Raw genomic sequence first — 70,555 nt, 5'->3', positions numbered from 1 at the left:
GTAAGCGGCATCCCTTCCTCTCCAGGCAACAGAGGTGAGCTCTTAGTGATGTCATGTCCATTGCTCTCCACTTTCCCTGTGGAGGTTGGACCACTGTCTGACTTATAATGTTTTTAGAGATCCCCCCCCCCATAATAAGGCCTGTAAGCGGCATCCCTTCCTCTCCAGGCAACAGAGGTGAGCTCTTTGTGATGTCATGTCCGTTGCCCTCCACTTTCTCTGTGGAGGTAAGCCCACTGTCTGCCTTATAATGTCTTTAGAGTCCCCCCCCCCCTAAACAAGGCCTGTAAGCGGCATCCCTTCCTCTCCAGGCAACAGAGGTGAGTTCTTTGTGATGTCATGTCCGTTGCTCTCCACTTTCTCTGTGGAGGTAGGCCCACTGTCTGACTTATAATGTTTTTAGAGATCCCCCCCCCCATAACAAGGCCTGTAAGCGGCATACCTTCCTCTCCAGGCAACAGAGGTGAGCTCTTTGTGATGTCATGTCCGTTGCTCTCCACTTTCTCTGTGGAGGTAGGCCCACTGTCTGACTCATAATGTTTTTAGAGATTGCCGCCCCCCCCCCCTTAACAAGGCCTGTAAGCGGCATCCCTTCCTCTCCAGGCAACAGAGGTGAGCTCTTAGTGATGTCATGTCCGTTGCTCTCCACTTTCTCTGTGGAGGTAGGCCCACTGTCTGACTCATAATGTTTTTAAAGATTCCCGACCACCCCCCCATACCAAGGCCAGTAAGCGGCATCCCTTCCTTTCCAGGCAACAGAGGTGAGCTCTTAGTGATGTCATGTCCGTTGCTCTCCACTTTCTCTGTGGAGGTTGGACCACTGTCTGACTTATAATGTTTTTAGAGATCCCCCCCCCCATAACAAGGCCTGTAAGCGGCATCCCTTCCTCTCCAGGCAACAGAGGTGAGCTGTTTGTGATGTCATGTCCGTTGCTCTCCACTTTCTCTGTGGAGGTAGGCCCACTGTCTGACTTATAATGTTTTGAGAGATTCCCGCCCCCCCCCCCCCATACCAAGGCCAGTAAGCGGCATCCCTTCCTCTCCAGGCAACAGAGGTGAGCTGTTTGTGATATCATGTCCGTTGCTCTACACTTTCTCTGTGGAGGTTGGACCACTGTCTGACTTATAATGTTTTTAGAGTCCCCCCCCCTCCTTAACAAGGCCTGTAAGCGGCATCCCTTCCTCTCCAGGCAACAGAGGTGAGCTGTTTGTGATGTCATGTCCGTTGCTCTCCACTTCCTCTGTGAAGGTAGGCCCACTGTCTGAATTATAATGTTTTTAGAGATCCCCCCCCCCATAACAAGGCCTGTAAGAGGCATCCCTTCCTCTCCAGGCAACAGAGGTGAGCTCTTTGTGATGTCATGTCCGTAGCTCTCCACTTTCTCTGTGGAGGTAGGCCCACTCTCTGACTTATAATGTTTTTAGAGATTCCCCCCCCCCATACCAAGGCCAGTAAGCGGCATCCCTTCCTCTCCAGGCAACAGAGGTGAGCTGTTTGTGATGTCATGTCCGTTGCTCTCCACTTTCTCTGTGGAGGTAGGCCCACTGTCTGACTTGTAATGTTTTTAGAGATTCCCGCCCCCCCCCCCATACCAAGGCCTGTAAGCGGCATCCCTTCCTCTCCAGGCAACAGAGGTGAGCTCTTTGTGATGTCATATCCGTTGCTCTCCACATTCTCTATGGAGGTAGGCCCACTGTCTGACTTATAATGTTTTTAGAGTTCCCGCCCCCCATAACAAGGCCTGTAAGCGGCATCCCTTCCTCTCCAGGCAACAGAGGTGAGCTGTTTGTGATGTCATGTCCGTTGCTCTCCACTTTCTCTGGGGAGGTTGGACCACTGTCTGACTTATAATGTTTTTAGAGATCCCCCCCCCCCATACCAAGGCCAGTAAGCGGCATCCCTTCCTCTCCAGGCAACAGAGGTGAGCTCTTTGTGATGTCATGTCCGTTGCTCTACACTTTCTCTGTGGAGGTTGGACCACTGTCTGACTTATCATGTTTTTAGAGATCCCCCCCCCCCATAACAAGGCCTGTAAGCGGCATCCCTTCCTCTCCGGGGAACAGAGGTGAGCTCTTAGTGATGTCATGTCCGTTGCTCTCCACTTTCTCTGTGGAGGTTGGACCACTGTCTGACGTAAAATGTTTTTAGAGTCCCCCCCCCATAACAAGGCCAGTAAGCGGCATCCCTTCCTCCCCAGGCAACAGAGGTGAGCTGTTTGTGATGTCATGTCCGTTGCTCTCCACTTTCTCTGTGGAGGTAGGCCCACTGTCTGACTTATAATGTTTTTAGAGAGATCCGCCCCCCCCATAACAAGGCCTGTAAGAGGCATCCCTTCCTCTCCAGGCAACAGAGGTGAGCTCTTTGTGATGTCATGTCCGTTGCTCTCCACTTTCTCTGTGGAGGTTGGACCACTGTCTGACGTAAAATGTTTTTAGAGATCCCCCCCCCCATAACAAGGCCTGTAAGCGGCATCCCTTCCTCTCCAGGCAACAGAGGTGAGCTCTTTGTGATGTCATGTCCGTTGCTCTCCACTTTCTCTGTGGAGGTAGGCCCACTGTCTGACTTATAATGTTTTGAGAGATTCCCGCCCCCCCCATACCAAGGCCAGTAAGCGGCATCCCTTCCTCTCCAGGCAACAGAGGTGAGCTGTTTGTGATATCATGTCCGTTGCTCTACACTTTCTCTGTGGAGGTTGGACCACTGTCTGACTTATAATGTTTTTAGTGTCCCCCCCCTCCTTAACAAGGCCTGTAAGCGGCATCCCTTCCTCTCCAGGCAACAGAGGTGAGCTCTTTGTGATGTCATGTCCGTTGCTCTCCACTTCCTCTGTGAAGGTAGGCCCACTGTCTGAATTATAATGTTTTTAGAGATCCCCCCCCCCTATAACAAGGCCTGTAAGAGGCATCCCTTCCTCTCCAGGCAACAGAGGTGAGCTCTTTGTGATGTCATGTCCGTTGCTCTCCACTTTCTCTGTGGAGGTAGGCCCACTCTCTGACTTATAATGTTTTTAGAGTTCCCGCCCCCCATAACAAGGCCTGTAAGCGGCATCCCTTCCTCTCCAGGCAACAGAGGTGAGCTGTTTGTGATGTCATGTCCATTGCTCTCCACTTTCTCTGGGGAGGTTGGACCACTGTCTGACTTATAATGTTTTTAGAGATCCCCCTCCCATACCAAGGCCAGTAAGCGGCATCCCTTCCTTTCCAGGCAACAGAGGTGAGCTCTTTGTGATGTCATGTCCGTTGCTCTCTACTTTCTCTGTGGAGGTTGGACCACTGTCTGACTTATATTGTTTTTAGAGATCCCCCCCCCATAACAAGGCCTGTAAGCGGCATCACTTCCTCTCCAGGCAACAGAGGTGAGCTCTTTGTGATGTCATGTCCGTTGCTCTCCACTTTCTCTGTGGAGGTAGGCCCACTGTCTGAATTATATTGTTTTTAGAGATCCCCCCCCATTACAAGGCCTGTAAGCGGCATCCCATCCTCTCCAGGCAACAGAGGTGAGCTCTTAGTGATGTCATGTCCGTTGCTCTCCACTTTCCCTGTGGAGGTTGGACCACTGTCTGACTTATAATGTTTTTAGAGATCCCCCCTACCATAATAAGGCCTGTAAGCGGCATCCCTTCCTCTCCAGGCAACAGAGGTGAGCTCTTTGTGATGTCATGTCCGTTGCCCTCCACTTTCTCTGTGGAGGTAAGCCCACAGTCTGCCTTATAATGTCTTTAGAGTCCCCCCCCCCTAAACAAGGCCTGTAAGCGGCATCCCTTCCTCTCCAGGCAACAGAGGTGAGCTCTTAGTGATGTCATGTCCGTTGCTCTCCACTTTCTCTGTGGAGGTAGGCCCACTGTCTGACTTATAATGTTTTTAGAGATCCCCCCCCCATAACAAGGCCTGTAAGTGGCATACCTTCCTCTCCAGGCAACAGAGGTGAGCTCTTTGTGATGTCATGTCCGTTGCTCTCCACTTTCTCTGTGGAGGTAGGCCCACTGTCTGACTCATAATGTTTTTAGAGATTCCCGCCCCCCCCCCCCCCTTAACAAGGCCTGTAAGCGGCATCCCTTCCTCTCCAGGCAACAGAGGTGAGCTCTTAGTGATGTCATGTCCGTTGCTCTCCACTTTCTCTGTGGAGGTAGGCCCACTGTCTGACTCATAATGTTTTTAAAGATTCCCGACCACCCCCCCATACCAAGGCCAGTAAGCGGCATCCCTTCCTTTCCAGGCAACAGAGGTGAGCTCTTAGTGATGTCATGTCCGTTGCTCTCCACTTTCTCTGTGGAGGTTGGACCACTGTCTGACTTATAATGTTTTTAGAGATCCCCCCCCCCATAACAAGGCCTGTAAGCGGCATCCCTTCCTCTCCAGGCAACAGAGGGGAGCTCTTTGTGATGTCATGTCCGTTGCTCTCCACATTCTCTATGGAGGTAGGCCCACTGTCTGACTTATAATGTTTTTAGAGTTCCCGCCCCCCATAACAAGGCCTGTAAGCGGCATCCCTTCCTCTCCAGGCAACAGAGGTGAGCTGTTTGTGATGTCATGTCCGTTGCTCTCTACTTTCTCTGGGGAGGTTGGACCACTGTCTGACTTATAATGTTTTTAGAGATCCCCCCCCCATAACAAGGCCTGTAAGCGGCATCCCTTCCTCTCCGGAGAACAGAGGTGAGCTCTTAGTGATGTCATGTCCGTTGCTCTCCACTTTCTCTGTGGAGGTTGGACCACTGTCTGACTTATAATGTTTTTAGAGTCCCCCCCCCATAACAAGGCCAGTAAGCGGCTTCCCTTCCTCTCCAGGCCACAGAGGTGAGCACTTTGTGATATCATGTCCGTTGCTCTACACTTTCTCTGTGGAGTTTGGACCACTGTCTGACTTATAATGTTTTTAGAGATCCCCCCCCCCATAACAAGGCCTGTAAGCGGCATCCCTTCCTCTCCAGGGAACAGAGGTGAGCTCTTTGTGATGTCATGTCCGTGGCTCTCCACTGTCTCTGTGGAGGTTGGACCACTGTCTGACTTATATTGTTTTTAGAGATCCCCCCCCCATAACAAGGCCTGTAAGCGGCATCACTTCCTCTGCAGGCAACAGAGGTGAGCTCTTTGTGATGTCATGTCCATTGCTCTCCACTTTCTCTGTGGAGGTAGGCCCACTGTCTGAATTATATTGTTTTTAGAGATCCCCCCCCCATAACAAGGCCTGTAAGCGGCATCCCTTCCTCTCCAGGCAACAGAGGTGAGCTCTTAGTGATGTCATGACCGTTGCTCTCCACTTTCTCTGGGGAGGTTGGACCACTGTCTGACTTATAATGTTTTTAGAGATCCCCCCCCCATACCAAGGCCAGTAAGCGGCATCCCTTCCTCTCCAGGCAACAGAGGTGAGCTCTTTGTGATGTCATGTCCGTTGCTCTATACTTTCTCTGTGGAGGTTGGACCACTGTCTGACTTATATTGTTTTTAGAGATCCCCCCCCCATAACAAGGCCTGTAAGCGGCATCACTTCCTCTCCAGGCAACAGAGGTGAGCTCTTTGTGATGTCATGTCCGTTGCTCTCCACTTTCTCTGTGGAGGTAGGCCCACTGTCTGAATTATATTGTTTTTAGAGATCCCCCCCCATAACAAGGCCTGTAAGCGGCATCCCTTCCTCTCCAGGCAACAGAGGTGAGCTCTTAGTGATGTCATGTCCGTTGCTCTCCACTTTCTCTGTGGAGGTTGGACCACTGTCTGACATAATGTTTTTAGAGATCCCCCACCCCCATAACAAGGCCTGTAAGCGGCATCCCTTCCTCTCCAGGCAACAGAGGTGAGCTCTTAGTGATGTCATGTCCATTGCTCTCCACTTTCTCTGTGGAGGTTGGACCACTGTCTGACTTACAATGTTTTTAGAGATCCCCCCCCCCCATAACAAGGCCTGTAAGCGGCATCCCTTCCTCTCCAGGCAACAGAGGTGAGCTCTTTGTGATGTCATGTCCGTTACTCTCCAGTTTCTCTGTGGAGGTAAGCCCACTGTCTGCCTTATAATGTCTTTAGAGTCCCCCCCCCTTAACAAGGCCTGTAAGCGGCATCCCTTCCTCTCCAGGCAACAGAGGTGAGCTCTTAGTGATGTCATGTCCGTTGCTCTCCACTTTCTCTGTGGAGGTAGGCCCACTGTCTGACTTCTAATGTTTTGAGAGATTCCCGCCCCCCCCATACCAAGGCCTGTAAGCGGCATCCCTTCCTCTCCAGGGAACAGAGGTGAGCTCTTTGTGATGTCATGTCCGTTGCTCTCCACTTTCTCTGTGGAGGTTGGACCACTGTCTGACTTATATTGTTTTTAGAGATCCCCCCCCCATAACAAGGCCTGTAAGCGGCATCACTTCCTCTCCAGGCAACAGAGGTGAGCTCTTTGTGATGTCATGTCCATTGCTCTCCACTTTCTCTGTGGAGGTAGGCCCACTGTCTGAATTATATTGTTTTTAGAGATCCCCCCCCCATAACAAGGCCTGTAAGCGGCATCCCTTCCTCTCCAGGCAACAGAGGTGAGCTCTTAGTGATGTCATGACCGTTGCTCTCCACTTTCTCTGGGGAGGTTGGACCACTGTCTGACTTATAATGTTTTTAGAGATCCCCCCCCCATACCAAGGCCAGTAAGCGGCATCCCTTCCTCTCCAGGCAACAGAGGTGAGCTCTTTGTGATGTCATGTCCGTTGCTCTATACTTTCTCTGTGGAGGTTGGACCACTGTCTGACTTATATTGTTTTTAGAGATCCCCCCCCCATAACAAGGCCTGTAAGCGGCATCACTTCCTCTCCAGGCAACAGAGGTGAGCTCTTTGTGATGTCATGTCCGTTGCTCTCCACTTTCTCTGTGGAGGTAGGCCCACTGTCTCAATTATATTGTTTTTAGAGATCCCCCCCCATAACAAGGCCTGTAAGCGGCATCCCTTCCTCTCCAGGCAACAGAGGTGAGCTCTTAGTGATGTCATGTCCGTTGCTCTCCACTTTCTCTGTGGAGGTTGGACCACTGTCTGACATAATGTTTTTAGAGATCCCCCACCCCCATAACAAGGCCTGTAAGCGGCATCCCTTCCTCTCCAGGCAACAGAGGTGAGCTCTTAGTGATGTCATGTCCATTGCTCTCCACTTTCTCTGTGGAGGTTGGACCACTGTCTGACTTACAATGTTTTTAGAGATCCCCCCCCCCATAACAAGGCCTGTAAGCGGCATCCCTTCCTCTCCAGGCAACAGAGGTGAGCTCTTTGTGATGTCATGTCCGTTGCTCTCCACTTTCTCTGTGGAGGTAAGCCCACTGTCTGCCTTATAATGTCTTTAGAGTCCCCCCCCCCTTAACAAGGCCTGTAAGCGGCATCCCTTCCTCTCCAGGCAACAGAGGTGAGCTCTTAGTGATGTCATGTCCGTTGCTCTCCACTTTCTCTGTGGAGGTAGGCCCACTGTCTGACTTCTAATGTTTTTAGAGATCCCCCCCCCCCCATAACAAGGCCTGTATGCGGCATCCCTTCCTCTCCAGGCAACAGAGGTGAGCTCTTTGTGATGACATGTCCGTTGCTCTCCACTTTCTCTGTGGAGGTAGGCCCACTGTCTGACTCATAATGTTTTTAGAGATTCCCGCCCCCCCCCCATACCAAGTCCAGTTAGCGGCATCCCTTCCTTTCCAGGCAACAGAGGTGAGATCTTGGTGATGTCATGTCCGTTGCTCTCCACTTTCTCTGTGGAGGTTGGACCACTGTCTGACTTATAATGTTTTTAGAGATCCCCCCCCCCATAACAAGGCCAGTAAACGGCTTCCCTTCCCCTCCAGGCCACAGAGGTGAGCTCTTTGTGATGTCATTTCCGTTGCACTCCACTTTCTCTGTGGAAGTAGGCCCACTGTCTGAATTATAATGTTTTTAGAGACCCCCCCCCCATAACAAGGCCTGTAAGCGGCATCCCTTCCTCTCCAGGCAACAGAGGTGAGCTCTTAGTGATGTCATGTCCGTTGCTCTCCACTTTCTCTGTGGAGGTTGGACCACTGTCTGACTTATAATGTTTTTAGAGATTCCCCCCCCGCATAACAAGGCCTGTAAGCGGCATCCCTTCCTCTCCAGGCAACAGAGGTGAGCTCTTTGTGATGTCATGTCCGTTGCTCTCCAATTTCTCTGTGGAGGTAAGCCCACTGTCTGCCTTATAATGTCTTTAGAGTCCCCCCCCTCCTTAACAAGGCCTGTAAGCGGCATCCCTTCCTCTCCAGGCAACAGAGGTGAGCTCTTAGTGATGTCATGTCCGTTGCTCTCCACTTTCTCTGTGGAGGTTGGACCACTGTCTGAATTATAATGTTTTTAGAGATCCCCCCCCCATAACAAGGCCAGTAAGTGGCATCTTTTCCTCTCCAGGCAACAGAGGTGAGCTGTTAGTGATGTCATCTCCGTTGCTCTCCACTTTCTCTGTGGAGGTAGGCCCACTTTCTGAATTATAATGGTTTTAGAGATCCCCCCCCCATAACAAGGCCTGTAAGCGGCATCCCTTCCTCTCCAGGCAACAGAGGTGAGCTCTTAGTGATGTCATCTCCGTTGCTCTCCACTTTCTCTGTGGAGGTAGGCCCACTGTCTGAATTATAATGTTTTTAGAGATCCCCCCCCCCCATAACAAGGCTTGTAAGCGGCATCCCTTCTTCTCCAGGCAACAGAGGTGAGCTCTTAGTGATGTCATGTCCGTTGCTCTCCACTTTCTCTGTGGAGGTAAGCCCACTGTCTGACTTATAATGTTTTTAGAGATCCCCCCCCATAACAAGGCCACTAAGCGGCATCCCTTCTTCTACAGGCAACAGAGGTGAGCTCTTAGTGATGTCATCTCCGTTGCTCTCCACTTTCTCTGTGGAGGTAAGCCCACTGTCTTACTTATAATGTTTTTAGAGATCCTCCCGCCCATACCTAGGCCTGTTGGAGGCATCCCTTCCACTCCAGGCAACAGAGGTGAGCTCTTTGTGATGTCATGTCCGTTGCTCTCCACTTTTTCTGTGGAGATAGGCCCAGTGTCTTACTTATAATGTTTTTAGAGATCCTCCCGCCCATGCCTAGGCCTGTTGGAGGCATCCCTTCCTCTCCAGGAAACAGAGGTGAGCTCTTTGTGATGTCATGTCCGTTGCTCTCCACTTTCTCTGTGGAGGTTGGACCACTGTCTGACTTATAATGTTTTTAGAGTCCCCCCCCCCCCCATAACAAGGCCTGTAAGCGGCATCCCTTCCTCTCCAGGCAACAGAGGTGAGCTCTTTGTGATGTCGTGTCCGTTGCTCTCCACTTTCTCTGTGGAGGTAGGCCCACTGTCTGACTTATAATGTTTTTAGAGTCCCCCCCCCCCATAACAAGGCCTGTAAGCGGCATCCCTTCCTATCCAGGCAACAGAGGTGAGCTCTTAGTGATGTCATCTCCGTTGCTCTCCACTTTCTCTGTGGAGGTAAGCCCACTGTCTTACTTATAATGTTTTTAGAGATCCTCCCGCCCATACCTAGGCCTGTTGGAGGCATCCCTTCCACTCCAGGCAACAGAGGTGAGCTCTTTGTGATGTCATGTCCGTTGCTCTCCACTTTTTCTGTGGAGATAGGCCCAGTGTCTTACTTATAATGTTTTTAGAGATCCTCCCGCCCATGCCTAGGCCTGTTGGAGGCATCCCTTCCTCTCCAGGAAACAGAGGTGAGCTCTTTGTGATGTCATGTCCGTTGCTCTCCACTTTCTCTGTGGAGGTGGGACCACTGTCTGACTTATAATGTTTTTAGAGTCCCCCCCCCCCATAACAAGGCCTGTAAGCGGCATCCCTTCCTCTCCAGGCAACAGAGGTGAGCTCTTTGTGATGTCATGTCCGTTGCTCTCCACTTTCTGTGTGGAGGTAGGCCCACTGTCTGAATTATAATGTTTTTAGAGATCCCCCCCCCCCCATAACAAGCCCTGTAAGCGGCATCCCTTCGTCTCCAGGCAACAGAGGTGAGCTCTTTGTGATATCATGTCCGTTGCTCTCCACTTTCTCTGTGGAGGTAGGCCCACTGTCTTTCTTATAATGTTTTTAGAGATTCCCCCCCCCCCTCATAACAAGGCCTGTAAGCGGCATCCCTTCCTCTCCAGGCAACAGAGGTGAGCTCTTTGTGATGTCATGTCCGTTGCTCTAAATTTCTCTATAGAGGTAGGTCCACTGTCTGACTTATAATATTTTTAGAGATTCCCCCCCCCCTCATAACAAGGCCTGTAAGCGTCATCCCTTCCTCTCCAGGCAACAGAGGTGAGCTCTTTGTGATGTCATGTCCGTTGCTCTCCACTTTCTGTGTGGAGGTAGGCCCACTATCTGAATTATAATGTTTTTAGAGATCCCCACCCCATAACAAGCCATGTAAGCGGCATCCCTTCGTCTCCAGGCAACAGAGGTAGGCTCTTTGTGATGTCATGTCCGTTGCTCTCCACTTTCTCTGTGGAGGTTGGACCACTCTCTGACTTATAATGTTTTTAGAGATCCCCCCCCCCCATAACAAGGCCTGTAAGCGGCATCCCTTCCTCTCCAGGCAACAGAGGTGAGCTCTTTGTGATGTCATGTCCGTTGCTCTCCACTTTCTGTGTGGAGGTAGGCCCACTGTCTGAATTATAATGTTTTTAGAGATCCCCCCCCCATAACAAGCCCTGTAAGCGGCATCCCTTCGTCTCCAGGCAACAGAGGTGAGCTCTTTGTGATATCATGTCCGTTGCTCTCCACTTTCTCTGTGGAGGTAGGCCCACTGTCTTTCTTATAATGTTTTAAGAGATTCCCCCCCCCTCATAACAAGGCCTGTAAGCGGCATCCCTTCCTCTCCAGGCAACAGAGGTGAGCTCTTTGTGATGTCATGTCCGTTGCTCTCCACTTTCTGTGTGGAGGTAGGCCCACTATCTGAATTATAATGTTTTTAGAGATCCCCCCCCCATAACAAGCCATGTAAGCGGCATCCCTTCGTCTCCAGGCAACAGAGGTAGGCTCTTTGTGATGTCATGTCCGTTGCTCTCCACTTTCTCTGTGGAGGTTGGACCACTCTCTGACTTATAATGTTTTTAGAGATCCCCCCCCCCATAACAAGGCCTGTAAGCGGCATCCCTTCCTCTCCAGGCAACAGAGGTGAGCTCTTTGTGATGTCATGTCCGTTGCTCTCCACTTTCTGTGTGGAAATAGGCCCACTGTCTGAATTATAATGTTTTTAGAGATCCCCCCCCCCATAACAAGCCCTGTAAGCGGCATCCCTTCGTCTCCAGGCAACAGAGGTGAGCTCTTTGTGATATCATGTCCGTTGCTCTCCACTTTCTCTGTGGAGGTAGGCCCACTGTCTTTCTTATAATATTTTTAGAGATTCCCCCCCCCCTGATAACAAGGCCTGTAAGCGTCATCCCTTCCTCTCCAGGCAACAGAGGTGAGCTCTTTGTGATGTCATGTCCGTTGCTCTCCACTTTCTGTGTGGAGGTAGGCCCACTATCTGAATTATAATGTTTTTAGAGATCCCCCCCCCATAACAAGCCATGTAAGCGGCATCCCTTCGTCTCCAGGCAACAGAGGTAGGCTCTTTGTGATGTCATGTCCGTTGCTCTCCACTTTCTCTGTGGAGGTTGGACCACTCTCTGACTTATAATGTTTTTAGAGATCCCCCCCCCCATAACAAGGCCTGTAAGCGGCATCCCTTCCTCTCCAGGCAACAGAGGTGAGCTCTTTGTGATGTCATGTCCGTTGCTCTCCACTTTCTGTGTGGAGGTAGGCCCACTGTCTGAATTATAATGTTTTTAGAGATCCCCCCCCCATAACAAGCCCTGTAAGCGGCATCCCTTCGTCTCCAGGCAACAGAGGTGAGCTCTTTGTGATATCATGTCCGTTGCTCTCCACTTTCTCTGTGGAGGTAAGCCCACTGTCTGCCTTATAATGTCTTTAGAGTCCCCCCCCCCTTAACAAGGCCTGTAAGCGGCATCCCTTCCTCTCCAGGCAACAGAAGTGAGCTCTTAGTGATGTCATGTCCGTTGCTCTCCACTTTCTCTGTGGAGGTAGGCCCACTGTCTGACTTCTAATGTTTTTAGAGATCCCCCCCCCCCCATAACAAGGCCTGTAAGCGGCATCCCTTCCTCTCCAGGCAACAGAGGTGAGCTCTTTGTGATGACATGTCCGTTGCTCTCCACTTTCTCTGTGGAGGTAGGCCCACTGTCTGACTCATAATGTTTTTAGAGATTCCCGCCCCCCCCCCCCCATACCAAGTCCAGTTAGCGGCATCCCTTCCTTTCCAGGCAACAGAGGTGAGATCTTGGTGATGTCATGTCCGTTGCTCTCCACTTTCTCTGTGGAGGTTGGACCACTGTCTGACTTATAATGTCTTTAGAGTCCCCCCCCCTTAACAAGGCCTGTAAGCGGCATCCCTTCCTCTCCAGGCAACAGAGGTGAGCTCTTAGTGATGTCATGTCCGTTGCTCTCCACTTTCTCTGTGGAGGTAGGCCCACTGTCTGACTCATAATGTTTTTAGAGATTCCCGACCCCCCCCCCCATACCAAGGCCAGTAAGCGGCATCCCTTCCTTTCCAGGCAACAGAGGTGAGCTCTTAGTGATGTCATGTCCATTGCTCTCCACTTTCTCTGTGGAGGTTGGACCACTGTCTGACTTATAATGTTTTTAGAGATCCCCCCCCCATAACAAGGCCTGTAAGCGGCATCCCTTCCTCTCCAGGCAACAGAGGGGATCTCTTTGTGATGTCATGTCCGTTGCTCTCCACTTTCTCTGTGGAGGTAGGCCCACTGTCTGACTCATAATGTTTTTAGAGATTCCCGCCCCCCCCCCCCCCATACCAAGGCCAGTAAGCGGCATCCCTTCCTTTCCAGGCAACAGAGGTGAGCTCTTAGTGATGTCATGTCCGTTGCTCTCCATTTTCTCTGTGGAGGTTGGACCACTGTCTGACTTATAATGTTTTTAGAGATCCCCCCCCCATAACAAGGCCAGTAAACGGCTTCCCTTCCCCTCCAGGCCACAGAGGTGAGCTCTTTGTGATGTCATTTCCGTTGCACTCCACTTTCTCTGTGGAAGTAGGCCCACTGTCTGAATTATAATGTTTTTAGAGACCCCCCCCCCCATAACAAGGCCTGTAAGCGGCATCCCTTCCTCTCCAGGCAACAGAGGTGAGCTCTTAGTGATGTCATGTCCGTTGCTCTCCACTTTCTCTGTGGAGGTTGGACCACTGTCTGACTTATAATGTTTTTAGAGATTCCCCCCCCCCCCGCATAACAAGGCCTGTAAGCGGCATCCCTTCCTCTCCAGGCAACAGAGGTGAGCTCTTTGTGATGTCATGTCCGTTGCTCTCCAATTTCTCTGTGGAGGTAAGCCCACTGTCTGCCTTATAATGTCTTTAGAGTCCCCCCCCTCCTTAACAAGGCCTGTAAGCGGCATCCCTTCCTCTCCAGGCAACAGAGGTGAGCTCTTAGTGATGTCATGTCCGTTGCTCTCCACTTTCTCTGTGGAGGATGGACCACTGTCTGAATTATAATGTTTTTAGAGATCCCCCCCCCATAACAAGGCCAGTAAGTGGCATCTTTTCCTCTCCAGGCAACAGAGGTGAGCTCTTAGTGATGTCATCTCCGTTGCTCTCCACTTTCTCTGTGGAGGTAGGCCCACTTTCTGAATTATAATGGTTTTAGAGATCCCCCCCCCATAACAAGGCCTGTAAGCGGCATCCCTTCCTCTCCAGGCAACAGAGGTGAGCTCTTAGTGATGTCATCTCCGTTGCTCTCCACTTTCTCTGTGGAGGTAGGCCCACTGTCTGAATTATAATGTTTTTAGAGATCCCCCCCCCCCATAACAAGGCCTGTAAGCGGCATCCCTTCTTCTCCAGGCAACAGAGGTGAGCTCTTAGTGATGTCATGTCCGTTGCTCTCCACTTTCTCTGTGGAGGTAAGCCCACTGTCTGACTTATAATGTTTTTAGAGATCCCCCCCCATAACAAGGCCACTAAGCGGCATCCCTTCTTCTACAGGCAACAGAGGTTAGCTCTTAGTGATGTCATCTCCGTTGCTCTCCACTTTCACTGTGGAGGTAAGCCCACTGTCTTACTTATAATGTTTTTAGAGATCCTCCCGCCCATACCTAGGCCTGTTGGAGGCATCCCTTCCACTCCAGGCAACAGAGGTGAGCTCTTTGTGATGTCATGTCCGTTGCTCTCCACTTTTTCTGTGGAGATAGGCCCAGTGTCTTACTTATAATGTTTTTAGAGATCCTCCCGCCCATGCCTAGGCCTGTTGGAGGCATCCCTTCCTCTCCAGGAAACAGAGGTGAGCTCTTTGTGATGTCATGTCCGTTGCTCTCCACTTTCTCTGTGGAGGTTGGACCACTGTCTGACTTATAATGTTTTTAGAGTCCCGTCCCCCCCATAACAAGGCCTGTAAGCGGCATCCCTTCCTCTCCAGGCAACAGAGGTGAGCTCTTTGTGATGTCGTGTCCGTTGCTCTCCACTTTCTCTGTGGAGGTAGGCCCACTGTCTGACTTATAATGTTTTTAGAGTCCCCCCCCCCATAACAAGGCCTGTAAGCGGCATCCCTTCCTCTCCAGGCAACAGAGGTGAGCTCTTAGTGATGTCATCTCCGTTGCTCTCCACTTTCTCTGTGGAGGTAAGCCCACTGTCTTACTTATAATGTTTTAAGAGATCCTCCCGCCCATACCTAGGCCTGTTGGAGGCATCCCTTCCACTCCAGGCAACAGAGGTGAGCTCTTTGTGATGTCATGTCCGTTGCTCTCCACTTTTTCTGTGGAGATAGGCCCAGTGTCTTACTTATAATGTTTTTAGAGATACTCCCGCCCATGCCTAGGCCTGTTGGAGGCATCCCTTCCTCTCCAGGAAACAGAGGTGAGCTCTTTGTGATGTCATGTCCGTTGCTCTCCACTTTCTCTGTGGAGGTGGGACCACTGTCTGACTTATAATGTTTTTAGAGTCCCCCCCCCCATAACAAGGCCTGTAAGCGGCATCCCTTCCTCTCCAGGCAACAGAGGTGAGCTCTTTGTGATGTCGTGTCCGTTGCTCTCCACTTTCTCTGTGGAGGTAGGCCCACTGTCTGACTTATAATGTTTTTAGAGTCCCCCCCCCCATAACAAGGCCTGTAAGCGGCATCCCTTCCTCTCCAGGCAACAGAGGTGAGCTCTTTGTGATGTCATGTCCGTTGCTCTCCACTTTATCTGTGGAGGTAGACCCACTGTCTGATTTCTAATGTTTTTAGAGTCCCCCCCCCCATAACAAGGCCTGTAAGCGGCATCCCTTCCTCTCCAGGCAACAGAGGTGAGCTCTTTGTGATGTCATGTACGTTGCTCTCCACTTTCTCTATGGAGGTAGGTCCACTGTCTGACTTATAATGTTTTTAGAGTCCCCCCCCCCATAACAAGGCCTGTTAGCGGCATCCCTTCCTCTCCAGGCAACAGAGGTGAGCTCTTTGTGATGTCATGTACGTTGCTCTCCACTTTCTCTATGGAGGTAGGTCCACTGTCTGACTTATAATGTTTTTAGAGTCCCCCCCCCCCATCACAAGGCCAGTAAGCGGCATCCCTTCCTCTCCAGGCAACAGAGGTGAGCTCTTAGTGATGTCATGTCCGTTGCTCTCCACTTTCTCTGTGGAGGTAGACCACTGTCTGAATTATAATGTTTTTAGAGATCCCCCCCCCCATAACAAGGCCTGTAAGCGGCATCCCTTCCTCTCCAGGCAACAGAGGTGAGCTCTTTGTGATGTCATGTCTGTTGCTCTCCACTTTCTCTGTGGAGGTAGGCCCACTGTCTGACTTATAATGTTTTTAGAGTCCCCCCCCTCCTTAACAAGGCCTGTAAGCGGCATCCCTTCCTCTCCAGGCAACAGAGGTGAGCTCTTAGTGATGTCATGTCCGTTGCTCTCCACTTTCTCTGTGGAGGATGGACCACTGTCTGAATTATAATGTTTTTAGAGATCCCCCCCCCATAACAAGGCCAGTAAGTGGCATCTTTTCCTCTCCAGGCAACAGAGGTGAGCTCTTAGTGATGTCATCTCCGTTGCTCTCCACTTTCTCTGTGGAGGTAGGCCCACTTTCTGAATTATAATGGTTTTAGAGATCCCCCCCCCATAACAAGGCCTGTAAGCGGCATCCCTTCCTCTCCAGGCAACAGAGGTGAGCTCTTAGTGATGTCATCTCCGTTGCTCTCCACTTTCTCTGTGGAGGTAGGCCCACTGTCTGAATTATAATGTTTTTAGAGATCCCCCCCCCCCATAACAAGGCCTGTAAGCGGCATCCCTTCTTCTCCAGGCAACAGAGGTGAGCTCTTAGTGATGTCATGTCCGTTGCTCTCCACTTTCTCTGTGGAGGTAAGCCCACTGTCTGACTTATAATGTTTTTAGAGATCCCCCCCCATAACAAGGCCACTAAGCGGCATCCCTTCTTCTACAGGCAACAGAGGTTAGCTCTTAGTGATGTCATCTCCGTTGCTCTCCACTTTCTCTGTGGAGGTAAGCCCACTGTCTTACTTATAATGTTTTTAGAGATCCTCCCGCCCATACCTAGGCCTGTTGGAGGCATCCCTTCCACTCCAGGCAACAGAGGTGAGCTCTTTGTGATGTCATGTCCGTTGCTCTCCACTTTTTCTGTGGAGATAGGCCCAGTGTCTTACTTATAATGTTTTTAGAGATCCTCCCGCCCATGCCTAGGCCTGTTGGAGGCATCCCTTCCTCTCCAGGAAACAGAGGTGAGCTCTTTGTGATGTCATGTCCGTTGCTCTCCACTTTCTCTGTGGAGGTTGGACCACTGTCTGACTTATAATGTTTTTAGAGTCCCGTCCCCCCCATAACAAGGCCTGTAAGCGGCATCCCTTCCTCTCCAGGCAACAGAGGTGAGCTCTTTGTGATGTCGTGTCCGTTGCTCTCCACTTTCTCTGTGGAGGTAGGCCCACTGTCTGACTTATAATGTTTTTAGAGTCCCCCCCCCCATAACAAGGCCTGTAAGCGGCATCCCTTCCTCTCCAGGCAACAGAGGTGAGCTCTTAGTGATGTCATCTCCGTTGCTCTCCACTTTCTCTGTGGAGGTAAGCCCACTGTCTTACTTATAATGTTTTAAGAGATCCTCCCGCCCATACCTAGGCCTGTTGGAGGCATCCCTTCCACTCCAGGCAACAGAGGTGAGCTCTTTGTGATGTCATGTCCGTTGCTCTCCACTTTTTCTGTGGAGATAGGCCCAGTGTCTTACTTATAATGTTTTTAGAGATCCTCCTGCCCATGCCTAGGCCTGTTGGAGGCATCCCTTCCTCTCCAGGAAACAGAGGTGAGCTCTTTGTGATGTCATGTCCGTTGCTCTCCACTTTCTCTGTGGAGGTGGGACCACTGTCTGACTTATAATGTTTTTAGAGTCCCCCCCCCCATAACAAGGCCTGTAAGCGGCATCCCTTCCTCTCCAGGCAACAGAGGTGAGCTCTTTGTGATGTCGTGTCCGTTGCTCTCCACTTTCTCTGTGGAGGTAGGCCCACTGTCTGACTTATAATGTTTTTAGAGTCCCCCCCCCCATAACAAGGCCTGTAAGCGGCATCCCTTCCTCTCCAGGCAACAGAGGTGAGCTCTTTGTGATGTCATGTCCGTTGCTCTCCACTTTATCTGTGGAGGTAGACCCACTGTCTGATTTCTAATGTTTTTAGAGTCCCCCCCCCCATAACAAGGCCTGTAAGCGGCATCCCTTCCTCTCCAGGCAACAGAGGTGAGCTCTTTGTGATGTCATGTACGTTGCTCTCCACTTTCTCTATGGAGGTAGGTCCACTGTCTGACTTATAATGTTTTTAGAGTCCCCCCCCCCCATAACAAGGCCTGTTAGCGGCATCCCTTCCTCTCCAGGCAACAGAGGTGAGCTCTTTGTGATGTCATGTACGTTGCTCTCCACTTTCTCTATGGAGGTAGGTCCACTGTCTGACTTATAATGTTTTTAGAGTCCCCCCCCCCCATCACAAGGCCAGTAAGCGGCATCCCTTCCTCTCCAGGCAACAGAGGTGAGCTCTTAGTGATGTCATGTCCGTTGCTCTCCACTTTCTCTGTGGAGGTAGACCACTGTCTGAATTATAATGTTTTTAGAGATCCCCCCCCCCATAACAAGGCCTGTAAGCGGCATCCCTTCCTCTCCAGGCAACAGAGGTGAGCTCTTTGTGATGTCATGTCTGTTGCTCTCCACTTTCTCTGTGGAGGTAGGCCCACTGTCTGACTTATAATGTTTTTAGAGTCCCCCCTCATAACAAGGCCTGTAAGCGGCATCCCTTCCTCTCCAGGCAACAGAGGTGAGCTCTTAGTGATGTCATGTCCGTTGCTCTCCACTTTCAATGTGGAGGTAGGCCCACTGTCTGACTTATAATGTTTTTAGAGATCCCCCCCCCATAACAAGGCCTGTAAGCGGCATCCCTTCCTCTCCAGGCAACAGAGGTGAGCTCTTTGTGATGACATGTCCGTTGCTCTCCACTTTCTCTGTGGAGGTAGGCCCACTGTCTGACTCATAATGTTTTTAGAGATTCCCGCCCCCCCCCCCCATACCAAGTCCAGTAAGTGGCATCCCTTCCTTTCCAGGCAACAGAGGTGAGATCTTGGTGATGTCATGTCCGTTGCTCTCCACTTTCTCTGTGGAGGTTGGACCACTGTCTGACTCATAATGTTTTTAGAGATTCCCGACCCCCCCCCCCATACCAAGGCCAGTAAGCGGCATCCCTTCCTTTCCAGGCAACAGAGGTGAGCTCTTAGTGATGTCATGTCCATTGCTCTCCACTTTCTCTGTGGAGGTTGGACCACTGTCTGACTTATAATGTTTTTAGAGATCCCCCCCCCATAACAAGGCCTGTAAGCGGCATCCCTTCCTCTCCAGGCAACAGAGGGGAGCTCTTTGTGATGTCATGTCCGTTGCTCTCCACTTTCTCTGTGGAGGTAGGCCCACTGTCTGACTCATAATGTTTTTAGAGATTCCCGCCCCCCCCCCCATACCAAGGCCAGTAAGCGGCATCCCTTCCTTTCCAGGCAACAGAGGTGAGCTCTTAGTGATGTCATGTCCGTTGCTCTCCACTTTCTCTGTGGAGGTAGGTCCACTGTCTGACTTATAATGTTTTTAGAGTCCCCCCCCCCCATAACAAGGCCTGTTAGCGGCATCCCTTCCTCTCCAGGCAACAGAGGTGAGCTCTTTGTGATGTCATGTACGTTGCTCTCCACTTTCTCTATGGAGGTAGGTCCACTGTCTGACTTATAATGTTTTTAGAGTCCCCCCCCCCCCATCACAAGGCCAGTAAGCGGCATCCCTTCCTCTCCAGGCAACAGAGGTGAGCTCTTAGTGATGTCATGTCCGTTGCTCTCCACTTTCTCTGTGGAGGTAGACCACTGTCTGAATTATAATGTTTTTAGAGATCCCCCCCCCATAACAAGGCCTGTAAGCGGCATCCCTTCCTCTCCAGGCAACAGAGGTGAGCTCTTTGTGATGTCATGTCTGTTGCTCTCCACTTTCTCTGTGGAGGTAGGCCCACTGTCTGACTTATAATGTTTTTAGAGTCCCCCCTCATAACAAGGCCTGTAAGCGGCATCCCTTCCTCTCCAGGCAACAGAGGTGAGCTCTTAGTGATGTCATGTCCGTTGCTCTCCACTTTCAATGTGGAGGTAGGCCCACTGTCTGACTTATAATGTTTTTAGAGATCCCCCCCCCATAACAAGGCCTGTAAGCGGCATCCCTTCCTCTCCAGGCAACAGAGGTGAGCTCTTTGTGATGACATGTCCGTTGCTCTCCACTTTCTCTGTGGAGGTAGGCCCACTGTCTGACTCATAATGTTTTTAGAGATTCCCGCCCCCCCCCCCCCATACCAAGTCCAGTAAGTGGCATCCCTTCCTTTCCAGGCAACAGAGGTGAGATCTTGGTGATGTCATGTCCGTTGCTCTCCACTTTCTCTGTGGAGGTTGGACCACTGTCTGACTCATAATGTTTTTAGAGATTCCCGACCCCCCCCCCCATACCAAGGCCAGTAAGCGGCATCCCTTCCTCTCCAGGCAACAGAGGTGAGCTCTTAGTGATGTCATGTCCATTGCTCTCCACTTTCTCTGTGGAGGTTGGACCACTGTCTGACTTATAATGTTTTTAGAGATCCCCCCCCCCATAACAAGGCCTGTAAGCGGCATCCCTTCTTCTCCAGGCAACAGAGGTGAGCTCTTAGTGATGTCATGTCCGTTGCTCTCCACTTTCTCTGTGGAGGTAAGCCCACTGTCTGACTTATAATGTTTTTAGAGATCCCCCCCCATAACAAGGCCACTAAGCGGCATCCCTTCTTCTACAGGCAACAGAGGTTAGCTCTTAGTGATGTCATCTCCGTTGCTCTCCACTTTCACTGTGGAGGTAAGCCCACTGTCTTACTTATAATGTTTTTAGAGATCCTCCCGCCCATACCTAGGCCTGTTGGAGGCATCCCTTCCACTCCAGGCAACAGAGGTGAGCTCTTTGTGATGTCATGTCCGTTGCTCTCCACTTTTTCTGTGGAGATAGGCCCAGTGTCTTACTTATAATGTTTTTAGAGATCCTCCCGCCCATGCCTAGGCCTGTTGGAGGCATCCCTTCCTCTCCAGGAAACAGAGGTGAGCTCTTTGTGATGTCATGTCCGTTGCTCTCCACTTTCTCTGTGGAGGTTGGACCACTGTCTGACTTATAATGTTTTTAGAGTCCCGTCCCCCCCATAACAAGGCCTGTAAGCGGCATCCCTTCCTCTCCAGGCAACAGAGGTGAGCTCTTTGTGATGTCGTGTCCGTTGCTCTCCACTTTCTCTGTGGAGGTAGGCCCACTGTCTGACTTATAATGTTTTTAGAGTCCCCCCCCCCATAACAAGGCCTGTAAGCGGCATCCCTTCCTCTCCAGGCAACAGAGGTGAGCTCTTAGTGATGTCATCTCCGTTGCTCTCCACTTTCTCTGTGGAGGTAAGCCCACTGTCTTACTTATAATGTTTTAAGAGATCCTCCCGCCCATACCTAGGCCTGTTGGAGGCATCCCTTCCACTCCAGGCAACAGAGGTGAGCTCTTTGTGATGTCATGTCCGTTGCTCTCCACTTTTTCTGTGGAGATAGGCCCAGTGTCTTACTTATAATGTTTTTAGAGATACTCCCGCCCATGCCTAGGCCTGTTGGAGGCATCCCTTCCTCTCCAGGAAACAGAGGTGAGCTCTTTGTGATGTCATGTCCGTTGCTCTCCACTTTCTCTGTGGAGGTGGGACCACTGTCTGACTTATAATGTTTTTAGAGTCCCCCCCCCCATAACAAGGCCTGTAAGCGGCATCCCTTCCTCTCCAGGCAACAGAGGTGAGCTCTTTGTGATGTCGTGTCCGTTGCTCTCCACTTTCTCTGTGGAGGTAGGCCCACTGTCTGACTTATAATGTTTTTAGAGTCCCCCCCCCCATAACAAGGCCTGTAAGCGGCATCCCTTCCTCTCCAGGCAACAGAGGTGAGCTCTTTGTGATGTCATGTCCGTTGCTCTCCACTTTATCTGTGGAGGTAGACCCACTGTCTGATTTCTAATGTTTTTAGAGTCCCCCCCCCCATAACAAGGCCTGTAAGCGGCATCCCTTCCTCTCCAGGCAACAGAGGTGAGCTCTTTGTGATGTCATGTACGTTGCTCTCCACTTTCTCTATGGAGGTAGGTCCACTGTCTGACTTATAATGTTTTTAGAGTCCCCCCCCCCATAACAAGGCCTGTTAGCGGCATCCCTTCCTCTCCAGGCAACAGAGGTGAGCTCTTTGTGATGTCATGTACGTTGCTCTCCACTTTCTCTATGGAGGTAGGTCCACTGTCTGACTTATAATGTTTTTAGAGTCCCCCCCCCCCATCACAAGGCCAGTAAGCGGCATCCCTTCCTCTCCAGGCAACAGAGGTGAGCTCTTAGTGATGTCATGTCCGTTGCTCTCCACTTTCTCTGTGGAGGTAGACCACTGTCTGAATTATAATGTTTTTAGAGATCCCCCCCCCCATAACAAGGCCTGTAAGCGGCATCCCTTCCTCTCCAGGCAACAGAGGTGAGCTCTTTGTGATGTCATGTCTGTTGCTCTCCACTTTCTCTGTGGAGGTAGGCCCACTGTCTGACTTATAATGTTTTTAGAGTCCCCCCCCTCCTTAACAAGGCCTGTAAGCGGCATCCCTTCCTCTCCAGGCAACAGAGGTGAGCTCTTAGTGATGTCATGTCCGTTGCTCTCCACTTTCTCTGTGGAGGATGGACCACTGTCTGAATTATAATGTTTTTAGAGATCCCCCCCCATAACAAGGCCAGTAAGTGGCATCTTTTCCTCTCCAGGCAACAGAGGTGAGCTCTTAGTGATGTCATCTCCGTTGCTCTCCACTTTCTCTGTGGAGGTAGGCCCACTTTCTGAATTATAATGGTTTTAGAGATCCCCCCCCCATAACAAGGCCTGTAAGCGGCATCCCTTCCTCTCCAGGCAACAGAGGTGAGCTCTTAGTGATGTCATCTCCGTTGCTCTCCACTTTCTCTGTGGAGGTAGGCCCACTGTCTGAATTATAATGTTTTTAGAGTCCCCCCCCCCCCATCACAAGGCCAGTAAGCGGCATCCCTTCCTCTCCAGGCAACAGAGGTGAGCTCTTAGTGATGTCATGTCCGTTGCTCTCCACTTTCTCTGTGGAGGTAGACCACTGTCTGAATTATAATGTTTTTAGAGATCCCCCCCCCCATAACAAGGCCTGTAAGCGGCATCCCTTCCTCTCCAGGCAACAGAGGTGAGCTCTTTGTGATGTCATGTCTGTTGCTCTCCACTTTCTCTGTGGAGGTAGGCCCACTGTCTGACTTATAATGTTTTTAGAGTCCCCCCTCATAACAAGGCCTGTAAGCGGCATCCCTTCCTCTCCAGGCAACAGAGGTGAGCTCTTAGTGATGTCATGTCCGTTGCTCTCCACTTTCAATGTGGAGGTAGGCCCACTGTCTGACTTATAATGTTTTTAGAGATCCCCCCCCCATAACAAGGCCTGTAAGCGGCATCCCTTCCTCTCCAGGCAACAGAGGTGAGCTCTTTGTGATGACATGTCCGTTGCTCTCCACTTTCTCTGTGGAGGTAGGCCCACTGTCTGACTCATAATGTTTTTAGAGATTCCCGCCCCCCCCCCCCCCATACCAAGTCCAGTAAGTGGCATCCCTTCCTTTCCAGGCAACAGAGGTGAGATCTTGGTGATGTCATGTCCGTTGCTCTCCACTTTCTCTGTGGAGGTTGGACCACTGTCTGACTCATAATGTTTTTAGAGATTCCCGACCCCCCCCCCCATACCAAGGCCAGTAAGCGGCATCCCTTCCTCTCCAGGCAACAGAGGTGAGCTCTTAGTGATGTCATGTCCATTGCTCTCCACTTTCTCTGTGGAGGTTGGACCACTGTCTGACTTATAATGTTTTTAGAGATCCCCCCCCCCCATAACAAGGCCTGTAAGCGGCATCCCTTCTTCTCCAGGCAACAGAGGTGAGCTCTTAGTGATGTCATGTCCGTTGCTCTCCACTTTCTCTGTGGAGGTAAGCCCACTGTCTGACTTATAATGTTTTTAGAGATCCCCCCCCATAACAAGGCCACTAAGCGGCATCCCTTCTTCTACAGGCAACAGAGGTTAGCTCTTAGTGATGTCATCTCCGTTGCTCTCCACTTTCACTGTGGAGGTAAGCCCACTGTCTTACTTATAATGTTTTTAGAGATCCTCCCGCCCATACCTAGGCCTGTTGGAGGCATCCCTTCCACTCCAGGCAACAGAGGTGAGCTCTTTGTGATGTCATGTCCGTTGCTCTCCACTTTTTCTGTGGAGATAGGCCCAGTGTCTTACTTATAATGTTTTTAGAGATCCTCCCGCCCATGCCTAGGCCTGTTGGAGGCATCCCTTCCTCTCCAGGAAACAGAGGTGAGCTCTTTGTGATGTCATGTCCGTTGCTCTCCACTTTCTCTGTGGAGGTTGGACCACTGTCTGACTTATAATGTTTTTAGAGTCCCGTCCCCCCCATAACAAGGCCTGTAAGCGGCATCCCTTCCTCTCCAGGCAACAGAGGTGAGCTCTTTGTGATGTCGTGTCCGTTGCTCTCCACTTTCTCTGTGGAGGTAGGCCCACTGTCTGACTTATAATGTTTTTAGAGTCCCCCCCCCCATAACAAGGCCTGTAAGCGGCATCCCTTCCTCTCCAGGCAACAGAGGTGAGCTCTTAGTGATGTCATCTCCGTTGCTCTCCACTTTCTCTGTGGAGGTAAGCCCACTGTCTTACTTATAATGTTTTAAGAGATCCTCCCGCCCATACCTAGGCCTGTTGGAGGCATCCCTTCCACTCCAGGCAACAGAGGTGAGCTCTTTGTGATGTCATGTCCGTTGCTCTCCACTTTTTCTGTGGAGATAGGCCCAGTGTCTTACTTATAATGTTTTTAGAGATACTCCCGCCCATGCCTAGGCCTGTTGGAGGCATCCCTTCCTCTCCAGGAAACAGAGGTGAGCTCTTTGTGATGTCATGTCCGTTGCTCTCCACTTTCTCTGTGGAGGTGGGACCACTGTCTGACTTATAATGTTTTTAGAGTCCCCCCCCCCATAACAAGGCCTGTAAGCGGCATCCCTTCCTCTCCAGGCAACAGAGGTGAGCTCTTTGTGATGTCGTGTCCGTTGCTCTCCACTTTCTCTGTGGAGGTAGGCCCACTGTCTGACTTATAATGTTTTTAGAGTCCCCCCCCCCATAACAAGGCCTGTAAGCGGCATCCCTTCCTCTCCAGGCAACAGAGGTGAGCTCTTTGTGATGTCATGTCCGTTGCTCTCCACTTTATCTGTGGAGGTAGACCCACTGTCTGATTTCTAATGTTTTTAGAGTCCCCCCCCCCATAACAAGGCCTGTAAGCGGCATCCCTTCCTCTCCAGGCAACAGAGGTGAGCTCTTTGTGATGTCATGTACGTTGCTCTCCACTTTCTCTATGGAGGTAGGTCCACTGTCTGACTTATAATGTTTTTAGAGTCCCCCCCCCCATAACAAGGCCTGTTAGCGGCATCCCTTCCTCTCCAGGCAACAGAGGTGAGCTCTTTGTGATGTCATGTACGTTGCTCTCCACTTTCTCTATGGAGGTAGGTCCACTGTCTGACTTATAATGTTTTTAGAGTCCCCCCCCCCCATCACAAGGCCAGTAAGCGGCATCCCTTCCTCTCCAGGCAACAGAGGTGAGCTCTTAGTGATGTCATGTCCGTTGCTCTCCACTTTCTCTGTGGAGGTAGACCACTGTCTGAATTATAATGTTTTTAGAGATCCCCCCCCCCATAACAAGGCCTGTAAGCGGCATCCCTTCCTCTCCAGGCAACAGAGGTGAGCTCTTTGTGATGTCATGTCTGTTGCTCTCCACTTTCTCTGTGGAGGTAGGCCCACTGTCTGACTTATAATGTTTTTAGAGTCCCCCCCCTCCTTAACAAGGCCTGTAAGCGGCATCCCTTCCTCTCCAGGCAACAGAGGTGAGCTCTTAGTGATGTCATGTCCGTTGCTCTCCACTTTCTCTGTGGAGGATGGACCACTGTCTGAATTATAATGTTTTTAGAGATCCCCCCCCCATAACAAGGCCAGTAAGTGGCATCTTTTCCTCTCCAGGCAACAGAGGTGAGCTCTTAGTGATGTCATCTCCGTTGCTCTCCACTTTCTCTGTGGAGGTAGGCCCACTTTCTGAATTATAATGGTTTTAGAGATCCCCCCCCCATAACAAGGCCTGTAAGCGGCATCCCTTCCTCTCCAGGCAACAGAGGTGAGCTCTTAGTGATGTCATCTCCGTTGCTCTCCACTTTCTCTGTGGAGGTAGGCCCACTGTCTGAATTATAATGTTTTTAGAGATCCCCCCCCCCCATAACAAGGCCTGTAAGCGGCATCCCTTCTTCTCCAGGCAACAGAGGTGAGCTCTTAGTGATGTCATGTCCGTTGCTCTCCACTTTCTCTGTGGAGGTAAGCCCACTGTCTGACTTATAATGTTTTTAGAGATCCCCCCCCATAACAAGGCCACTAAGCGGCATCCCTTCTTCTACAGGCAACAGAGGTTAGCTCTTAGTGATGTCATCTCCGTTGCTCTCCACTTTCTCTGTGGAGGTAAGCCCACTGTCTTACTTATAATGTTTTTAGAGATCCTCCCGCCCATACCTAGGCCTGTTGGAGGCATCCCTTCCACTCCAGGCAACAGAGGTGAGCTCTTTGTGATGTCATGTCCGTTGCTCTCCACTTTTTCTGTGGAGATAGGCCCAGTGTCTTACTTATAATGTTTTTAGAGATCCTCCCGCCCATGCCTAGGCCTGTTGGAGGCATCCCTTCCTCTCCAGGAAACAGAGGTGAGCTCTTTGTGATGTCATGTCCGTTGCTCTCCACTTTCTCTGTGGAGGTTGGACCACTGTCTGACTTATAATGTTTTTAGAGTCCCGTCCCCCCCATAACAAGGCCTGTAAGCGGCATCCCTTCCTCTCCAGGCAACAGAGGTGAGCTCTTTGTGATGTCGTGTCCGTTGCTCTCCACTTTCTCTGTGGAGGTAGGCCCACTGTCTGACTTATAATGTTTTTAGAGTCCCCCCCCCCATAACAAGGCCTGTAAGCGGCATCCCTTCCTCTCCAGGCAACAGAGGTGAGCTCTTAGTGATGTCATCTCCGTTGCTCTCCACTTTCTCTGTGGAGGTAAGCCCACTGTCTTACTTATAATGTTTTAAGAGATCCTCCCGCCCATACCTAGGCCTGTTGGAGGCATCCCTTCCACTCCAGGCAACAGAGGTGAGCTCTTTGTGATGTCATGTCCGTTGCTCTCCACTTTTTCTGTGGAGATAGGCCCAGTGTCTTACTTATAATGTTTTTAGAGATCCTCCCGCCCATGCCTAGGCCTGTTGGAGGCATCCCTTCCTCTCCAGGAAACAGAGGTGAGCTCTTTGTGATGTCATGTCCGTTGCTCTCCACTTTCTCTGTGGAGGTGGGACCACTGTCTGACTTATAATGTTTTTAGAGTCCCCCCCCCCATAACAAGGCCTGTAAGCGGCATCCCTTCCTCTCCAGGCAACAGAGGTGAGCTCTTTGTGATGTCGTGTCCGTTGCTCTCCACTTTCTCTGTGGAGGTAGGCCCACTGTCTGACTTATAATGTTTTTAGAGTCCCCCCCCCCATAACAAGGCCTGTAAGCGGCATCCCTTCCTCTCCAGGCAACAGAGGTGAGCTCTTTGTGATGTCATGTCCGTTGCTCTCCACTTTATCTGTGGAGGTAGACCCACTGTCTGATTTCTAATGTTTTTAGAGTCCCCCCCCCCATAACAAGGCCTGTAAGCGGCATCCCTTCCTCTCCAGGCAACAGAGGTGAGCTCTTTGTGATGTCATGTACGTTGCTCTCCACTTTCTCTATGGAGGTAGGTCCACTGTCTGACTTATAATGTTTTTAGAGTCCCCCCCCCCATAACAAGGCCTGTTAGCGGCATCCCTTCCTCTCCAGGCAACAGAGGTGAGCTCTTTGTGATGTCATGTACGTTGCTCTCCACTTTCTCTATGGAGGTAGGTCCACTGTCTGACTTATAATGTTTTTAGAGTCCCCCCCCCCCATCACAAGGCCAGTAAGCGGCATCCCTTCCTCTCCAGGCAACAGAGGTGAGCTCTTAGTGATGTCATGTCCGTTGCTCTCCACTTTCAATGTGGAGGTAGGCCCACTGTCTGACTTATAATGTTTTTAGAGATCCCCCCCCCATAACAAGGCCTGTAAGCGGCATCCCTTCCTCTCCAGGCAACAGAGGTGAGCTCTTTGTGATGACATGTCCGTTGCTCTCCACTTTCTCTGTGGAGGTAGGCCCACTGTCTGACTCATAATGTTTTTAGAGATTCCCGCCCCCCCCCCCCCCCCATACCAAGTCCAGTAAGTGGCATCCCTTCCTTTCCAGGCAACAGAGGTGAGATCTTGGTGATGTCATGTCCGTTGCTCTCCACTTTCTCTGTGGAGGTTGGACCACTGTCTGACTCATAATGTTTTTAGAGATTCCCGACCCCCCCCCCCATACCAAGGCCAGTAAGCGGCATCCCTTCCTCTCCAGGCAACAGAGGTGAGCTCTTAGTGATGTCATGTCCATTGCTCTCCACTTTCTCTGTGGAGGTTGGACCACTGTCTGACTTATAATGTTTTTAGAGATCCCCCCCCCATAACAAGGCCTGTAAGCGGCATCCCTTCCTCTCCAGGCAACAGAGGGGAGCTCTTTGTGATGTCATGTCCGTTGCTCTCCACTTTCTCTGTGGAGGTAGGCCCACTGTCTGACTCATAATGTTTTTAGAGATTCCCGCCCCCCCCCCCATACCAAGGCCAGTAAGCGGCATCCCTTCCTTTCCAGGCAACAGAGGTGAGCTCTTAGTGATGTCATGTCCGTTGCTCTCCACTTTCTCTGTGGAGGTTCGACCACTGTCTGACTTATAATGTTTTTAGAGATTCCCCCCCGCATAACAAGGCCTGTAAGCGGCATCCCTTCCTCTCCAGGCAACAGAGGTGAGCTCTTTGTGATGTCATGTCCGTTGCTCTCCAATTTCTCTGTGGAGGTAAGCCCACTGTCTGCCTTATAATGTCTTTAGAGTCCCCCCCCTCCTTAACAAGGCCTGTAAGCGGCATCCCTTCCTCTCCAGGCAACAGAGGTGAGCTCTTAGTGATGTCATGTCCGTTGCTCTCCACTTTCTCTGTGGAGGTTGGACCACTGTCTGAATTATAATGTTTTTAGAGATCCCCCCCCCCATAACAAGGCCAGTAAGTGGCATCTTTTCCTCTCCAGGCAACAGAGGTGAGCTCTTAGTGATGTCATCTCCGTTGCTCTCCACTTTCTCTGTGGAGGTAGGCCCACTTTCTGAATTATAATGGTTTTAGAGATCCCCCCCCCCATAACAAGGCCTGTAAGCGGCATCCCTTCCTCTCCAGGCAACAGAGGTGAGCTCTTAGTGATGTCATCTCCGTTGCTCTCCACTTTCTCTGTGGAGGTAGGCCCACTGTCTGAATTATAATGTTTTTAGAGATCCCCCCCCCCATAACAAGGCCTGTAAGCGGCATCCCTTCTTCTCCAGGCAACAGAGGTGAGCTCTTAGTGATGTCATGTCCGTTGCTCTCCACTTTCTCTGTGGAGGTAAGCCCACTGTCTGACTTATAATGTTTTTAGAGATCCCCCCCCATAACAAGGCCACTAAGCGGCATCCCTTCTTCTACAGGCAACAGAGGTGAGCTCTTAGTGATGTCATCTCCGTTGCTCTCCACTTTCTCTGTGGAGGTAAGCCCACTGTCTTACTTATAATGTTTTTAGAGATCCTCCCGCCCATACCTAGGCCTGTTGGAGGCATCCCTTCCACTCCAGGCAACAGAGGTGAGCTCGTTGTGATGTCATGTCCGTTGCTCTCCACTTTTTCTGTGGAGATAGGCCCAGTGTCTTACTTATAATGTTTTTAGAGATCCTCCCGCCCATGCCTAGGCCTGTTGGAGGCATCCTTTCCTCTCCAGGAAACAGAGGTGAGCTCTTTGTGATGTCATGTACGTTGCTCTCCACTTTCTCTGTGGAGGTTGGACCACTGTCTGACTTATAATGTTTTTAGAGTCCCCCCCCCCATAACAAGGCCTGTAAGCGGCATCCCTTCCTCTCCAGGCAACAGAGGTGAGCTCTTTGTGATGTCGTGTCCGTTGCTCTCCACTTTCTCTGTGGAGGTAGGCCCACTGTCTGACTTACAATGTTTTTAGAGTCCCCCCCCCATAACAAGGCCTGTAAGCGGCATCCCTTCCTCTCCAGGCAACAGAGGTGAGCTCTTTGTGATGTCATGTCCGTTGCTCTCCACTTTATCTGTGGAGGTAGACCCACTGTCTGATTTCTAATGTTTTTAGAGTCCCCCCCCCCCATAACAAGGCCTGTAAGCGGCATCCCTTCCTCTCCAGGCAACAGAGGTGAGCTCTTTGTGATGTCATGTACGTTGCTCTCCACTTTCTCTATGGAGGTAGGTCCACTGTCTGACTTATAATGTTTTTAGAGTCCCCCCCCCCATAACAAGGCCTGTTAGCGGCATCCCTTCCTCTCCAGGCAACAGAGGTGAGCTCTTTGTGATGTCATGTACGTTGCTCTCCACTTTCTCTATGGAGGTAGGTCCACTGTCTGACTTATAATGTTTTTAGAGTCCCCCCCCCCCATAACAAGGCCAGTAAGCGGCATCCCTTCCTCTCCAGGCAACAGAAGTGAGCTCTTAGTGATGTCATGTCCGTTGCTCTCCACTTTCTCTGTGGAGGTAGACCACTGTCTGAATTATAATGTTTTTAGAGATCCCCCCCCCATAACAAGGCCTGTAAGCGGCATCCCTTCCTCTCCAGGCAACAGAGGTGAGCTCTTTGTGATGTCATGTCTGTTGCTCTCCACTTTCTCTGTGGAGGTAGGCCCACTGTCTGACTTATAATGTTTTTAGAGTCCCCCCTCATAACAAGGCCTGTAAGCGGCATCCCTTCCTCTCCAGGCAACAGACGTGAGCTCTTTGTGATGTCATGTACGTTGCTCTCCACTTTCTCTGTGGAGGTTGGACCACTGTCTGACTTATAATGTTTTTAGAGTCCCCCCCCCCATAACAAGGCCTGTAAGCGGCATCCCTTCCTCTCCAGGCAACAGAGGTGAGCTCTTTGTGATGTCGTGTCCGTTGCTCTCCACTTTCTCTGTGGAGGTAGGCCCACTGTCTGACTTACAATGTTTTTAGAGTCCCCCCCCCATAACAAGGCCTGTAAGCGGCATCCCTTCCTCTCCAGGCAACAGAGGTGAGCTCTTTGTGATGTCATGTCCGTTGCTCTCCACTTTATCTGTGGAGGTAGACCCACTGTCTGATTTCTAATGTTTTTAGAGTCCCCCCCCCCCATAACAAGGCCTGTAAGCGGCATCCCTTCCTCTCCAGGCAACAGAGGTGAGCTCTTTGTGATGTCATGTACGTTGCTCTCCACTTTCTCTATGGAGGTAGGTCCACTGTCTGACTTATAATGTTTTTAGAGTCCCCCCCCCCATAACAAGGCCTGTTAGCGGCATCCCTTCCTCTCCAGGCAACAGAGGTGAGCTCTTTGTGATGTCATGTACGTTGCTCTCCACTTTCTCTATGGAGGTAGGTCCACTGTCTGACTTATAATGTTTTTAGAGTCCCCCCCCCCCATAACAAGGCCAGTAAGCGGCATCCCTTCCTCTCCAGGCAACAGAAGTGAGCTCTTAGTGATGTCATGTCCGTTGCTCTCCACTTTCTCTGTGGAGGTAGACCACTGTCTGAATTATAATGTTTTTAGAGATCCCCCCCCCATAACAAGGCCTGTAAGCGGCATCCCTTCCTCTCCAGGCAACAGAGGTGAGCTCTTTGTGATGTCATGTCTGTTGCTCTCCACTTTCTCTGTGGAGGTAGGCCCACTGTCTGACTTATAATGTTTTTAGAGTCCCCCCTCATAACAAGGCCTGTAAGCGGCATCCCTTCCTCTCCAGGCAACAGACGTGAGCTCTTTGTGATGTCATGTCCGTTGCTCTCCACTTTCTCTGTGGAGGTAAGCCCACTGTCTGACTTATAATGTTTTTAGAGATCCCCCCCCCCATAACAAGGCCACTAAGCGGCATCCCTTCTTCTCCAGGCAACAGAGGTGAGCTCTTTGTGATGTCATGTCCGTTGCTCTCCACTTTCTCTGTGGAGGTAAGCCCACTGTCTTACTTATAATGTTTTTAGAGATCCTCCCGCCCATACCTAGGCCTGTTGGAGGCATCCCTTCCACTCCAGGCAACAGAGGTGAGCTCTTTGTGATGTCATGTCCGTTGCTCTCCACTTTTTCTGTGGAGGTTGGACCACTGTCTGACTTATAATGTTTTTAGAGTCCCCCCCCCCATAACAAGGCCTGTAAGCGGCATCCCTTCCTCTCCAGGCAACAGAGGTGAGCTCTTTGTGATGTCGTGTCCGTTGCTCTCCACTTTCTCTGTGGAGGTAGGCCCACTGTCTGACTTATAATGTTTTTAGAGATCCCCCCCCCATACCAAGGCCAGTAAGCGGCATCCCTTCCTCTCCAGGCAACAGAGGTGAGCTCTTTGTGATGTCATGTCCGTTGCTCTCTACTTTCTCTGTGGAGGTTGGACCACTGTCTGACTTATATTGTTTTTAGAGATCCCCCCCCCCCATAACAAGGCCTGTAAGCGGCATCACTTCCTCTCCAGGCAACAGAGGTGAGCTCTTTTTGATGTCATGTCCGTTGCTCTCCACTTTCTCTGTGGAGGTAGGCCCACTGTCTGAATTATATTGTTTTTAGAGATCCCCCCCCCCCCATAACAAGGCCTGTAAGCGGCATCCCTTCCTCTCCAGGCAACAGAGGTGAGCTCTTAGTGATGTCATGTCCGTTGCTCTCCACTTTCTCTGTGGAGGTTGGACCACTGTCTGACTTATAATGTTTTTAGAGATCCCCCACCCCCATAACAAGGCCTGTAAGCGGCATCCCTTCCTCTCCAGGCAACAGAGGTGAGCTCTTAGTGATGTCATGTCCATTGCTCTCCACTTTCTCTGTGGAGGTTGGACCACTGTCTGACTTACAATGTTTTTAGAGATCCCCCCCCCATAACAAGGCCTGTAAGCGGCATCCCTTCCTCTCCAGGCAACAGAGGTGAGCTCTTTGTGATGTCATGTCCGTTGCTCTCCACTTTCTCTGTGGAGGTAAGCCCACTGTCTGCCTTATAATGTCTTTAGAGTCCCCCCCCCCTTAACAAGGCCTGTAAGCGGCATCCCTTCCTCTCCAGGCAACAGAGGTGAGCTCTTAGTGATGTCATGTCCGTTGCTCTCCACTTTCTCTGTGGAGGTAGGCCCACTGTCTGACTTATAATGTTTTTAGAGATTCCCCCCCCCATAACAAGGCCTGTAAGCGGCATCCCTTCCTCTCCAGGGAACAGAGGTGAGCTCTTTGTGATGACATGTCCGTTGATCTCCACTTTCTCTGTGGAGGTAGGCCCACTGTCTGACTCATAATGTTTTTAGAGATTCCCGCCCCCCCCCATACCAAGTCCAGTAAGCGGCATCCCTTCCTTTCCAGGCAACAGAGGTGAGATCTTGGTGATGTCATGTCCGTTGCTCTCCACTTTCTCTGTGGAGGTTGGACCACTGTCTGACTTATAATGTCTTTAGAGTCCCCCCCCCTTAACAAGGCCTGTAAGCGGCATCCCTTCCTCTCCAGGCAACAGTGGTGAGCTCTTAGTGATGTCATGTCCGTTGCTCTCCACTTTCTCTGTGGAGGTAGGCCCACTGTCTGACTCATAATGTTTTTAGAGATTCCCGACCCCCCCCCCCCCATACCAAGGCCAGTAAGCGGCATCCCTTCCTTTCCAGGCAACAGAGGTGAGCTCTTAGTGATGTCATGTCCATTGCTCTCCACTTTCTCTGTGGAGGTTGGACCACTGTCTGACTTATAATGTTTTTAGAGATTCCCGACCCCCCCCCCCCCATAACAAGGCCTGTAAGCGGCATCCCTTCCTCTCCAGGCAACAGAGGGGAGCTCTTTGTGATGTCATGTCCGTTGCTCTCCACTTTCTCTGTGGAGGTAGGCCCACTGTCTGACTCATAATGTTTTTAGAGATTCCCGCCCCCCCCCCCATACCAAGGCCAGTAAGCGGCATCCCTTCCTTTCCAGGCAACAGAGGTGAGCTCTTAGTGATGTCATGTCCGTTGCTCTCCATTTTCTCTGTGGAGGTTGGACCACTGTCTGACTTATAATGTTTTTAGAGATCCCCCCCCCCATAACAAGGCCAGTAAACGGCTTCCCTTCCCCTCCAGGCCACAGAGGTGAGCTCTTTGTGATGTCATGTCCGTTGCACTCCACTTTCTCTGTGGAAGTAGGCCCACTGTCTGAATTATAATGTTTTTAGAGACCCCCCCCCCATAACAAGGCCTGTAAGCGGCATCCCTTCCTCTCCAGGCAACAGAGGTGAGCTCTTAGTGATGTCATGTCCGTTGCTCTCCACTTTCTCTGTGGAGGTTGGACCACTGTCTGACTTATAATGTTTTTAGAGATCCCCCCCCCCATAACAAGGCCTGTAAGCGGCATCCCTTCCTCTCCAGGCAACAGAGGTGAGCTCTTAGTGATGTCATGTCCATTGCTCTCCACTTTCTCTGTGGAGGTTGGACCACTGTCTGACTTATAATGTTTTTAGAGATTCCCCCCCGCATAACAAGGCCTGTAAGCGGCATCCCTTCCTCTCCAGGCAACAGAGGTGAGCTCTTTGTGATGTCATGTCCGTTGCTCTCCACTTTCTCTGTGGAGGTAAGCCCACTGTCTGCCTTATAATGTCTTTAGAGTCCCCCCCTCCTTAACAAGGCCTGTAAGCGGCATCCCTTCCTCTCCAGGCAACAGAGGTGAGCACTTAGTGATGTCATGTCCGTTGCTCTCCACTTTCTCTGTGGAGGTTGGACCACTGTCTGAATTATAATGTTTTTAGAGATCCCCCCCCCCCATAACAAGGCCAGTAAGTGGCATCTTTTCTTCTCCAGGCAACAGAGGTGAGCTCTTAGTGATGTCATCTCCGTTGCTCTCCACTTTCTCTGTGGAGGTAGGCCCACTTTCTGAATTATAATGGTTTTAGAGATCCCTTCCCCCCATAACAAGGCCTGTAAGCGGCATCCCTTCCTCTCCAGGCAACAGAGGTGAGCTCTTAGTGATGTCATCTCCGTTGCTCTCCACTTTCTCTGTGGAGGTAGGCCCACTGTCTGAATTATAATGTTTTTAGAGATCCCCCCCCCCATAACAAGGCCTGTAAGCGGCATCCCTTCTTCTCCAGGCAACAGAGGTGAGCTCTTAGTGATGTCATGTCCGTTGCTCTCCACTTTCTCTGTGGAGGTAAGCCCACTGTCTGACTTATAATGTTTTTAGAGATCCCCCCCCATAACAAGGCCACTAAGCGGCATCCCTTCTTCTACAGGCAACAGAGGTGAGCTCTTAGTGATGTCATCTCCGTTGCTCTCCACTTTCTCTGTGGAGGTAAGCCCACTGTCTTACTTATAATGTTTTTAGAGATCCTCCCGCCCATACCTAGGCCTGTTGGAGGCATCCCTTCCACTCCAGGCAACAGAGGTGAGCTCTTTGTGATGTCATGTCCGTTGCTCTCCACTTTTTCTGTGGAGATAGGCCCAGTGTCTTACTTATAATGTTTTTAGAGATCCTCCCGCCCATGCCTAGGCCTGTTGGAGGCATCCCTTCCTCTCCAGGAAACAGAGGTGAGCTCTTTGTGATGGCATGTCCGTTGCTCTCCACTTTCTCTGTGGAGGTTGGACCACTGTCTGACTTATAATGTTTTTAGAGTCCCCCCCCCCCATAACAAGGCCTGTAAGCGGCATCCCTTCCTCTCCAGGCAACAGAGGTGAGCTCTTTGTGATGTCATGTACGTTGCTCTCCACTTTCTCTATGGAGGTAGGTCCACTGTCTGACTTATAATGTTTTTAGAGTCCCCCCCCCCATAACAAGGCCTGTTAGCGGCATCCCTTCCTCTCCAGGCAACAGAGGTGAGCTCTTTGTGATGTCATGTACGTTGCTCTCCACTTTCTCTATGGAGGTAGGTCCACTGTCTGACTTATAATGTTTTTAGAGTCCCCCCCCCCCCATAACAAGGCCAGTAAGCGGCATCCCTTCCTCTCCAGGCAACAGAGGTGAGCTCTTAGTGATGTCATGTCCGTTGCTCTCCACTTTCTCTGTGGAGGTAGCCCATTGTCTGAATTATAATGTTTTTAGAGATCCCCCCCCCCATAACAAGGCCTGTAAGCGGCATCCCTTCCTCTCCAGGCAACAGAGGTGAGCTCTTTGTGATGTCATGTCTGTTGCTCTCCACTTTCTCTGTGGAGGTAGGCCCACTCTCTGACTTATAATGTTTTTAGAGTCCCCCCTCATAACAAGGCCTGTAAGCGGCATCCCTTCCTCTCCAGGCAACAGACGTGAGCTCTTTGTGATGTCATGTCCGTTGCTCTCCACTTTCTCTGTGGAGGTAAGCCCACTGTCTGACTTCTAATGTTTTTAGAGTCCCCCCCCCCTCCTTAACAAGGCCTGTAATCGGCATCCCTTCCTCTCCAGGCAACAGAGGTGAGCTCTTTGTGATGTCATGTCCGTTGCTCTCCACTTTCTCTGTGGAGGTAAGCCTACTGTCTTACTTATAATGTTTTTAGAGATCCTCCCGCCCATACCTAGGCCTGTTGGAGGCATCCCTTCCACTCCAGGCAACAGAGGTGAGCTCTTTGTGATGTCATGTCCGTTGCACTCCACTTTCTCTGTGGAAGTAGGCCCACTGTCTGAATTATAATGTTTTTAGAGACCCCCCCCCCCCATAACAAGGCCTGTAAGCGGCATCCCTTCATCTCCAGGCAACAGAGGTGAGCTCTTAGTGATGTCATGTCCGTTGCTCTCCACTTTCTCTGTGGAGGTTGGACCACTGTCTGACTTATAATGTTTTTAGAGTTCCCCCCCCCCATAACAAGGCCTGTAAGCGGCATCCCTTCCCCTCCAGGCAACAGAGGTGAGCTCTTAGTGATGTCATGTCCATTGCTCTCCACTTTCTCTGTGGAGGTTGGACCACTGTCTGACTTATAATGTTTTTAGAGATTCCCCCCCGCATAACAAGGCCTGTAAGCGGCATCCCTTCCTCTCCAGGCAACAGAGGTGAGCTCTTTGTGATGTCATGTCCGTTGCTCTCCACTTTCTCTGTGGAGGTAAGCCCACTGTCTGCCTTATAATGTCTTTAGAGTCCCCCCCCTCCTTAACAAGGCCTGTAAGCGGCATCCCTTCCTCTCCAGGCAACAGAGGTGAGCTCTTAGTGATGTCATGTCCGTTGCTCTCCACTTTCTCTGTGGAGGGTGGACCACTGTCTGAATTATAATGTTTTTAGAGATCCCCCCCCCCATAACAAGGCCAGTAAGTGGCAACTTTTCCTCTCCAGGCAACAGAGGTGAGCTCTTAGTGATGTCATCTCCGTTGCTCTCCACTTTCTCTGTGGAGGTAGGCCCACTTTCTGAATTATAATGGTTTTAGAGATCCCCCCCCCCCATAACAAGGCCTGTAAGCGGCATCCCTTCCTCTCCAGGCAACAGAGGTGAGCTCTTAGTGATGTCATCTCCGTTGCTCTCCACTTTCTCTGTGGAGGTAGGCCCACTGTCTGAATTATAATGTTTTTAGAGATCCCCCCCCCCCATAACAAGGCCTGTAAGCGGCATCCCTTCTTCTCCAGGCAACAGAGGTGAGCTCTTAGTGATGTCATGTCCGTTGCTCTCCACTTTCTCTGTGGAGGTAAGCCCACTGTCTGACTTATAATGTTTTTAGAGATCCCCCCCCATAACAAGGCCACTAAGCGGCATCCCTTCTTCTACAGGCAACAGAGGTGAGCTCTTAGTGATGTCATCTCCGTTGCTCTCCACTTTCTCTGTGGAGGTAAGCCCACTGTCTTACTTATAATGTTTTTAGAGATCCTCCCGCCCATACCTAGGCCTGTTGGAGGCATCCCTTCCACTCCAGGCAAAAGAGGTGAGCTCTTTGTGATGTCATGTCCGTTGCTCTCCACTTTTTCTGTGGAGATAGGCCCAGTGTCTTACTTATAATGTTTTTAGAGATCCTCCCGCCCATGCCTAGGCCTGTTGGAGGCATCCCTTCCTCTCCAGGAAACAGAGGTGAGCTCTTTGTGATGGCATGTCCGTTGCTCTCCACTTTCTCTGTGGAGGTTGGACCACTGTCTGACTTATAATGTTTTTAGAGTCCCCCCCCCCATAACAAGGCCTGTTAGCGGCATCCCTTCCTCTCCAGGCAACAGAGGTGAGCTCTTTGTGATGTCATGTACGTTGCTCTCCACTTTCTCTATGGAGGTAGGTCCACTGTCTGACTTATAATGTTTTTAGAGTCCCCCCCCCCCATAACAAGGCCAGTAAGCGGCATCCCTTCCTCTCCAGGCAACAGAGGTGAGCTCTTAGTGATGTCATGTCCGTTGCTCTCCACTTTCTCTGTGGAGGTAGCCCATTGTCTGAATTATAATGTTTTTAGAGATCCCCCCCCCCATAACAAGGCCTGTAAGCGGCATCCCTTCCTCTCCAGGCAACAGAGGTGAGCTCTTTGTGATGTCATGTCTGTTGCTCTCCACTTTCTCTGTGGAGGTAGGCCCACTCTCTGACTTATAATGTTTTTAGAGTCCCCCCTCATAACAAGGCCTGTAAGCGGCATCCCTTCCTCTCCAGGCAACAGACGTGAGCTCTTTGTGATGTCATGTCCGTTGCTCTCCACTTTCTCTGTGGAGGTAAGCCCACTGTCTGACTTCTAATGTTTTTAGAGTCCCCCCCCCCTCCTTAACAAGGCCTGTAATCGGCATCCCTTCCTCTCCAGGCAACAGAGGTGAGCTCTTTGTGATGTCATGTCCGTTGCTCTCCACTTTCTCTGTGGAGGTAAGCCTACTGTCTTACTTATAATGTTTTTAGAGATCCTCCCGCCCATACCTAGGCCTGTTGGAGGCATCCCTTCCACTCCAGGTAACAGAGGTGAGCTCTTTGTGATGTCATGTCCGTTGCACTCCACTTTCTCTGTGGAAGTAGGCCCACTGTCTGAATTATAATGTTTTTAGAGACCCCCCCCCCATAACAAGGCCTGTAAGCGGCATCCCTTCATCTCCAGGCAACAGAGGTGAGCTCTTAGTGATGTCATGTCCGTTGCTCTCCACTTTCTCTGTGGAGGTTGGACCACTGTCTGACTTATAATGTTTTTAGAGTTCCCCCCCCCCATAACAAGGCCTGTAAGCGGCATCCCTTCCCCTCCAGGCAACAGAGGTGAGCTCTTAGTGATGTCATGTCCATTGCTCTCCACTTTCTCTGTGGAGGTTGGACCACTGTCTGACTTATAATGTTTTTAGAGATTCCCCCCCCGCATAACAAGGCCTGTAAGCGGCATCCCTTCCTCTCCAGGCAACAGAGGTGAGCTCTTTGTGATGTCATGTCCGTTGCTCTCCACTTTCTCTGTGGAGGTAAGCCCACTGTCTGCCTTATAATGTCTTTAGAGTCCCCCCCCTCCTTAACAAGGCCTGTAAGCGGCATCCCTTCCTCTCCAGGCAACAGAGGTGAGCTCTTAGTGATGTCATGTCCGTTGCTCTCCACTTTCTCTGTGGAGGGTGGACCACTGTCTGAATTATAATGTTTTTAGAGATCCCCCCCCCCCATAACAAGGCCAGTAAGTGGCAACTTTTCCTCTCCAGGCAACAGAGGTGAGCTCTTAGTGATGTCATCTCCGTTGCTCTCCACTTTCTCTGTGGAGGTAGGCCCACTTTCTGAATTATAATGGTTTTAGAGATCCCCCCCCCCATAACAAGGCCTGTAAGCGGCATCCCTTCCTCTCCAGGCAACAGAGGTGAGCTCTTAGTGATGTCATCTCCGTTGCTCTCCACTTTCTCTGTGGAGGTAGGCCCACTGTCTGAATTATAATGTTTTTAGAGATCCCCCCCCCCCATAACAAGGCCTGTAAGCGGCATCCCTTCTTCTCCAGGCAACAGAGGTGAGCTCTTAGTGATGTCATGTCCGTTGCTCTCCACTTTCTCTGTGGAGGTAAGCCCACTGTCTGACTTATAATGTTTTTAGAGATCCCCCCCCATAACAAGGCCACTAAGCGGCATCCCTTCTTCTACAGGCAACAGAGGTGAGCTCTTAGTGATGTCATCTCCGTTGCTCTCCACTTTCTCTGTGGAGGTAAGCCCACTGTCTTACTTATAATGTTTTTAGAGATCCTCCCGCCCATACCTAGGCCTGTTGGAGGCATCCCTTCCACTCCAGGCAAAAGAGGTGAGCTCTTTGTGATGTCATGTCCGTTGCTCTCCACTTTTTCTGTGGAGATAGGCCCAGTGTCTTACTTATAATGTTTTTAGAGATCCTCCCGCCCATGCCTAGGCCTGTTGGAGGCATCCCTTCCTCTCCAGGAAACAGAGGTGAGCTCTTTGTGATGGCATGTCCGTTGCTCTCCACTTTCTCTGTGGAGGTTGGACCACTGTCTGACTTATAATGTTTTTAGAGTCCCCCCCCCCATAACAAGGCCTGTAAGCGGCATCCCTTCCTCTCCAGGCAACAGAGGTGAGCTCTTTGTGATGTCGTGTCCGTTGCTCTCCACTTTCTCTGTGGTGGTAGGCCCACTGTCTGACTTATAATGTTTTTAGAGTCCCCCCCCCCATAACAAGGCCTGTAAGCGGCATCCCTTCCTCTCCAGGCAACAGAGGTGAGCTCTTTGTGATGTCATGTCCGTTGCTCTCCACTTTATCTGTGGAGGTAGACCCACTGTCTGATTTCTAATGTTTTTAGAGTCCCCCCCCCATAACAAGGCCTGTAAGCGGCATCCCTTCCTCTCCAGGCAACAGAGGTGAGCTCTTTGTGATGTCATGTACGTTGCTCTCCACTTTCTCTATGGAGGTAGGTCCACTGTCTGACTTATAATGTTTTTAGAGTCCCCCCCCCCATAACAAGGCCTGTTAGCGGCATCCCTTCCTCTCCAGGCAACAGAGGTGAGCTCTTTGTGATGTCATGTACGTTGCTCTCCACTTTCTCTATGGAGGTAGGTCCACTGTCTGACTTATAATGTTTTTAGAGTCCCCCCCCCATAACAAGGCCAGTAAGCGGCATCCCTTCCTCTCCAGGCAACAGAGGTGAGCTCTTAGTGATGTCATGTCCGTTGCTCTCCACTTTCTCTGTGGAGGTAGCCCACTGTCTGAATTATAATGTTTTTAGAGATCCCCCCCCCCCCATAACAAGGCCTGTAAGCGGCATCCCTTCCTCTCCAGGCAACAGAGGTGAGCTCTTTGTGATGTCATGTCTGTTGCTCTCCACTTTCTCTGTGGAGGTAGGCCCACTGTCTGACTTATAATGTTTTTAGAGTCCCCCCTCATAACAAGGCCTGTAAGCGGCATCCCTTCCTCTCCAGGCAACAGACGTGAGCTCTTTGTGATGTCATGTCCGTTGCTCTCCACTTTCTCTGTGGAGGTAAGCCCACTGTCTGACTTATAATGTTTTTAGAGTCCCCCCCCCCCTCCTTAACAAGGCCTGTAATCGGCATCCCTTCCTCTCCAGGCAACAGAGGTGAGCTCTTTGTGATGTTATGTCCGTTGCTCTACACTTTCTCTGTGGAGGTAAGCCCACTGTCTGACTTATAATGTTTTTAGAGATCCCCCCCCCCCATAACAAGGCCACTAAGCGGCATCCCTTCTTCTCCAGGCAACAGAGGTGAGCTCTTTGTGATGTCATGTCCGTTGCTCTCCACTTTCTCTGTGGAGGTAAGCCCACTGTCTTACTTATAATGTTTTTAGAGATCCTCCCGCCCATACCTAGGCCTGTTGGAGGCATCCCTTCCACTCCAGGCAACAGAGGTGAGCTCTTTGTGATGTCATGTCCATTGCACTCCACTTTCTCTGTGGAAGTAGGCCCACTGTCTGAATTATAATGTTTTTAGAGTCTCCCCCCCCCCATAACAAGGCCTGTAAGCGGCATCCCTTCCTCTCCAGGCAACAGAGGTGAGCTCTTAGTGATGTCATGTCCGTTGCTCTCCACTTTCTCTGTGGAGGTTGGACCACTGTCTGACTTATAATGTTTTTAGAGATCCCCCCCCCCATAACAAGGCCTGTAAGCGGCATCCCTTCCTCTCCAGGCAACAGAGGTGAGCTCTTTGTGATGTCATGTCCGTTGCTCTCCACTTTCTCTGTGGAGGTAAGCCCACTGTCTGCCTTATAATGTTTTTAGAGATCCCCACCCCCATAACAAGGCCTGTAAGCGGCATCCCTTCCCCTCCAGGCAACAGAGGTGAGCTCTTAGTGATGTCATCTCCGTTGCTCTCCACTTTCTCTGTGGAGGTAGGCCCACTTTCTGAATTATAATGGTTTTAGAGATCCCCCCCCCCATAACAAGGCCTGTAAGCGGCATCCCTTCCTCTCCAGGCAACAGAGGTGAGCTCTTAGTGATGTCATCTCCGTTGCTCTCCACTTTCTCTGTGGAGGTAGGCCCACTGTCTGAATTATAATGTTTTTAGAGATCCCCCCCCCCATAACAAGGCCTGTAAGCGGCATCCTTTCTTCTCCAGGCAACAGAGGTGAGCTCTTAGTGATGTCATGTCCGTTGCTCTCCACTTTCTCTGTGGAGGTAAGCCCACTGTCTGACTTATAATGTTTTTAGAGATCCCCCCCCATAACAAGGCCACTAAGCGGCATCCCTTCTTCTACAGGCAACAGAGGTGAGCTCTTAGTGATGTCATCTCCGTTGCTCTCCACTTTCTCTGTGGAGGTAAGCCCACTGTCTTACTTATAATGTTTTTAGAGATCCTCCCGCCCATACCTAGGCCTGTTGGAGGCATCCCTTCCACTCCAGGCAACAGAGGTGAGCTCTTTGTGATGTCATGTCCGTTGCTCTCCACTTTTTCTGTGGAGATAGGCCCAGTGTCTTACTTATAATGTTTTTAGAGATCCTCCCGCCCATGCCTAGGCCTGTTGGAGGCATCCCTTCCTCTCCAGGAAACAGAGGTGAGCTCTTTGTGATGGCATGTCCGTTGCTCTCCACTTTCTCTGTGGAGGTTGGACCACTGTCTGACTTATAATGTTTTTAGAGTTCCCCCCCCCCCATAACAAGGCCTGTAAGCGGCATCCCTTCCTCTCCAGGCAACAGAGGTGAGCTCTTTGTGATGTCGTGTCCGTTGCTCTCCACTTTCTCTGTGGAGGTAGGCCCACTGTCTGACTTATAATGTTTTTAGAGTTCCCCCCCCCCATAACAAGGCCTGTAAGCGGCATCCCTTCCTCTCCAGGCAACAGAGGTGAGCTCTTTGTGATGTCATGTCCGTTGCTCTCCACTTTATCTGTGGAGGTAGACCCACTGTCTGATTTCTAATGTTTTTAGAGTCCCCCCCCCATAACAAGGCCTGTAAGCGGCATCCCTTCCTCTCCAGGCAACAGAGGTGAGCTCTTTGTGATGTCATGTACGTTGCTCTCCACTTTCTCTATGGAGGTAGGTCCACTGTCTGACTTATAATGTTTTTAGAGTCCCCCCCCCCCATAACAAGGCCTGTTAGCGGCATCCCTTCCTCTCCAGGCAACAGAGGTGAGCTCTTTGTGATGTCATGTACGTTGCTCTCCACTTTCTCTATGGAGGTAGGTCCACTGTCTGACTTATAATGTTTTTAGAGTCCCCCCCCCCATAACAAGGCCAGTAAGCGGCATCCCTTCCTCTCCAGGCAACAGAGGTGAGCTCTTAGTGATGTCATGTCTGTTGCTCTCCACTTTCTCTGTGGAGGTATCCCACTGTCTGAATTATAATGTTTTTAGAGATCCCCCCCCCCCATAACAAGGCCTGTAAGCGGCATCCCTTCCTCTCCAGGCAACAGAGGTGAGCTCTTTGTGATGTCATGTCTGTTGCTCTCCACTTTCTCTGTGGAGGTAGGCCCACTGTCTGACTTATAATGTTTTTAGAGTCCCCCCTCATAACAAGGCCTGTAAGCGGCATCCCTTCCTCTCCAGGCAACAGACGTGAGCTCTTTGTGATGTCATGTCCGTTGCTCTCCACTTTCTCTGTGGAGGTAAGCCCACTGTCTGACTTATAATGTTTTTAGAGTCCCCCCCCCCTCCTTAACAAGGCCTGTAATCGGCATCCCTTCCTCTCCAGGCAACAGAGGTGAGCTCTTTGTGATGTTATGTCCGTTGCTCTACACTTTCTCTGTGGAGGTAAGCCCATTGTCTGACTTATAATGTTTTTAGAGATCCCCCCCCCATAACAAGGCCACTAAGCGGCATCCCTTCTTCTCCAGGCAACAGAGGTGAGCTCTTTGTGATGTCATGTCCGTTGCTCTCCACTTTCTCTGTGGAGGTAAGCCCACTGTCTTACTTATAATGTTTTTAGAGATCCTCCCGCCCATACCTAGGCCTGTTGGAGGCATCCCTTCTACTCCAGGCAACAGAGGTGAGCTCTTTGTGATGTCATGTCCGTTGCTCTCCACTTTTTCTGTGGAGGTTGGACCACTGTCTGACTTATAATGTTTTTAGAGTCCCCCCCCCCCATAACAAGGCCTGTAAGCGGCATCCCTTCCTCTCCAGGCAACAGAGGTGAGCTCTTTGTGATGTCGTGTCCGTTGCTCTCCACTTTCTCTGTGGAGGTAGGCCCACTGTCTGACTTATAATGTTTTTAGAGTCCCCCCCCCCATAACAAGGCCTGTAAGCGGCATCCCTTCCTCTCCAGGCAACAGAGGTGAGCTCTTTGTGATGTCATGTACGTTGCTCTCCACTTTCTCTATGGAGGTAGGTCCACTGTCTGACTTATAATGTTTTTAGAGTCCCCCCCCCCATAACAAGGCCTGTTAGCGGCATCCCTTCCTCTCCAGGCAACAGAGGTGAGCTCTTTGTGATGTCATGTACGTTGCTCTCCACTTTCTCTATGGAGGTAGGTCCACTGTCATAATGTTTTTAGAGTCCCCCCCCCCCCATAACAAGGCCAGTAAGCGGCATCCCTTCCTCTCCAGGCAACAGAGGTGAGCTCTTAGTGATGTCATGTCCGTTGCTCTCCACTTTCTCTGTGGAGGTAGCCCACTGTCTGAATGATAATGTTTTTAGAGATCCCCCCCCCCCATAACAAGGCCTGTAAGCGGCATCCCTTCCTCTCCAGGCAACAGAGGTGAGCTCTTTGTGATGTCATGTCTGTTGCTCTCCACTTTCTCTGTGGAGGTAGGCCCACTGTCTGACTTATAATGTTTTTAGAGTCCCCCCTCATAACAAGGCCTGTAAGCGGCATCCCTTCCTCTCCAGGCAACAGACGTGAGCTCTTTGTGATGTCATGTCCGTTGCTCGCCACTTTCTCTGTGGAGGTAAGCCCACTATCTGACTTATAATGTTTTTAGAGTCCCCCCCCCTCCTTAACAAGGCCTGTAAGCGGCATCCCTTCCTCTCCAGGCAACAGAGGTGAGCTCTTTGTGATGTCATGTCCGTTGCTCGCCACTTTCTCTGTGGAGGTAAGCCCACTGTCTGACTTATAATGTTTTTAGAGATCCCCCCCCCATAACAAGGCCTGTAAGCGGCATCCCTTCCACTCCAGGCAACAGAGGTGAGCTCTTTGTGATGTCATGTCCGTTGCTCTACACTTTCTCTGTGGAGGTAGGCCCACTGTCTGAATTATAATGTTTTTAGAGTCCCCCCCTCCATAACAAGGCCTGTAAGCGGCATCCCTTCCTCTCCAGGCAACAGAGGTGAGCTCTTTGTGATGTCATGTCCGTTGCTCTCCACTTTCTCTGTGGAGGTAGGTCCAATGTCTGACTTATAATGTTTTTAGAGATCCCCCCCCATAACAAGGCCTGTAAGCGGCATCCCTTCTTCTCCAGGCAACAGAGGTGAGCTCTTAGTGATGTCATGTCCGTTGCTCTCCACTTTCTCTGTGGAGGTAAGCCCACTGTCTGACTTATAATGTTTTTAGAGATCCCCCCCCATAACAAGGCCACTAAGCGGCATCCCTTCTTCTACAGGCAACAGAGGTGAGCTCTTAGTGATGTCATCTCCGTTGCTCTCCACTTTCTCTGTGGAGGTAAGCCCACTGTCTTACTTATAATGTTTTTAGAGATCCTCCCTCCCATACCTAGGCCTGTTGGAGGCATCCCTTCCACTCCAGGCAACAGAGGTGAGCTCTTTGTGATGTCATGTCCGTTGCTCTACACTTTCTCTGTGGAGGTAAGCCCACTGTCTGCCTTATAATGTTTTTAGAGTCCCCCCCCCTCCTTAACAAGGCCTGTAAGCGGCATCCCTTCCTCTCCAGGCAACAGAGGTGAGCTCTTAGTGATGTCATGTCCGTTGCTCTCCACTTTCTCTGTGGAGGTAAGCCCACTGTCTGACTTATAATGTTTTTAGAGATCCCCCCCCCCATAACAAGGCCTGTAAGCGGCATCCCTTCCTCTCCAGGCAACAGAGGTGAGCTCTTTGTGATGTCATGTCCGTTGCTCTCCACTTTTCTGTGGAGGTAGGCCCACTGTCTGAATTATAATGTTTTTAGAGTCCCCCCCTCCATAACAAGGCCTGTAAGCGGCATCCCTTCCTCTCCAGGCAACAGAGGTGAGCTCTTTGTGATGTCATGTCCGTTGCTCTCCACTTTCTCTGTGGAGGTAAGACCACTGTCTGACTTATAATGTTTTTAGAGATCCCCCCCCCCCATAACAAGGACTGTAAGCGGCATCCCTTCCTCTCCAGGCAACAGAAGTGAGCTCTTTGTGATGTCATGTCCGTTGCTCGCCACTTTCTCTGTGGAGGTAGGTCCACTGTCTGACTTATAATGTTTTTAGAGTCCCCCCCCCATAACAAGGCCTGTAAGCGGCATCCCTTCCTCTCCAGGCAACAGAGGTGAACTCTTTGTGATGTCATGTCCGTTGCTCTCCACTTTCTCTGTGGAGGTAAGCCCACTGTCTGACTTATAATGTTTTTAGAGTCCCCCCCCCCTCCCTAACAAGGACTGTAAGCGGCATCCCTTCCACTCCAGGCAACAGAGGTGAGCTCTTTGTGATGTCATGTCCGTTGCTCGCCACTTTCTCTGTGGAGGTAGGTCCACTGTCTGACTTATAATGTTTTTAGAGTCCCCCCCTCCATAACAAGGCCTGTAAGCGGCATCCCTTCCTCTCCAGGCAACAGAGGTGAGCTCTTTGTGATGTCATGTCCGTTGTTCTCCACTTTCTCTGTGGAGGTAGGCCCACTGTCTGACTTATAATGTTTTTAGAGATCCCCCCTCCCCCATAACAAGGCCTGTAAGCGGAATCCCTTCCTCTCCAGGCAACAGAGGTGAGCTCTTTGTGATGTCATGTCCGTTGTTCTCCACTTTCTCTGTGGAGGGAAGCCGACTGTCTGACTTATAATGTTTTTAGAGTCTCCCCCCCCCATAACAAGGCCTGTAAGCGGCATCCCTTCCTCTCCAGGCAACAGAGGTGAGCTCTTTGTGATGTCATGTCCGTTGTTCTCCACTTTCTCTGTGGAGGTAGGCCCACTGTCTGACTTATAATGTTTTTAGAGATCCCCCCCCCATAACAAGGCCTGTAAGCGGCATCCCTTCCTCTCCAGGCAACAGAAGTGAGCTCTTTGTGATATCATGTCCGTTGCTCTCCACTTTCTCTGTGGAGGTTGGACCACTGTCTGACTTATAATGTTTTTAGAGATCCCGCCTCCCCCATAACAAGGCCTGTAAGCGGAATCCCTTCCTCTCCAGGCAACAGAGGTGAGCTCTTTGTGATGTCATGTCCGTTGTTCTCCACTTTCTCTGTGGAGGGAAGCCCACTGTCTGACTTATAATGTTTTTAGAGTCTCCCCCCCCCCATAACAAGGCCTGTAAGCGGCATCCCTTCCTCTCCAGGCAACAGAGGTGAGCTCTTTGTGATGTCATGTCCGTTGTTCTCCACTTTCTCTGTGGAGGTAGGCCCACTGTCTGACTTATAATGTTTTTAGAGATCCCCCCCCCATAACAAGGCCTGTAAGCGGCATCCCTAGCTCTCCAGGCAACAGAGGTGAGCTCTATGTGATGTCATGTCCGTTGCTCTCCACTTTCTCTGTGGAGGTAAGCCCACTGTCTGACTTATAATGTTTTTAGAGTCCCCCCCCCCCTCCCTAACAAGGCCTGTAAGCGGCATCCCTTCCACTCCAGGCAACAGAGGTGAGCTCTTTGTGATGTCATGTCCGTTGCTCTCCACTTTCTCTGTGGAGTTAGGCCCACTGTCTGAATTATCATGTTTTTAGAGATCCCCCCCCCCATAACAAGGCCTGTAAGCGGCATCCCTTCCTCTCCAGGCAACAGAGGTGAGCTCTTAGTGATGTCATGTCCGTTGCTCTCCACTTTCTCTGTGGAGGTTGGACCACTGTCTGACTTATAATGTTTTTAGAGATCCCCCCCCCCATAACAAGGCCTGTAAGCGGCTTCCCTTCCTATCCAGGCAACAGAGGTGAGCTCTTAGTGATGTCATGTCCATTGCTCTCCACTTTCTCTGTGGAGGTTGGACCACTGTCTGACTTATAATGTTTTTAGGGATTCGCCCCCGCATAACAAGGCCTGTAAGCGGCATTCCTTCCTCTCCAGGCAACAGAGGTGAGCTCTTTGTGATGTCATGTCCGTTGCTCTACACTTTCTCTGTGGAGGTAAGCCCACTGTCTGCCTTATAATGTCTTTAGAGTCCCCCCCCCTCCTTAACAAGGCCTGTAAGCGGCATCCCTTCCTCTCCAGGCAACAGAGGTGAGCTCTTAGTGATGTCATGTCCGTTGCTCTCCACTTTCTCTGTGGAGGTAGGCCCACTGTCTGACTTATAATGTTTTTAGAGATCCCCCCCCCATAACAAGGCCTGTAAGCGGCATCCCTTCCTCTCCAGGCAACAGAAGTGAGCTCTTTGTGATATCATGTCCGTTGCTCTCCACTTTCTCTGTGGAGGTTGGACCACTGTCTGACTTATAATGTTTTTAGAGATCCCGCCTCCCCCATAACAAGGCCTGTAAGCGGAATCCCTTCCTCTCCAGGCAACAGAGGTGAGCTCTTTGTGATGTCATGTCCGTTGTTCTCCACTTTCTCTGTGGAGGGAAGCCCACTGTCTGACTTATAATGTTTTTAGAGTCTCCCCCCCCATAACAAGGCCTGTAAGCGGCATCCCTTCCTCTCCAGGCAACAGAGGTGAGCTCTTTGTGATGTCATGTCCGTTGTTCTCCACTTTCTCTGTGGAGGTAGGCCCACTGTCTGACTTATAATGTTTTTAGAGATCCCCCCCCCATAACAAGGCCTGTAAGCGGCATCCCTTCCTCTCCAGGCAACAGAAGTGAGCTCTTTGTGATATCATGTCCGTTGCTCTCCACTTTCTCTGTGGAGTTTGGACCACTGTCTGACTTATAATGTTTTTAGAGATCCCGCCTCCCCCATAACAAGGCCTGTAAGCGGAATCCCTTCCTCTCCAGGCAACAGAGGTGAGCTCTTTGTGATGTCATGTCCGTTGTTCTCCACTTTCTCTGTGGAGGGAAGCCCACTGTCTGACTTATAATGTTTTTAGAGTCTCCCCCCCCCCCATAACAAGGCCTGTAAGCGGCATCCCTTCCTCTCCAGGCAACAGAGGTGAGCTCTTTGTGATGTCATGTCCGTTGTTCTCCACTTTCTCTGTGGAGGTAGGCCCACTGTCTGACTTATAATGTTTTTAGAGATCCCCCCCCCATAACAAGGCCTGTAAGCGGCATCCCTAGCTCTCCAGGCAACAGAGGTGAGCTCTATGTGATGTCATGTCCGTTGCTCTCCACTTTCTCTGTGGAGGTAAGCCCACTGTCTGACTTATAATGTTTTTAGAGTCCCCCCCCCTCCCTAACAAGGCCTGTAAGCGGCATCCCTTCCACTCCAGGCAACAGAGGTGAGCTCTTTGTGATGTCATGTCCGTTGCTCTCCACTTTCTCTGTGGAGGTAGGCCCACTGTCTGAATTATCATGTTTTTAGAGATCCCCCCCCCCATAACAAGGCCTGTAAGCGGCATCCCTTCCTCTCCAGGCAACAGAGGTGAGCTCTTAGTGATGTCATGTCCGTTGCTCTCCACTTTCTCTGTGGAGGTTGGACCACTGTCTGACTTATAATGTTTTTAAAGATCCCCCCCCCCATAACAAGGCCTGTAAGCGGCTTCCCTTCCTATCCAGGCAACAGAGGTGAGCTCTTAGTGATGTCATGTCCATTGCTCTCCACTTTCTCTGTGGAGGTTGGACCACTGTCTGACTTATAATGTTTTTAGGGATTCCCCCCCGCATAACAAGGCCTGTAAGCGGCATCCCTTCCTCTCCAGGCAACAGAGGTGAGCTCTTTGTGATGTCATGTCCGTTGCTCTACACTTTCTCTGTGGAGGTAAGCCCACTGTCTGCCTTATAATGTCTTTAGAGTCCCCCCCCTCCTTAACAAGGCCTGTAAGCGGCATCCCTTCCTCTCCAGGCAACAGAGGTGAGCTCTTAGTGATGTCATGTCCGTTGCTCTCCACTTTCTCTGTGGAGGTAGGCCCACTGTCTGACTTATAATGTTTTTAGAGATCCCCCCCCCATAACAAGGCCTGTTAGCGGCATCCCTTCCTCTCCAGGCAACAGAGGTGAGCTCTTTGTGATGTCATGTACGTTGCTCTCCACTTTCTCTATGGAGGTAGGTCCACTGTCTGACTTATAATGTTTTTAGAGTCCCCCCCCCCCATAACAAGGCCAGTAAGCGGCATCCCTTCCTCTCCAGGCAACAGAGGTGAGCTCTTAGTGATGTCATGTCCGTTGCTCTCCACTTTCTCTGTGGAGGTAGCCCACTGTCTGAATGATAATGTTTTTAGAGATCCCCCCCCCCATAACAAGGCCTGTAAGCGGCATCCCTTCCTCTCCAGGCAACAGAGGTGAGCTCTTTGTGATGTCATGTCTGTTGCTCTCCACTTTCTCTGTGGAGGTAGGCCCACTGTCTGACTTATAATGTTTTTAGAGTCCCCCCTCATAACAAGGCCTGTAAGCGGCATCCCTTCCTCTCCAGGCAACAGACGTGAGCTCTTTGTGATGTCATGTCCGTTGCTCTCCACTTTCTCTGTGGAGGTAAGCCCACTGTCTGACTTATAATGTTTTTAGAGTCCCCCCCCCCTCCTTAACAAGGCCTGTAATCGGCATCCCTTCCTCTCCAGGCAACAGAGGTGAGCTCTTTGTGATGTTATGTCCGTTGCTCTACACATTCTCTGTGGAGGTAAGCCCACTGTCTGACTTATAATGTTTTTAGAGTCCCCCCCCCCTCCTTAACAAGGCCTGTAAGCGGCATCCCTTCCTCTCCAGGCAACAGAGGTGAGCTCTTTGTGATGTCATGTCCGTTGCTCGCCACTTTCTCTGTGGAGGTAAGCCCACTGTCTGACTTATAATGTTTTTAGAGATCCCCCCCCCATAACAAGGCCTGTAAGCGGCATCCCTTCCTCTCCAGGCAACAGAGGTGAGCTCTTTGTGATGTCATGTCTGTTGCTCTCCACTTTCTCTGTGGAGGTAGGCCCACTGTCTGAATTATAATGTTTTTAGAGTCCCCCCCTCCATAACAAGGCCTGTAAGCGGCATCCCTTCCTCTCCAGGCAACAGAGGTGAGCTCTTTGTGATGTCATGTCCGTTGCTCTCCACTTTCTCTGTGGAGGTAAGACCACTGTCTGACTTATAATGTTTTTAGAGATCCCCCCCCCCATAACAAGGACGGTAAGCGGCATCCCTTCCTCTCCAGGCAACAGAAGTGAGCTCTTTGTGATGTCATGTCCGTTGCTCGCCACTTTCTCTGTGGAGGTAGGTCCAATGTCTGACTTATAATGTTTTTAGAGATCCCCCCCCATAACAAGGCCTGTAAGCGGCATCCCTTCTTCTCCAGGCAACAGAGGTGAGCTCTTAGTGATGTCATGTCCGTTGCTCTCCACTTTCTCTGTGGAGGTAAGCCCACTGTCTGACTTATAATGTTTTTAGAGATCCCCCCCCATAACAAGGCCACTAAGCGGCATCCCTTCTTCTACAGGCAACAGAGGTGAGCTCTTAGTGATGTCATCTCCGTTGCTCTCCACTTTCTCTGTGGAGGTAAGCCCACTGTCTTACTTATAATGTTTTTAGAGATCCTCCCTCCCATACCTAGGCCTGTTGGAGGCATCCCTTCCACTCCAGGCAACAGAGGTGAGCTCTTTGTGATGTCATGTCCGTTGCTCTACACTTTCTCTGTGGAGGTAAGCCCACTGTCTGCCTTATAATGTTTTTAGAGTCCCCCCCCTCCTTAACAAGGCCTGTAAGCGGCATCCCTTCCTCTCCAGGCAACAGAGGTGAGCTCTTAGTGATGTCATGTCCGTTGCTCTCCACTTTCTCTGTGGAGGTAAGCCCACTGTCTGACTTATAATGTTTTTAGAGATCCCCCCCCCCCCATAACAAGGCCTGTAAGCGGCATCCCTTCCTCTCCAGGCAACAGAGGTGAGCTCTTTGTGATGTCATGTCCGTTGCTCTCCACTTTTCTGTGGAGGTAGGCCCACTTTCTGAATTATAATGTTTTTAGATTCCCCCGCTCCATAACAAGGCCTGTAAGCGGCATCCCTTCCTCTCCAGGCAACAGAGGTGAGCTCTTTGTGATGTCATGTCCGTTGCTCTCCACTTTCTCTGTGGAGGTAAGACCACTGTCTGACTTATAATGTTTTTAGAGATCCCCCCCCCCCATAACAAGGACTGTAAGCGGCATCCCTTCCTCTCCAGGCAACAGAAGTGAGCTCTTTGTGATGTCATGTCCGTTGCTCGCCACTTTCTCTGTGGAGGTAGGTCCACTGTCTGACTTATAATGTTTTTAGAGTCCCCCCCCCCATAACAAGGCCTGTAAGCGGCATCCCTTCCTCTCCAGGCAACAGAGGTGAACTCTTTGTGATGTCATGTCCGTTGCTCTCCACTTTCTCTGTGGAGGTAAGCCCACTGTCTGACTTATAATGTTTTTAGAGTCCCCCCCCCCTCCCTAACAAGGACTGTAAGCGGCATCCCTTCCACTCCAGGCAACAGAGGTGAGCTCTTTGTGATGTCATGTCCGTTGCTCGCCACTTTCTCTGTGGAGGTAGGTCCACTGTCTGACTTATAATGTTTTTAGAGTCCCCCCCTCCATAACAAGGCCTGTAAGCGGCATCCCTTCCTCTCCAGGCAACAGAGGTGAGCTCTTTGTGATGTCATGTCCGTTGTTCTCCACTTTCTCTGTGGAGGTAGGCCCACTGTCTGACTTATAATGTTTTTAGAGATCCCCCCTCCCCCATAACAAGGCCTGTAAGCGGAATCCCTTCCTCTCCAGGCAACAGAGGTGAGCTCTTTGTGATGTCATGTCCGTTGTTCTCCACTTTCTCTGTGGAGGGAAGCCGACTGTCTGACTTATAATGTTTTTAGAGTCTCCCCCCCCCATAACAAGGCCTGTAAGCGGCATCCCTTCCTCTCCAGGCAACAGAGGTGAGCTCTTTGTGATGTCATGTCCGTTGTTCTCCACTTTCTCTGTGGAGGTAGGCCCACTGTCTGACTTATAATGTTTTTAGAGATCCCCCCCCCATAACAAGGCCTGTAAGCGGCATCCCTTCCTCTCCAGGCAACAGAAGTGAGCTCTTTGTGATATCATGTCCGTTGCTCTCCACTTTCTCTGTGGAGGTTGGACCACTGTCTGACTTATAATGTTTTTAGAGATCCCGCCTCCCCCATAACAAGGCCTGTAAGCGGAATCCCTTCCTCTCCAGGCAACAGAGGTGAGCTCTTTGTGATGTCATGTCCGTTGTTCTCCACTTTCTCTGTGGAGGGAAGCCCACTGTCTGACTTATAATGTTTTTAGAGTCTCCCCCCCCCCATAACAAGGCCTGTAAGCGGCATCCCTTCCTCTCCAGGCAACAGAGGTGAGCTCTTTGTGATGTCATGTCCGTTGTTCTCCACTTTCTCTGTGGAGGTAGGCCCACTGTCTGACTTATAATGTTTTTAGAGATCCCCCCCCCATAACAAGGCCTGTAAGCGGCATCCCTAGCTCTCCAGGCAACAGAGGTGAGCTCTATGTGATGTCATGTCCGTTGCTCTCCACTTTCTCTGTGGAGGTAAGCCCACTGTCTGACTTATAATGTTTTTAGAGTCCCCCCCCCCCTCCCTAACAAGGCCTGTAAGCGGCATCCCTTCCACTCCAGGCAACAGAGGTGAGCTCTTTGTGATGTCATGTCCGTTGCTCTCCACTTTCTCTGTGGAGGTAGGCCCACTGTCTGAATTATCATGTTTTTAGAGATCCCCCCCCCCATAACAAGGCCTGTAAGCGGCATCCCTTCCTCTCCAGGCAACAGAGGTGAGCTCTTAGTGATGTCATGTCCGTTGCTCTCCACTTTCTCTGTGGAGGTTGGACCACTGTCTGACTTATAATGTTTTTAGAGATCCCCCCCCCCCATAACAAGGCCTGTAAGCGGCTTCCCTTCCTATCCAGGCAACAGAGGTGAGCTCTTAGTGATGTCATGTCCATTGCTCTCCACTTTCTCTGTGGAGGTTGGACCACTGTCTGACTTATAATGTTTTTAGGGATTCGCCCCCGCATAACAAGGCCTGTAAGCGGCATCCCTTCCTCTCCAGGCAACAGAGGTGAGCTCTTTGTGATGTCATGTCCGTTGCTCTACACTTTCTCTGTGGAGGTAAGCCCACTGTCTGCCTTATAATGTCTTTAGAGTCCCCCCCCTCCTTAACAAGGCCTGTAAGCGGCATCCCTTCCTCTCCAGGCAACAGAGGTGAGCTCTTAGTGATGTCATGTCCGTTGCTCTCCACTTTCTCTGTGGAGGTAGGCCCACTGTCTGACTTATAATGTTTTTAGAGATCCCCCCCCCCATAACAAGGCCTGTAAGCGGCATCCCTTCCTCTCCAGGCAACAGAAGTGAGCTCTTTGTGATATCATGTCCGTTGCTCTCCACTTTCTCTGTGGAGGTTGGACCACTGTCTGACTTATAATGTTTTTAGAGATCCCGCCTCCCCCATAACAAGGCCTGTAAGCGGAATCCCTTCCTCTCCAGGCAACAGAGGTGAGCTCTTTGTGATGTCATGTCCGTTGTTCTCCACTTTCTCTGTGGAGGGAAGCCCACTGTCTGACTTATAATGTTTTTAGAGTCTCCCCCCCCCATAACAAGGCCTGTAAGCGGCATCCCTTCCTCTCCAGGCAACAGAGGTGAGCTCTTTGTGATGTCATGTCCGTTGTTCTCCACTTTCTCTGTGGAGGTAGGCCCACTGTCTGACTTATAATGTTTTTAGAGATCCCCCCCCCATAACAAGGCCTGTAAGCGGCATCCCTTCCTCTCCAGGCAACAGAAGTGAGCTCTTTGTGATATCATGTCCGTTGCTCTCCACTTTCTCTGTGGAGGTTGGACCACTGTCTGACTTATAATGTTTTTAGAGATCCCGCCTCCCCCATAACAAGGCCTGTAAGCGGAATCCCTTCCTCTCCAGGCAACAGAGGTGAGCTCTTTGTGATGTCATGTCCGTTGTTCTCCACTTTCTCTGTGGAGGGAAGCCCACTGTCTGACTTATAATGTTTTTAGAGTCTCCCCCCCCCCCCATAACAAGGCCTGTAAGCGGCATCCCTTCCTCTCCAGGCAACAGAGGTGAGCTCTTTGTGATGTCATGTCCGTTGTTCTCCACTTTCTCTGTGGAGGTAGGCCCACTGTCTGACTTATAATGTTTTTAGAGATCCCCCCCCCATAACAAGGCCTGTAAGCGGCATCCCTAGCTCTCCAGGCAACAGAGGTGAGCTCTATGTGATGTCATGTCCGTTGCTCTCCACTTTCTCTGTGGAGGTAAGCCCACTGTCTGACTTATAATGTTTTTAGAGTCCCCCCCCTCCCTAACAAGGCCTGTAAGCGGCATCCCTTCCACTCCAGGCAACAGAGGTGAGCTCTTTGTGATGTCATGTCCGTTGCTCTCCACTTTCTCTGTGGAGGTAGGCCCACTGTCTGAATTATCATGTTTTTAGAGATCCCCCCCCCCATAACAAGGCCTGTAAGCGGCATCCCTTCCTCTCCAGGCAACAGAGGTGAGCTCTTAGTGATGTCATGTCCGTTGCTCTCCACTTTCTCTGTGGAGGTTGGACCACTGTCTGACTTATAATGTTTTTAGAGATCCCCCCCCCCATAACAAGGCCTGTAAGCGGCTTCCCTTCCTATCCAGGCAACAGAGGTGAGCTCTTAGTGATGTCATGTCCATTGCTCTCCACTTTCTCTGTGGAGGTTGGACCACTGTCTGACTTATAATGTTTTTAGGGATTCCCCCCCGCATAACAAGGCCTGTAAGCGGCATCCCTTCCTCTCCAGGCAACAGAGGTGAGCTCTTTGTGATGTCATGTCCGTTGCTCTACACTTTCTCTGTGGAGGTAAGCCCACTGTCTGCCTTATAATGTCTTTAGAGTCCCCCCCCTCCTTAACAAGGCCTGTAAGCGGCATCCCTTCCTCTCCAGGCAACAGAGGTGAGCTCTTAGTGATGTCATGTCCGTTGCTCTCCACTTTCTCTGTGGAGGTAGGCCCACTGTCTGACTTATAATGTTTTTAGAGATCCCCCCCCCCATAACAAGGCCTGTAAGCGGCATCCCTTCCTCTCCAGGCAACAGAAGTGAGCTCTTTGTGATATCATGTCCGTTGCTCTCCACTTTCTCTGTGGAGGTTGGACCACTGTCTGACTTATAATGTTTTTAGAGATCCCGCCTCCCCCATAACAAGGCCTGTAAGCGGAATCCCTTCCTCTCCAGGCAACAGAGGTGAGCTCTTTGTGATGTCATGTCCGTTGTTCTCCACTTTCTCTGTGGAGGGAAGCCCACTGTCTGACTTATAATGTTTTTAGAGTCTCCCCCCCCCATAACAAGGCCTGTAAGCGGCATCCCTTCCTCTCCAGGCAACAGAGGTGAGCTCTTTGTGATGTCATGTCCGTTGTTCTCCACTTTCTCTGTGGAGGTAGGCCCACTGTCTGACTTATAATGTTTTTAGAGATCCCCCCCCCATAACAAGGCCTGTAAGCGGCATCCCTAGCTCTCCAGGCAACAGAGGTGAGCTCTATGTGATGTCATGTCCGTTGCTCTCCACTTTCTCTGTGGAGGTAAGCCCACTGTCTGACTTATAATGTTTTTAGAGTCCCCCCCCCTCCCTAACAAGGCCTGTAAGCGGCATCCCTTCCACTCCAGGCAACAGAGGTGAGCTCTTTGTGATGTCATGTCCGTTGCTCTCCACTTTCTCTGTGGAGGTAGGCCCACTGTCTGAATTATCATGTTTTTAGAGATCCCCCCCCCATAACAAGGCCTGTAAGCGGCATCCCTTCCTCTCCAGGCAACAGAGGTGAGCTCTTAGTGATGTCATGTCCGTTGCTCTCCACTTTCTCTGTGGAGGTTGGACCACTGTCTGACTTAAAATGTTTTTAGAGATCCCCCCCCCCATAACAAGGCCTGTAAGCGGCTTCCCTTCCTATCCAGGCAACAGAGGTGAGCTCTTAGTGATGTCATGTCCATTGCTCTCCACTTTCTCTGTGGAGGTTGGACCACTGTCTGACTTATAATGTTTTTAGGGATTCCCCCCCGCATAACAAGGCCTGTAAGCGGCATCCCTTCCTCTCCAGGCAACAGAGGTGAGCTCTTAGTGATGTCATGTCCGTTGCTCTCCACTTTCTCTGTGGAGGTAGGCCCACTGTCTGACTTATATTGTTTTTAGAGATCCCCCCCCCCCATAACAAGGCCTGTAAGCGGCATCCCTTCCTCTCCAGGCAACAGAGGTGAGCTCTTAGTGATGTTATCTCCGTTGCTCTCCACTTTCTCTGTGGAGGTAGGCCCACTGTCTGAATTATAATGTTTTTAGAGATCCCCCCCCATAACAAGGCCTGTAAGCGGCATCCCTTCTTCTCCAGGCAACAGAGGTGAGCTCTTAGTGATGTCATGTCCGTTGCTCTCCACTTTCTCTGTGGAGGTAAGCCCACTATCTGACTTATAATGTTTTTAGAGATCCCCCCCCATAACAAGGCCACTAAGCGGCATCCCTTCTTCTACAGGCAACAGAGGTGAGCTCTTAGTGATGTCATCTCCGTTGCTCTCCACTTTCTCTGTGGAGGTAAGCCCACTGTCTTACTTATAATGTTTTTAGAGATCCTCCCGCCCATACCTAGGCCTGTTGGAGGCATCCCTTCCACTCCAGGCAACAGAGGTGAGCTCTTTGTGATGTCATGTCCGTTGCTCTACACTTTCTCTGTGGAGGTAAGCCCACTGTCTGCCTTATAATGTCTTTAGAGTCCCCCCCCTCCTTAACAAGGCCTGTAAGCGGCATCCCTTTCTCTCCAGGCAACAGAGGTGAGCTCTTAGTGATGTCATGTCCGTTGCTCTCCACTTTCTCTGTGGAGGTAGGCCCACTGTCTGACTTATATTGTTTTTAGAGATCCCCCCCCCCCCATAACAAGGCCTGTAAGCGGCATCCCTTCCTCTCCAGGCAACAGAGGTGAGCTCTTTGTGATGTCATGTCCGTTGCTCTCCACTTTCTCTGTGGAGGTTGGACCACTGTCTGAATTATAATGTTTTTAGAGATCCCCCCCCCCATAACAAGGCCAGTAAGTGGCATCTCTTCCTCTCCAGGCAACAGAGGTGAGCTCTTAGTGATGTTATCTCCGTTGCTCTCCACTTTCTCTGTGGAGGTAGGCCCACTGTCTGAATTATAATGTTTTTAGAGATCCCCCCCCATAACAAGGCCTGTAAGCGGAATCCCTTCTTCTCCAGGCAACAGAGGTGAGCTCTTAGTGATGTCATGTCCGTTGCTCTCCACTTTCTCTGTGGAGGTAAGCCCACTGTCTGACTTATAAAGTTTTTAGAGATCCCCCCCCATAACAAGGCCGCTAAGCGGCATCCCTTCTTCTACAGGCAACAGAGGTGAGCTCTTAGTGATGTCATCTCCGTTGCTCTCCACTTTCTCTGTGGAGGTAAGCCCACTGTCTTACTTATAATGTTTTTAGAGATCCTCCCGCCCATACCTAGGCCTGTTGGAGGCATCCCTTCCACTCCAGGCAACAGAGGTGAGCTCTTTGTGATGTCATGTCCGTTGCTCTCCACTTTTTCTGTGGAGATAGGCCCAGTGTCTTACTTATAACGTTTTTAGAGATCCTCCCGCCCAAGCCTAGGCCTGTTGGAGGCATCCCTTCCTCTCCAGGAAACAGAGGTGAGCTCTTTGTGATGTCATGTCCGTTGCTCTCCACTTTCTCTGTGGAGGTTGGACCACTGTCTGACTTATAATGTTTTTAGAGTCCCCCCCCCCCATAACAAGGCCTGTAAGCGGCATCCCTTCCTCTCCAGGCAACAGAGGTGAGCTCTTTGTGATGTCGTGTCCGATGCTCTCCAGTTTCTCTGTGGAGGTAGGCCCACTGTCTGACTTATAATGTTTTTAGAGTCCCCCCCCCCATAACAAGGCCTGTAAGCGGCATCCCTTCGTCTCCAGGCAACAGAGGTGAGCTCTTTGTGATGTCATGTCCGTTGCTCTCCACTTTATCTGTGGAGGTAGACCCACTGTCTGATTTCTAATGTTTTTAGAGTCCCCCCCCCCCATAACAAGGCCTGTAAACGGCATCCCTTCCTCTCCAGGCAACAGAGGTGAGCTCTTTGTGATGTCATGTACGTTGCTCTCCACTTTCTCTATGGAGGTAGGTCCACTGTCTGACTTATAATGTTTTTAGAGTCCCCCCCCCCCCATAACAAGGCCTGTTAGCGGCATCCCTTCCTCTCCAGGCAACAGAGGTGAGCTCTTTGTGATGTCATGTCCGTTGCTCTCCACTTTCTCTGTGGAGGTAGGCCCACTGTCTGACTTATAATGTTTTTAGAGTCTCCCCCACCCCCCATAACAAGGCCTGTAAGCGGCATCCCTTCCTCTCCAGGCAGCAGAGGTGAGCTCTTAGTGATGTCATGTCCGTTGCTCTCCACTTTCTCTGTGGAAGTAGGCCCACTGTCTGACTTATAATGTTTTTAGAGATCCCCCCTCCATAACAAGGCCTGTAAGCGGCATCCCTTCCTCTCCAGGCAACAGAGGTGAGCTCTTTGTGATGTCATGTCCGTTGCTCTCCACTTTCTCTGTGGAGGTAGGCCCACTGTGTGAATTATAATGTTTTTAGAGATCCCCCCCCCCCCCCATAACAAGGCCTGTAAGTGGCATCCCTTCCTCTCCAGGCAACAGAGGTGAGCTCTTTGTGATGTCATGTCTGTTGCTCTCCACTTTCTCTGTGGAGGTAGGCCCACTGTCTGACTTATAATGTTTTTAGAGTCCCCCCTCATAACAAGGCCTGTAAGCGGCATCCCTTCCTCTCCAGGCAACAGACGTGAGCTCTTTGTGATGTCATGTCCGTTGCTCTCCACTTTCTCTGTGGAGGTAAGCCCACTGTCTGACTTATAATGTTTTTAGAGTCCCCCCCCCTCCTTAACAAGGCCTGTAATCGGCATCCCTTCCTCTCCAGGCAACAGAGGTGAGCTCTTTGTGATGTTATGTCCGTTGCTCTACACTTTCTCTGTGGAGGTAAGCCCACTGTCTAACTTATAATGTTTTTAGAGATCCCCCCCCCCCATAACAAGGCCACTAAGCGGCATCCCTTCTTCTCCAGGCAACAGAGGTGAGCTCTTTGTGATGTCATGTCCGTTGCTCTCCACTTTCTCTGTGGAGGTAGACTCACTGTCTGACTTATAATGTTTTTAGAGTCCCCCCCCCCATAACAAGGCCTGTAAGCGGCATCCCTTCCTCTCCAGGCAACAGAGGTGAGCTCTTTGTGATGTCATGTCCGTTGCTCTCCACTTTCTCTGTGGAGGTAGGCCCACTGTCTGACTTATAATGTTTTTAGAGTCCCCCCCCCCCCCATAACAAGGCCTGTAAGCGGCATCCCTTCCTCTCCAGGCAACAGAGGTGAGCTCTTTGTGATGTCATGTCCGTTGCTCTCCACTTTCTCTGTGGAGGTAGGCCCACTGTCTGATTATAATGTTTTTAGAGTCCCCCCCCCATAACAAGGCCTGTTAGCGGCATCCCTTCCTTTCCAGGCAACAGAGGTGAGCTCTTTGTGATGTCATGTACGTTGCTCTCCACTTTCTCTATGGAGGTAGGTCCTCTGTCTGACTTATAATGTTTTTAGAGCCCCCCCCCCCATAACAAGGCCTGTTAGCCACATCCCTTCCTCTCCGGGCAACAGAGGTGAGCTCTTTGTGATGTCATGTACGTTGCTCTCCACTTTCTCTATGGAGGTAGGTCCACTGTCTGACTTATAATGTTTTTAGAGTCCCCCCCCCCCATAACAAGGCCAGTAAGCGGCATCCCTTCCTCTCCAGGCAACAGTGGTGAGCTCTTTGTGATATCATGTCCGTTGCTCTCCACTTTCTCTGTGGAGGTTGGACCAGTGTCTGACTTACAATGTTTTTAGAGATCCCCCCCCCCATAACAAGGCCTGTAAGCGGCATCCCTTCCTCTCCAGGAAACAGAGGTGAGCTCTTTGTGATGTCATGTCCGTTGCTCTCCACTTTCTCTGTGGAGGTAGGCCCACTGTCTGACTTATAAAGTTTTAAGAGTCTCCCCCACCCCCCATAACAAGGCCTGTAAGCGGCATCCCTTCCTCTCCAGGCAACAGAGGTGAGCTCTTAGTGATGTCATGTCCGTTGCTCTCCACTTTCTCTGTGGAGGTTGGACCAGTGTCTGACTTATAATGTTTTTAGAGATCCCCCCCCCCCATAACAAGGCCTGTAAGCGGCATCCCTTCCTCTCCAGGAAACAGAGGTGAGCTCTTTGTGATGTCATGTCCGTTGCTCTCCACTTTCTCTGTGGAGGTAGGCCCACTGTCTGACTTATAATGTTTTTAGAGTCTCCCCCACCCCCCATAACAAGGCCTGTAAGCGGCATCCCTTCCTCTCCAGGCAACAGAGGTGAGCTCTTTGTGATGTCATGTCCGTTGCTCTCCACTTTCTCTGTGGAGGTAGGCCCACTGTCTGACTTATAATGTTTTTAGATTCCCCCCCCTCCTTAACAAGGCCTGTAAGCGGCATCCCTTCCTCTCCAGGCAACAGAGGTGAGCTCTTTGTGATTTCATGTCCGTTGCTCTCCACTTTCTCTGTGGAGGTAAGCCCACTGTCTTACTTATAATGTTTTTAGAGATCCTCCCGCCCATACCTAGGCCTGTTGGAGGCATCCCTTCCTCTCCAGGCAACAGAGGTGAGCTCTTTGTGATGTCATGTCCGTTGCTCTCCACTTTCTCTGTGGAGGTTGGACCACTGTCTGACTTATAATGTTTTTAGAGTCCCCCCCCCCATAACAAGGCCTGTAAGCGGCATCCCTTCCTCTCCAGGCAACAGAGGTGAGCTCTTTGTGATGTCATGTCCGTTGCTCTCCACTTTCTCTGTGGAGGTAGGCCCACTGTCTGACTTATAATGTTTTTATAGTCCCCCCCCCCCCATAACAAGGCCTGTAAGCGGCATCCCTTCCTCTCCAGGCAACAGAGGTGAGCTCTTTGTGATGTCATGTCCGTTGCTCTCCACTTTCTCTGTGGAGGTAGACCCACTGTCTGATTTCTAATGTTTTTAGAGTCCCCCCCCCCCATAACAAGGCCTGTTAGCCGCATCCCTTCCTCTCCGGGCAACAGAGGTGAGCTCTTTGTGATGTCATGTACGTTGCTCTCCACTTTCTCTATGGAGGTAGGTCCACTGTCTGACTTATAATGTTTTTAGAGATCCTCCCGCCCATACCTAGACCTGTTGGAGGCATCCCTTCCTCTCCAGGCAACAGAGGTGAGCTCTTTGTGATGTCATGTCCGTTGCTCTCCACTTTCTCTGTGGAGGTTGGACCACTGTCTGACTTATAATGTTTTTAGAGTCCCCCCCCCCCATAACAAGGCCTGTAAGCGGCATCCCTTCCTCTCCAGGCAACAGAGGTGAGCTCTTTGTGATGTCATGTCTGTTGCTCTCCACTTTCTCTGTGGAGGTAGGCCCACTGTCTGACTTATAATGTTTTTAGAGTCCCCCCCCCCCCATAACAAGGCCTGTAAGCGGCATCCCTTCCTCTCCAGGCAACAGAGGTGAGCTCTTAGTGATGTCATGTCCGTTGCTCTCCACTTTCTCTGTGGAGGTAGGCCCACTGTCTGACTTATAATGTTTTTAGAGATCCCCCCCCCCCATAACAAGGCCTATAAGCGGCATCCCTTCCTCTCCAGGCAACAGAGGTGAGCTCTTTGTGATGTCATGTCCGTTGCTCTCCACTTTCTCTGTGGAGGTAGGCCCACTGTCTGACTTATAATGTTTTTAGATTCCCCCCCTCCTTAACAAGGCCTGTAAGCGGCATCCCTTCCTCTCCAGGCAACAGAGGTGAGGTCTTTGTGATGTCATGTCTGTGGCTCTCCACTTTCTCTGTGGAGGTAAGCCCACTGTCTTACTTATAATGTTTTTAGAGATCCTCCCGCCCATACCTAGGCCTGTTGGAGGCATCCCTTCCTCTCCAGGCAACAGAGGTGAGCTCTTTGTGATGTCATGTCCGTTGCTCTCCACTTTCTCTGTGGAGGTTGGACCACTGTCTGACTTATAATGTTTTTAGAGTCCCCCCCCCCCATAACAAGGCCTGTAAGCGGCATCCCTTCCTCTCCAGGCAACAGAGGTGAGCTCTTTGTGATGTCATGTCTGTTGCTCTCCACTTTCTCTGTGGAGGTAGGCCCACTGTCTGACTTATAATGTTTTTAGAGTCCCCCCCCCATAACAAGGCCTGTAAGCGGCATCCCTTCCTCTCCAGGCAACAGAGGTGAGCTCTTTGTGATGTCATGTCCGTTGCTCTCCACTTTCTCTGTGGAGGTAGACCCACTGTCTGATTTCTAATGTTTTTAGAGTCCCCCCCCCCATAACAAGGCCTGTAAGCGGCATCCCTTCCTCTCCAGGCAACAGAGGTGAGCTCTTTGTGATGTCATGTCCGTTGCTCTCCACTTTCTCTGTGGAGGTTGGACCACTGTCTGACTTATAATGTTTTTAGAGTCCCCCCCCCCATAACAAGGCCTGTAAGCGGCATCCCTTCCTCTCCAGGCAACAGAGGTGAGCTCTTTGTGATGTCATGTCTGTTGCTCTCCACTTTCTCTGTGGAGGTAGGCCCACTGTCTGACTTATAATGTTTTTAGAGTCCCCCCCCCCATAACAAGGCCTGTAAGCGGCATCCCTTCCTCTCCAGGCAACAGAGGTGAGCTCTTAGTGATGTCATGTCCGTTGCTCTCCACTTTCTCTGTGGAGGTAGGCCCACTGTCTGACTTATAATGTTTTTAGAGATCCCCCCCCCCCCCATAACAAGGCCTGTAAGCGGCATCCCTTCCTCTCCAGGCAACAGAGGTGAGCTCTTTGTGATGTCATGTCCGTTGCTCTCCACTTTCTCTGTGGAGGTAGGCCCACTGTCTGACTTATAATGTTATTAGATTCCCCCCCTCCTTAACAAGGCCTGTAAGCGGCATCCCTTCCTCTCCAGGCAACAGAGGTGAGCTCTTTGTGATGTCATGTCTGTGGCTCTCCACTTTCTCTGTGGAGGTAAGCCCACTGTCTTACTTATAATGTTTTTAGAGATCCTCCCGCCCATACCTAGGCCTGTTGGAGGCATCCCTTCCTCTCCAGGCAACAGAGGTGAGCTCTTTGTGATGTCATGTCCGTTGCTCTCCACTTTCTCTGTGGAGGTTGGACCACTGTCTGACTTATAATGTTTTTAGAGTCCCCCCCCCCATAACAAGGCCTGTAAGCGGCATCCCTTCCTCTCCAGGCAACAGAGGTGAGCTCTTTGTGATGTCATGTCCGTTGCTCTCCACTTTCTCTGTGGAGGTAGGCCCACTGTCTGACTTATAATGTTTTTAGAGTCCCCCCCCCCATAACAAGGCCTGTAAGCGGCATCCCTTCCTCTCCAGGCAACAGAGGTGAGCTCTTTGTGATGTCATGTCCGTTGCTCTCCACTTTCTCTGTGGAGGTAGACCCACTGTCTGATTTCTAATGTTTTTAGAGTCCCCCCCCCCATAACAAGGCCTGTAAGCGGCATCCCTTCCTCTCCAGGCAACAGAGGTGAGCTCTTTGTGATGTCATGTCCGTTGCTCTCCACTTTCTCTGTGGAGGTAAGCCCACTGTCTGATTATAATGTTTTTAGAGTCCCCCCCCATAACAAGGCCTGTTAGCGGCATCCCTTCCTTTCCAGGCAACAGAGGTGAGCTCTTTGTGATGTCATGTACGTTGCTCTCCACTTTCTCTATGGAGGTAGGTCCACTGTCTGACTTATAATGTTTTTAGAGTCCCCCCCCCCCCATAACAAGGCCTGTTAGACGCATCCCTTCCTCTCCGGGCAACAGAGGTGAGCTCTTTGTGATGTCATGTACGTTGCTCTCCACTTTCTCTATGGAGGTAGGTCCACTGTCTGACTTATAATGTTTTTAGAGTCCCCCCCCCCCCCATAACAAGGCCTGTAAGCGGCATCCCTTCCTCTCCAGGAAACAGAGGTGAGCTCTTTGTGATGTCATGTCCGTTGCTCTCCACTTTCTCTGTGGAGGTAAGCCCACTGTCTGACTTATAATGTTTTTAGAGTCCCCCCCCTCCTTAACAAGGCCTGTAAGCGGCATCCCTTCCTCTCCAGGCAACAGAGGTGAGCTCTTTGTGATGTCATGTCCGTTGCTCTCCACTTTCTCTGTGGAGGTTGGCCCACTGTCTGACTTATAATGTTTTTACAGATTCCCCCTCCCCCATACCTAGGCCAGTAAGCGGCATCCCTTCCTCTCCAGGCAACAGAGATGAGCTCTTTGTGATGTCATGTCCGTTGCTCTCCACTTTCTCTGTGGAGGTAGGCCCACTGTCTGACTTATAATGTTTTTAGATTCCCCCCCCTCCTTAACAAGGCCTGTAAGCGGCATCCCTTCCTCTCCAGGCAACAGAGGTGAGCTCTTTGTGATGTCATGTCCGTTGCTCTCCACTTTCTCTGTGGAGGTAGGCCCATTGTCTGACTTATAATGTTTTTAGAGATTCCCCCCCCCTTAACAAGGCCTGTAAGCGTCATCCCTTCCTCTCCAGGCAACAGGGGTGAGCTCTTTGTGATGTCATGTCCGTAGCTCTCCACTTTCTCTGTGGAGGTAGGCCCACTGACTGACTTATAATGTTTTTAGAGATCCCCCCCCATAACAAGGCCAGTATGCGGCATCCCTTCCTCTCCAGGCAACAGAGGTGAGCTCTTTGTGATGTCATGTCCGTTGCTCTCCACTTTCTCTGTGGAGGTTGGCCCACTGTCTGACTTATAATGTTTTTAGAGATTCCCCCCCCCCCATACCAAGGCCAGTAAGCGGCATCCCTTCCTCTCCAGGCAACAGAGGTGAGCTCTTTGTGATGTCATGTCAGTTGCTCTCCACTTTCTCTGTGGAGGTTGGCCCACTGTCTGACTTATAATGTTTTTAGATTCCCCCCCTCCTTAACAAGGCCTGTAAGCGGCATCCCTTCCTCTCCAGGCAACAGAGGTGAGGTCTTTGTGATGTCATGTCTGTGGCTCTCCACTTTCTCTGTGGAGGTAAGCCCACTGTCTTACTTATAATGTTTTTAGAGATCCTCCCGCCCATACCTAGGCCTGTTGGAGGCATCCCTTCCTCTCCAGGCAACAGAGGTGAGCTCTTTGTGATGTCATGTCCGTTGCTCTCCACTTTCTCTGTGGAGGTTGGACCACTGTCTGACTTATAATGTTTTTAGAGTCCCCCCCCCCATAACAAGGCCTGTAAGCGGCATCCCTTCCTCTCCAGGCAACAGAGGTGAGCTCTTTGTGATGTCATGTCTGTTGCTCTCCACTTTCTCTGTGGAGGTAGGCCCACTGTCTGACTTATAATGTTTTTAGAGTCCCCCCCCCCATAACAAGGCCTGTAAGCGGCATCCCTTCCTCTCCAGGCAACAGAGGTGAGCTCTTTGTGATGTCATGTCCGTTGCTCTCCACTTTCTCTGTGGAGGTAGACCCACTGTCTGATTTCTAATGTTTTTAGAGTCCCCCCCCCCCATAACAAGGCCTGTAAGCGGCATCCCTTCCTCTCCAGGCAACAGAGGTGAGCTCTTTGTGATGTCATGTCCGTTGCTCTCCACTTTCTCTGTGGAGGTTGGACCACTGTCTGACTTATAATGTTTTTAGAGTCCCCCCCCCCCCATAACAAGGCCTGTAAGCGGCATCCCTTCCTCTCCAGGCAACAGAGGTGAGCTCTTTGTGATGTCATGTCTGTTGCTCTCCACTTTCTCTGTGGAGGTAGGCCCACTGTCTGACTTATAATGTTTTTAGAGTCCCCCCCCCCCATAACAAGGCCTGTAAGCGGCATCCCTTCCTCTCCAGGCAACAGAGGTGAGCTCTTAGTGATGTCATGTCCGTTGCTCTCCACTTTCTCTGTGGAGGTAGGCCCACTGTCTGACTTATAATGTTTTTAGAGATCCCCCCCCCCATAACAAGGCCTGTAAGCGGCATCCCTTCCTCTCCAGGCAACAGAGGTGAGCTCTTTGTGATGTCATGTCCGTTGCTCTCCACTTTCTCTGTGGAGGTAGGCCCACTGTCTGACTTATAATGTTTTTAGATTCCCCCCCCTCCTTAACAAGGCCTGTAAGCGGCATCCCTTCCTCTCCAGGCAACAGAGGTGAGCTCTTTGTGATGTCATGTCTGTGGCTCTCCACTTTCTCTGTGGAGGTAAGCCCACTGTCTTACTTATAATGTTTTTAGAGATCCTCCCGCCCATACCTAGGCCTGTTGGAGGCATCCCTTCCTCTCCAGGCAACAGAGGTGAGCTCTTTGTGATGTCATGTCCGTTGCTCTCCACTTTCTCTGTGGAGGTTGGACCACTGTCTGACTTATAATGTTTTTAGAGTCCCCCCCCCCATAACAAGGCCTGTAAGCGGCATCCCTTCCTCTCCAGGCAACAGAGGTGAGCTCTTTGTGATGTCATGTCCGTTGCTCTCCACTTTCTCTGTGGAGGTAGGCCCACTGTCTGACTTATAATGTTTTTAGAGTCCCCCCCCCCCCCATAACAAGGCCTGTAAGCGGCATCCCTTCCTCTCCAGGCAACAGAGGTGAGCTCTTTGTGATGTCATGTCCGTTGCTCTCCACTTTCTCTGTGGAGGTAGACCCACTGTCTGATTTCTAATGTTTTTAGAGTCCCCCCCCCCATAACAAGGCCTGTAAGCGGCATCCCTTCCTCTCCAGGCAACAGAGGTGAGCTCTTTGTGATGTCATGTCCGTTGCTCTCCACTTTCTCTGTGGAGGTAAGCCCACTGTCTGATTATAATGTTTTTAGAGTCCCCCCCCATAACAAGGCCTGTTAGCGGCATCCCTTCCTTTCCAGGCAACAGAGGTGAGCTCTTTGTGATGTCATGTACGTTGCTCTCCACTTTCTCTATGGAGGTAGGTCCACTGTCTGACTTATAATGTTTTTAGAGTCCCCCCCCCATAACAAGGCCTGTAAGCGGCATCCCTTCCTCTCCAGGAAACAGAGGTGAGCTCTTTGTGATGTCATGTCCGTTGCTCTCCACTTTCTCTGTGGAGGTAAGCCCACTGTCTGACTTATAATGTTTTTAGACTCCCCCCCCCTCCTTAACAAGGCCTGTAAGCGGCATCCCTTCCTCTCCAGGCAACAGAGGTGAGCTCTTTGTGATGTCATGTCCGTTGCTCTCCACTTTCTCTGTGGAGGTTGGCCCACTGTCTGACTTATAATGTTTTTACAGATTCCCCCTCCCCCATACCTAGGCCAGTAAGCGGCATCCCTTCCTCTCCAGGCAACAGAGATGAGCTCTTTGTGATGTCATGTCCGTTGCTCTCCACTTTCTCTGTGGAGGTAGGCCCACTGTCTGACTTATAATGTTTTTAGATTCCCCCCCCTCCTTAACAAGGCCTGTTAGCGGCATCCCTTCCTCTCCAGGCAACAGAGGTGAGCTCTTTGTGATGTCATGTCCGTTGCTCTCCACTTTCTCTGTGGAGGTAGGCCCATTGTCTGACTTATAATGTTTTTAGAGATTCCCCCCCCCTTAACAAGGCCTGTAAGCGTCATCCCTTCCTCTCCAGGCAACAGGGGTGAGCTCTTTGTGATGTCATGTCCGTAGCTCTCCACTTTCTCTGTGGAGGTAGGCCCACTGACTGACTTATAATGTTTTTAGAGATCCCCCCCCATAACAAGGCCAGTATGCGGCATCCCTTCCTCTCCAGGCAACAGAGGTGAGCTCTTTGTGATGTCATGTCCGTTGCTCTCCACTTTCTCTGTGGAGGTTGGCCCACTGTCTGACTTATAATGTTTTTAGAGATTCCCCCCCCCCCCATACCAAGGCCAGTAAGCGGCATCCCTTCCTCTCCAGGCAACAGAGGTGAGCTCTTTGTGATGTCATGTCCGTTGCTCTCCACTTTCTCTGTGGAGGTTGGCCCACTGTCTGACTTATAATGTTTTTAGAGATCCCCCCCCCCATAACAAGGCCTGTAAGCGGCATCCCTTCCTCTCCAGGAAACAGAGGTGAGCTCTTTGTGATGTCATGTCCGTTGCTCTCCACTTTCTCTGTGGAGGTAGGCCCACTGTCTGACTTATAATGTTTTTAGATTCCCCCCCTCCTTAACAAGGCCTGTAAGCGGCATCCCTTCCTCTCCAGCCAACAGAGGTGAGCTCTTTGTGATGTCATGTCCGTTGCTCTCCACTTTCTCTGTGGAGGTAAGCCCACTGTCTTACTTATAATGTTTTTAGAGATCCTCCCGCCCATACCTAGGCCTGTTGGAGGCATCCCTTCCTCTCCAGGCAACAGAGGTGAGCTCTTTGTGATGTCATGTCCGTTGCTCTCCACTTTTTCTGTGGAGATAGGCCCAGTGTCTTACTTATAATGTTTTTAGAGATCCTCCCGCCCATGCCTAGGCCTGTTGGAGGCATCCCTTCCTCTCCAGGCAACAGAGGTGAGCTCTTTGTGATGTCATGTCCGTTGCTCTCCACTTTCTCTGTGGAGGTTGGCCCACTGTCTGACTTATAATGTTTTTAGAGATTCCCCCACCCCCATACCAAGGCCAGTAAGCGGCATCCCTTCCTCTCCAGGCAACAGAGGTGAGCTCTTTGTGATGTCATGTCCGTTGCTCTCCACTTTCTCTGTGGAGGTTGGCCCACTGTCTGACTTATAATGTTTTTAGAGATTCCCCCCCACCATACCAAGGCCACTAAGCGGCATCCCTTCCTCTCCAAGCAACAGAGGTGAGCTCTTTGTGATGTCATGTCCGTTGCTCTCCACTTTCTCTGTGGAGGTGGACCCACTGTCTGACTTATAATGTTTTTAGAGATCCCCCCCCCCATAACAAGGCCTGTAAGCGGCATCCCTTCCTCTCCAGGCAACAGGGGTGAGCTCTTTGCGATGTCATGTCCGTTGCTCTCCACTTTCTCTGTGGAGGTAGACCCACTGTCTGATTTCTAATGTTTTTAGAGTCCCCCCCCCCATAACAAGGCCTGTAAGCGGCATCCCTTCCTCTCCAGGCAACAGAGGTGAGCTCTTTGTGATGTCATGTCCGTTGCTCTCCACTTTCTCTGTGGAGGTAAGCCCACTGTCTGATTATAATGTTTTTAGAGTCCCCCCCCATAACAAGGCCTGTTAGCGGCATCCCTTCCTTTCCAGGCAACAGAGGTGAGCTCTTTGTGATGTCATGTACGTTGCTCTCCACTTTCTCTATGGAGGTAGGTCCACTGTCTGACTTATAATGTTTTTAGAGTCCCCCCCCCCCATAACAAGGCCTGTAAGCGGCATCCCTTCCTCTCCAGGAAACAGAGGTGAGCTCTTTGTGATGTCATGTCCGTTGCTCTCCACTTTCTCTGTGGAGGTAAGCCCACTGTCTGACTTATAATGTTTTTAGACTCCCCCCCCCTCCTTAACAAGGCCTGTAAGCGGCATCCCTTCCTCTCCAGGCAACAGAGGTGAGCTCTTTGTGATGTCATGTCCGTTGCTCTCCACTTTCTCTGTGGAGGTTGGCCCACTGTCTGACTTATAATGTTTTTACAGATTCCCCCTCCCCCATACCTAGGCCAGTAAGCGGCATCCCTTCCTCTCCAGGCAACAGAGATGAGCTCTTTGTGATGTCATGTCCGTTGCTCTCCACTTTCTCTGTGGAGGTAGGCCCACTGTCTGACTTATAATGTTTTTAGATTCC

This window comes from Paroedura picta, chromosome 7 (assembly GCF_049243985.1).
Source record: "Paroedura picta isolate Pp20150507F chromosome 7, Ppicta_v3.0, whole genome shotgun sequence".
Classification (NCBI taxonomy): domain Eukaryota; kingdom Metazoa; phylum Chordata; class Lepidosauria; order Squamata; family Gekkonidae; genus Paroedura; species Paroedura picta.
Note: the sequence above shows the minus strand (reverse complement) of the source record.